At 34.2% G+C, this 72089-nt stretch overlaps 6 protein-coding genes across 7 annotated transcripts; all 6 read right to left on the bottom strand.

The window, feature by feature from the left end:
* Positions 1 to 3492: 3492 nt before the first annotated feature.
* Positions 3493 to 4761, bottom strand: LOC130981420 (uncharacterized). The gene has a single exon (XM_057905021.1). It carries the CDS (start codon positions 4759 to 4761, stop codon positions 3493 to 3495), a length of 1269 nt encoding a protein of 422 aa, XP_057761004.1.
* Positions 4762 to 15513: 10752 nt separating this feature from the next.
* On the bottom strand, positions 15514 to 17616 carry LOC130981419 (uncharacterized). The gene has a single exon (XM_057905020.1). It carries the CDS (start codon positions 17614 to 17616, stop codon positions 15514 to 15516), a length of 2103 nt encoding a protein of 700 aa, XP_057761003.1.
* Positions 17617 to 23812: 6196 nt separating this feature from the next.
* Positions 23813 to 27391, bottom strand: LOC130979522 (TORTIFOLIA1-like protein 3). The gene is made up of 4 exons (XM_057902983.1): positions 26428 to 27391; positions 26146 to 26254; positions 25346 to 25923; positions 23813 to 24459 (listed from the first exon to the last, which is right to left on the bottom strand). Exons 1-4 carry the CDS (start codon positions 27223 to 27225, stop codon positions 24049 to 24051), a joined length of 1896 nt encoding a protein of 631 aa, XP_057758966.1. The 5' UTR covers positions 27226 to 27391; the 3' UTR covers positions 23813 to 24048.
* Positions 27392 to 39612: 12221 nt separating this feature from the next.
* LOC130980103 (protein EDS1L-like) lies at positions 39613 to 42910 on the bottom strand. Its single transcript, XM_057903745.1, has 3 exons — positions 42359 to 42910; positions 40966 to 41751; positions 39613 to 40503 (listed from the first exon to the last, which is right to left on the bottom strand). Exons 1-3 carry the CDS (start codon positions 42695 to 42697, stop codon positions 39787 to 39789), a joined length of 1842 nt encoding a protein of 613 aa, XP_057759728.1. The 5' UTR covers positions 42698 to 42910; the 3' UTR covers positions 39613 to 39786.
* Positions 42911 to 44293: 1383 nt separating this feature from the next.
* Positions 44294 to 47578, bottom strand: LOC130979028 (protein EDS1L-like). Of its 2 annotated transcripts, none has more exons than XM_057902376.1 (3): positions 47075 to 47578; positions 45523 to 46311; positions 44294 to 45191 (listed from the first exon to the last, which is right to left on the bottom strand). In XM_057902376.1, exons 1-3 carry the CDS (start codon positions 47477 to 47479, stop codon positions 44445 to 44447), a joined length of 1941 nt encoding a protein of 646 aa, XP_057758359.1. In that variant the 5' UTR covers positions 47480 to 47578; the 3' UTR covers positions 44294 to 44444. The 2 variants fall into 2 exon arrangements, with proteins under 2 accessions (XP_057758359.1, XP_057758360.1); XM_057902377.1 differs by having other exon boundaries at positions 44294 to 45185.
* Positions 47579 to 65815: 18237 nt separating this feature from the next.
* On the bottom strand, positions 65816 to 68322 carry LOC130982140 (protein EDS1-like). Its single transcript, XM_057906012.1, has 3 exons — positions 67846 to 68322; positions 66895 to 67680; positions 65816 to 66632 (listed from the first exon to the last, which is right to left on the bottom strand). The coding sequence occupies exons 1-3, from the start codon at positions 68173 to 68175 to the stop codon at positions 65865 to 65867; spliced, it is 1884 nt and encodes a 627-aa protein (XP_057761995.1). The 5' UTR covers positions 68176 to 68322; the 3' UTR covers positions 65816 to 65864.
* Positions 68323 to 72089: the final 3767 nt, after the last annotated feature.

Genomic DNA, 72089 nt, shown 5'->3' with positions numbered 1-72089 from the left:
GCCCTGGCATCACAACACCAAACTTAAAGCTTGTTTGTCCCTAAGCAAGTACTGGAACAAGAGAATGATGAATGGAATGCCAAGAGAAATGAGTCATTCTTGTGGAAGTCATGTCACTAATTTTATGGTGGTTTCATGCATAGCAACTTAGGTTCATTCCATTACTGGCTTTCAGACCTTTATCATGTCCTAAAACACTGACTTTGCTTACATCCCATGAGACTTTTATTGATCCTTTTATTGTCATTTCAGGGCTTATTTGCGTTCTTCAGGCTAGGTGCTCTGTAAGGGGGCAACTCTTTAAGATAAGCTTTCAGCCAACACTCCCGAACCAGTTGGTTCAAGGTGCTAGGTGTTGAGACACCCCTAAGGACTTACTCCCTCAAGTCTCTCCCCCATACATACACACCACAGGCATTTGGTTCATTTATTTTTCTTCTTGAGACCTTGGTGTCCAGCACCTCTTTGGGTTACTAAATGCTCTGTAGTGAGGGTTACTCTTGATAGTGGACTTTCAGCTGATAATCCCGAGTTAGTTAACCCAAGTTACCAAGTGATAAGGCACCCCTAAGAGCTTATTCATCCAAGTAAATCCCTCACACAGGAACACCACAGACACATGCCTCAAGATTAAAACCATTGGTGCCTAGCCTTATTGCTTACTCTTTTTCTTTTGTTTTTTCACTTTAAGTGTTCTTTCCCTTTCTCTTATTAGGATCTTGTTGTTGACTTAGTCTCATGGGTATATTCAAAGTATAGTATTCAGGCCAGATAGTTGTCATCCTCACCTTATGGTTGAACCAACTTAGCTAACTTATGATCACACCAAAGACTCATGAATGCACCTCCATATCATGAACTCCACTCTGGTCTTTTATAACATAAACATTCTCTTTTCATTTGATTTAAAAGACAAGCATACAATAAGTAATGGTATGATGCAGTAACACTTAAACCATAAATCATAGACCTAAGCAATAAAACTTAAAATGCAGAATTGAAAAGGTTCAAACTAATCATGGAAGCATGTTCTATTTCATACAAGATCTTCCTTATTTCAAAATGGAAAAAGAGAGACCAAAGAAGGAGCTCCACCACCTTTTACTCATGTGGTTGCCCATGCTCTCCTTCTTGCTTGTCCTCTTGGTATTTTTCTTGAGTGCTTGTGCTCCCACTTCCTTTGCCTTTCCCAAGCAGTTTCTTCCAGAAGCCAGCATCTTCCATCTTCTTCTTTAGTGTATCCTTCTGCTGTTTCACCTTTCTTTCTTCTTGTTCAACAAACTCTTTTTGGACCTCATCATATGTGGGAATGGCATAATGTAGATGATGCATATTGCTGGACATGTAATTCAACCTGGCCTGAGTGTTTACGTTGAACTCCTCCCTATGTAACTGCCTTCCTTCATTCAGCACATTGAACTCATTGAATGGTTTCATTTGAGCTAGTTGCCGCTGGTTGAGTTCTTGAAGGCGTTTATCTTAACGCTCTTGCCTCTCAGTAACTTGGTGGATGGCTTGAGTGAGTTGGGAGTATTGCTCCTATTGCTGCTCCATGTGTTGTTTCTGCCACTCTTCTTGTTGTCTCATCCAGTTGGACTGAATGTGAAGTATTTGCTCTTGTCCCTCCATATGTCTCATTCCCAAATCCTCAATGGCTCTTAGAAGGTGAGTCATATTTAAGTTGGCTGGGTCATGATGCTCTTCTTGTTGATATTCTTCCTGATGATATTCCTCTTGATGAGTTTCTTCCTTGGCTTTTTGCTTTCCTATATGTGGCCTTCTTAGTTGCTGAGCAGGTGTGGTATAGACCAATCGCTCGAGGGTAACTGGCCTCCCTGGGTTCACCCAGTCTGGATTGCTGTCCTCAAATACTACCTTGGCCTTGTTGCACAACCTGAGAATGGTGCTAGGGTACCAGAGCCTGGCACCTGAATCAGCCTTCTCAGCTGAATCTTGAATCCCCTCAGCGATGGGTTCATGCACATTGATCTCCCCACCCTGTACTAAGCAATGCACCATAGTAGCTTGATTGATGTTTACCTCTGAATTATTCGCAGCTGGTAGAATGGACCTCCTTACGAGTTCAAACCACCTCTTGGCTTCAGGGCTAAGGTCTCCCCTCTTAATGAACTTGGGTCTCCCATCTGCGTACCTCTCCCAATCAGCTGCTATAACACAGATGTCCGTCACTATCTCCGTGAGCTCATCATTGTCAGGACTTTTACTTATCCTTTCCTGATAGCTGGCCTCATCAAAATGAGGTGATTTCAGGTGAAGAGCTCTTGTTATGATATTTCGGCTGAAGTCCACCTCCTTTCCTCTCACGTAGCTTTTGAAAGTTGGGGCCTTGGTCTTGTCTTCTCTCACTACATTTGCATAGAATTCTTTGATGAGGTTTCCATTAATCTTCCCCTCTGGACTTGTGAGCAATTGCCACCCTCTCTCTTTGATTTTCTCCTGAATCTGTGGTGACTCATTTGCATTGATTTGGAAGATTAATTCTGGCAATATCTTTCTGACCCTTATCCGCTCAAATTTACGTTCATGGAAGGCGGTTTTGAATCTCTTCTCATCGAATGGAACACTCTCCATGGGCTCCTTTCTCTTTTGCCTCTTTGAGCTTGATGATGCCATGAATTTGAGTTGCTGTTTTGAGGTGATTTGAGGATACGGATAGGTGAAGAATGGGTTGGCTAGGACAAATTGTGATGCAGGGGTTTAGCACTCCAAAAGTATGAAGTGTGGAGAGTGGGGATTTGAATGTGAGGAGTGAGGCTGCACTAAGGTTCCCTTATATTGGGAGATCATGAGAGAACGGAAGGTGTGGATTGCAAGAATGGTTGCTTGATGGACGGTTGGGGTTGTGCATGAAGGAAGGACAAGGATCATCACTTAATGAGAGTGAATGGTTCGGTCTTCAAGGGTCTCCTTTCTTCAATGTTGCATGGCAACGTTTCCCCATGCGTTCCTTCTTGAGACAAGTGTGTAGTTCTCTTCATGAAGTGGCCGAACCTCCCTTATTTAATTGTCCAATCAATCCCCATCAATGCTCCTTTTCTTTTCCCTATAAAAACAAAATAAGGAAGGTGAAAATAATATCAAAACGACAATATGAACTTTTACGGCTAGAATTAAAAAAAATAAGAAAAGATTAAATTGTTTATTCATGAATTCCAACTAACTAACTAACTATTTGTGGGTCCTTATATGCATATTGGTGGCACCATGGGGTGACACCAAACTTAGTTTGGAGCACTGTGATGAAAAGTTTTGTTCAAAGCTCCCAAGACTAGCATGCATCTTGGTTTGCTTTGAACACCAAACTTGTTCCTCACTATATACTGCACAATAAGGTTTTCACCAAGTGTTTGTCAAGTTTGGGTTGGAATTCATAAATGTTGACTTATTCACTATCTTCTAAAAGCGTATAAAACATGGGTTGCCTCCCATGAAGCGCTTCTTTAGCGTCACTAGCTTGACGTTTCTCCCTCATCAGGGTGGTTGGTAATGCTTGAAGTCCTCCCCTCTCGCTGTGGACTTGTATCCATTGGTTGTATCAATGATCTCTACATGTTCCAGGGAGAGAACTCTGTTGATTGTGAAGACTTTAGGTAACTGAGATGGTACAGTGGGGAGATTAGGGGGAATATCTGGGAAGTAGGCTGAGATCACTCTATCCCCTGGAGAAAAGTCTTCCGTAGGGATCTTTTTGTTCCTCCACCTCCTTGGTACCTTCTTCCTTGTGTCTTTTGATATTGCCTTGCTCTTGATGACTTCTTCCTCTAAGGGGGTTTTGATGTTGTCTTCACACCCCTCTAGAGGTTTAGGTTCCTCCAACTTTTCCTTGAGCTGTGGTGGTTGCTGTTTCCCTTGTTTATCAACTAAAGGGGTCTCCAGATAGGTTGGGTGTGCTTCAGTGCTTGCTTCCTCCTTCAACATCTCATTATGATCTTTGCTTAGTTCCTTGTGCTCTTGGTCTGCTTCTTGTGAGAATTTGAAGATATTAAAGCTGAGCCATTCATCATGGATCTTCAATATTAGCTCCCCTTGCTCCACATCTATGAGTGCTCTGGCTGTAGCTAGGAAGGGTCTTCCCAATATGATTGGGTGAGTGTGACTCTCTTCCATGTCCAAGATGACAAAGTCTGTTGGGAGAAAGTATTTCCCAACCTTTAGCAACACATTTTCCACCACTCTTATTGCTTGCTTTTGAGTCTTGTTAGCCAGTCTGATGACCACATCTGTGGGTATTATCTCATTGATTTGCAGCCTCTTTACCATGGATAATGGCAGTAAGTTGATGCTTGCCCCCAAATCACAGAGTGCTCTATCGAACATTGTTTCTCCTATGGCACAGGGGATGTGAAAACTCCCTAGGTCTTTTCTTTTTGCAGGCAACTCAGGTTGAATAAGGGCACTACATTCCTTGTTCAACACTATAGTTTGGCCTCCTTTGAGTGAGCTTTTCCTGGGAAGAAGTTCCTTCATATACTTGATGAATGCAGGCATTTGTTGAATGGCCTTGATGAATGGTATGTTCACATGCAGAGATGCAAACAAGTCTAGGAACATTGAGTATATTCTCTTCCCCACAGCACCATTGAGCAGTTGGGGAAATGGTGCATAGAGCTTAAGCAACTCTTGTTGTGAGATTTCTGGTTCTTGGTGATCTCTATCCTCCTCCTCTGTTGAGTTGTCTTCAGGCTGTTGGAAGAGTTTGCTTTGCTTGTCTTCATCCTCTTGATCACTTGTAGTGATCATTTTGCAATCTTTCCATCTTACTTTCTTTGCTTCTCCTCTTGGGTTTTTCTCCGTATCACTTGGGAAGCCATCAGTAGGTTTGGGAATCTTCTCAGCTAAGCATCCCACTTGGAATTCCAGCTTCTTGATGGTCTCTCACTGGTTCTTAATATTGGCTCGCACCTCCTCTTTGAACACCTTGTTTTCTTGAATCTCTTAGCATATTCCTTCAAGTAAGGTTTCAATCTTAGAGAGCTTGTTATCAAATGATGGTGGATTGGGAGTAGAGGTGTTGTTTTGGTTTTGATATGGGTGTGGAGAAGTGTTGTTGTGGGGATGTTGATATGTCCTCTGTGTGAATTGTTGATGAGCTGCATTGTTGTTGGAGTTGTAACGTCTCTGGTCTTGGCCTTGATCTTGCTGATTCTCCCACCCAAAGTTTGGGTGGTTCCTCCATCCAGAGTTGTAAGTTTTGGAGTATGGATCATGGTTCTATCTAGGTGAATTCCCAATGTAGTTGGCTTGCTCCCAGTCACCTTCTTCTTCTATGTTTACTCCTTCTTGAGTTGGTGATAAGGTGATGGATGCTGCAACTTGGTTCTCTTCCACCTTCTTGGTAAGATCTACTAGCTGCTTGGTGATCATCTTGTTTTGGGCTAACACTGCATCCAAGTGGTTCAGCTCCATTACTCCTCTAGTGTTACTTCTTTTCGAGGCATAGAAGTAGTCATTCTCAGCAACTATTTCGATGACATCTATGGCTTCTTCAATGGTTTTCTTCTTGTTCAAAGAGCCTCCTGATGAATGATCCACAGCCTTCTTTGACTCATAGGAAAGACCTTCATAGAAGATGTGAAGTTGGACCCACTCATTGAACATCTCTGGTGGGCATCTCCTTGTTAGGTCTTTGAACCTTTCCCAAGCTTCATAAAGTGTCTCCCCATCTTGCTGTCTGAACGTCTGCACTTCAGTTCTCAGCCTATTGATCATTTGAGGGGGGTAAAACCTTGCCAAAAACTTATTCACCACCTCCTCCCAATTTGTCAGGCTTCCTTTGGGGAAGGATTCAAGCCATTTGAATGCCTTGTCCCTGAGTGAAAAAGGGAACAAGAGCAGCCTATAGACATCCTGGTGGACTCCATTGGACTTCACTGTGTCACAAATCCTCAAGAAGGTGGTCAAGTGTTGATTCGGATCTTCTTGAGCACCTCCTCCAAATGAGCAATTATTCTGCACAAGAGTGATGAGCTGAGGTTTTAGCTCGAAATTGTTGGCATGTATGGTGGGCTTCTGAATGTTGCTCCCACAGTTTCCAGGATTAGGATTGATATAGGATCCTAAGACTCTTCTATCCTCCCCAACATGATTTGCTCTACCTCCTCCCCCATGGTTATTAGCCTCTTCTTCATGTTGGTTTTCCATGTTGCCTTCCATGTTTAGTTCTAAGTGTTCCTCCTCCTCTTCAGCACCGATTGCACGTTTTTCTCTTGCTTCCCTCCTTAATCTAAGGAGGATCTTCTCTGGTTCAGAATCGAAGGAAGTTGAAGCCCCGCTTCTTCTCCCTGTCATACAACCAACAAGTACAAGCAAGTAACAATATGTGCAGATAGTATTGCTGTCAGAATTACTGTTAGTTGTGAGTGGTGCAATATATCAAACAGTTAGTGGGTTAGCAAAATGAATGGTAAATAACAAAGAACACGAAAGAGTAGAGGGGGAAGGGAAGAAGTTAACTAAGACAGAAAGTAAATTACTCAAACAGAAAATTAAATCAACAAACAAAAAATGCTCAATCTAGTGATCTTCTAATTTAATCATTGTTAATGCACAATCAATCCCCGGCAACGGCGCCATAAACTTGATGCAGGTGGAAACTGTCTTTCAACAAATTTCCTTCGACAAGTGTATCGAATTTGTCGTCAAGTAAAAACTCACAATAGAGTGAGGTCGAATCCCACAGGGATTGATTGATCAAGCAACTTTAATTAGAAGAATGTTCTAGTTGAGCGAATTCAGAATTTGGGTTGAGATTTGCAGAAAATAAAATGACGGGAATGTAAATGACTGAAAAAGTAAATGCTAGAATTAAAGGGCTGAATGTAAATGACTGAAAATAAATTGCAGAATTTTAAATGGGAATGGGGTGTTTGCTCATGAAAGTAAACACAGAAATTAAAGAGAATGGGTGAGATCAGAATTGGGGAGTTCATTGGGCGTAGGAGATGTTGCAATTCTCCGGATCAAGTTCATTTTCATCTCTTCCTCAATCAATGCACTCATTGATCTCCTTGGCAATCTTAATTGATTGAATTACAATTTCTTGCAATTCAATCTCTCAAATCTTGATCAATAGCCAATTCCTTGGTCAATTGCTCATGAGAAGAGATGAAGTGTGGTCACTGATTATACCACATGCATTTCCCAAATCAAGTATTGATAGGATTATAGTCACATATCCATCCAAACCCAATTTAGTCCAGCATGAGAAAGCATTTCTAGCTTGATCTCTTCATTCCTCTTTCAAGGCTCAGAAGAGATCCAAGTTTGAATAGTTTCTTTTCCAAGATAACTACCCAATGGGATGAAGATCGAAAGCTTTCAAGTAAAATCAAGAGAAAAGATAGAAGAAGAATAATGAAAACTAGTATTGATCCATCAAATTACAACAGAGCTCCCTAACCCAATGAAAGGGGTTTAGTTGTTCATAGCTCTAGAAAATGAAAACAAAGATGAAGAATACATCATGGAACTAGCAGAGAAAGTAAAATACAGAGAGTAGTGCTCCACTTGCAGAACTCTCAAATAATTCAAAGCTACTCCTATATATACTACTCTTCTCAGCTTCTAGTTGGCTCTTCAAGTCTTGGGCCTTTGGATCTTGAGTTTGAAGCAGTTCTCTTCTTCATTTGGGCTTGGCTTTACTTGCAGAGAGAAAGTGTGAATTGGGCAGAGACTTTAGCTCAGGACGTTAGGGGTGTTAACGTTTAGTGAAAGTATGAGTTCGAGAACGTTAGTGACACTCAACATTGTCACTAACGTTCCAATGTACCCCTTTGCCTCACGTTAGAGCCCACGTTAACTAGGTTAACGTGGCTTCTAACGTGGCCTTGCCAACCTTCGAGAACGTTAGTGACATTCAACATTGTCACTAACGTTCTAGTGTGCCCCTATGTCTCACGTTAGAGCTCACGTTAACTAGGTTAACGTGGCTTCTAACGTGGCCTTGCCAACCTTCGAGAACGTTAGTAACACTTAACATTGTCACTAACGTTCTAGTGTGCCCCTATGTCTCACGTTAGAGTCCCACGTTAACTAGGTTAACGTGGCTTCTAACGTGGCCATTCTTAGCCATCCCCAACGTCAGTGACAATGTTGAGTGTCACCAATGTTGGCTCATCTTTCACTCATCAACGTTAGCTTTCACGTTAACTTAGTTAACGTGGCTCCTTGGGGGTTTTGTGGGTGCTTCCAACGTTAGTGACAATGTTGGGTGTCACTAACGTTGTCGACCTCCCTTGCCTCTTACGTTAGCTCCCACGTTAACCAAGTTAACATGGGAGTTAACGTGGTACATTGCACCTTAGGCCAACGTTAGTGACAATGTTGAGTGTCACTAACGTTGGCTCAAAGTCCCTTCTTCACGTTAGAGTTCACATTAACTTAGTTAACGTGACTCTTAACGTGGGCAATGATGGCTTCGAGAGCGTTATTGGCAATCACTTTTCTCATTAACTTTGCAAGTTACCTCCCATTCCACGTTAGTGGTCACGTTAATTAGATTAACGTGACTGCTAAGTGGTTCTTCCTTGCTTCCTTTGGTCCTGAAATCAAGCAATAGAGTGCATCAAAGTTCTAGTCCAAGTCATGGGTAATGCAACATATAATTTGTCACTAAACTCATGCAAAATCCTCATGAAATCATGTAAAATGCACAATGTATGCTTGAATCAAGGTATAAGTGAATATCCACCCAAAACTAGCTTATTTCCTAAGGAAATGCATGAAACTACCTTAAAAATAGTAAAGAAAATGTCAGTGAAACTGGCCAAGATGCCCTGGCATCACAAAGGCCTGGTATAGATTATGAAGAAACGTATTTCCCTGTAGTGGATGTGATAACATTGCGTTATTTGGTCAGTTTATCTACATATCATAAATTACATATGCATTTAATGGATGTGGTAACAGCCTATTTATACGGCTCATTAGATCGAGATATCTATATGAAAGTCCTTGAAGGACTAAAGATATCTAAACCATCCATTGAATATTCGCAAAGGTTATACTCAGTTAAATTGCAAAGATCTTTATATGGTCTAAAGCAATCTGGACGAATGTGGTATAATCGTCTTACTGAGTATCTAGCCAAAAACGGATTCAAGAATGATGATATTTGCCCGTGTGTTTTCATAAAGAAAACTGCATCTGGATTCATTATAATTGCTGTGTACGTTGATGATTTAAATATCATTGGAACTCCTGAAGAGATTCCAACAATTATAAAAACTCTAAAAGAAGAGTTTGAGATGAAAGATCTTGGAAGAACTAAATTTTGTCTCGGCCTGCAGATCGAGCATACAAAAAATGGAATCTTTATTCATCAAGCGACATACACAGAGAAGATCTTGAAAAGATTTTATATGGATAAGTCACATCCATTAAGTACCCCAATGATTGTAAGATCTTTAGATGTGAAAAAGGATCAATTCCGTCCTAAAGAAGAGAATGAAGATATCCTTGGTTCTGAAGTACCATATCTTAGTGCCATTGGAGCGCTAATGTATCTTGCTAATAATACGCGACCTGATATATCATTCGCGGTGAATTTACTGGCAAGATATAGTTCCTCTCCAACCAGAAGACATTGGAGTAGAATCAAACAAATTTTTCGATATCTTCGTGGAACGGTTGATATGGGATTGTTTTATCCCTATAGATCCAATTCACAACTAGTTGGCTATGCAGATGCCGAATACTTGTTTGATCCACATAAAGGGAGATCTCAAACAGGATACCTGTTCACATATGGTGGTACAGCTATATCATGGAGGTCCACGAAACAGACGATAGCAGCAACCTCCTCTAATCATGCTGAAATACTGGCGATTCATGAAGCTAGTCGCGAGTTTTTTTGGCTGAGGAGTCTGATTCAATATATTCTGTCATCATGTGGACTGATTGATTATAAGATAGCTCCAACTGTCCTGTTTGAAGATAATACAGCATGCATTGCTCAACTTAAAGGCGGATATATCAAAGGTGATAGAACAAAGCATATTTCTCTCAAATTCTTCTTCACTCATGATCTACAAAATCAAGGGACAATTGATATCCAACAGATCCGCTTAAGTGACAATCTGGTAGATTTATTTACAAAGTCACTTCCAAAATCCTCCTTTGAAAGATTAGTACATGAGATTGGGATGCGCGGATTTCAAGACATTAAATGATGTTGGCAAGAAGGGGAGACTGTACCCTTTTTTCCTTGGTCAAGTTTTTTTTTCATTGGGTTTTTCTTGACAAGGTTTTTAATGAGGCAGTTCCCATCACAAAGGATATTATACTCTTTTTCCTTCACTAAAGTTTTTTCCCATTGGGTTTTCTTTAGTAAGGTTTTAACGAGGCAATAATCCTAAATGGGCATCCAAGGGGGAGTGTTGTGATAAGAATGGGACGTTGATACCCATTCCCATGTGAAGCTCACATTCTCAAAAGAGAATGTATTTAATAAGATTAAAAAAGTTACCTTCCTGTATGCATATAAATAGGACCCTAAGCCTCAGGCAAATACACACATCAATAAAAAGCATCTCTTCTCTCTCTACAAAACTTTTCTTTCTCTTCATATTATAAATATAGTATTAATATATAAATCATAGTTATTATGGTAGGGTGATATTAATATTAGTGAATACTAATACTAAAGTCTTTTATTTATATTTTTTTATTTTATCTTCCTTATTTAGTTATTTTACAATATCAATAACTTCTGAGTTATGTCAAGCTTTTGTTTTTCAAGGCATAAGTCCTCAGCTCAACTTAATTCATAGTGGGTTTTACTTTTTATTTTTTATTTTTTTTTAAATTGGCCTCTTAAATACATGTATAATGTATTATCATAAATGTTATGGGATTAAAAGCTTATTACAAAATCTATGAAAAATAATGTTAAAATGTTTATTTTTGTTCTTTTTTAATTTATTTGAAATTTTTAATTTGTGTAAAATCTTAAAAAATTTATTATTTTATATATCATTTCATATTTCGTTAATAAAATAATAAAATATATACAAAAAATTTTGATTATATTTTATAATTTTATGCATGAAAAATATGTAAATATTTTGCTTTTATATAAGCGAAATATACACAACTGAATCAGACAAAAGATTTGAAAGAAAGAAAAAATTATTTTAAATTTTATTATAAAAAATATACTCCTATATTAAATGTAATTTTTTTTAATTACTCTATCGATTTTTATAATTTTATTAAATTTTTAATTAAGTTCAGGAACGAATATAGAGGGGGTGAGTTGTGGCTTGGCACCCCAAAATTTTATAGAACTATATTTATATAGATATATGTGTTAAATAAATAAAAAATTTTGTATAATTTAATATTTTTATATGTATTATTTTTTATTATGTGATGGATTTATGTCTTAATTATTTAGTCTATTAATTTTTTTCACTCAACCAATTTAATATCATACCCTCAAGTCTTTATATCTTTTAATTAGTTTTTATATAATCATCTCTATATCTATTTTGAAAAAAATTCATTTGTTTTTTAATATTAACATATTTAAATTTATATTATCATATAAAATATTAATAAGAGTTAAGTATATATGATTTTGGTCTCTAATGTATAGGTCAAAAAAATTTTTCTTTTCTAATTTTTTTTGTATACAAAATCATCTCTAAAGTTTAACTTGATTTTAAAATCGTCCTTTTTACTTAAATTTTAAATTTTATTACCAAATTATTTCTAACAAAGCAAAATTGTAAAATAAAAAAGAGAAAAAAAAAAGAAAACGGTTGAGAGGGAGAAGGAAATCACGCGAGGGGGAGATGGAAGAAGAGGGGGAGGGGAAGATAAGGTGTGGGGAGAAGGAAGAAGAAGAAGGGGGAATGGACGGTGGTGACGACGCCGGCAAGAGAAGACGGACGTCAATGCCAGCGAATCGGGGAGGAGGACGCCGCCGCGTCGCCGCTCTACTCATTCTCCTCGCTAGCTCACCAGTTGCCGCTACTCCTCACCGTTCGCCACTGCTCCTTGTCGCTCATCGCTGCTTTGCGTCCTCACCGCTGGATCTCGACGCTCTTTACTGCTCCTCGAATGTCACCGCTGCTCGTCGTCGCTTGCCGTTGGTTCTTCCTAGGATTCCAATTCTGTTTCTGATATGTTGATTTTGTTAATTAAGTTGATTATTCTGCTTCTTTTGTTAATTATATTGTTAGATTTGTTTATTTTATTAATCACATTGTTGTTGTTGACTCTGATTTCAATTTGATTGATTCCATTATTCTTCTGCTTCTATTTCTTTCATTTCTGATTCAATTCCATTCTTCTGCTTCTGATGTTTACTAGTTGAAATTCTAATTTGATTTTTTTATATTTATTAGTTGAAATTCTATTTCTGTTATTGAAATTTTAGTTGAAAAAGAAGAAAAAGAAGAACAGATGCTATTGTAATAGAGAAAAAAAAAAGAAGAATAGAAATTAAGTATTTTGGTGAGGAAGGAGAAGGATATTTTGATTTGAAGGACAATTTTAAAATCAAGTTAAACCTTATAGAGGATTTTGTATGCAAAAAAAGGTTGGGAACGAAAAATTTTTTCAACCTATACTTTCGGGACCAAAATTGTATTTAATCCTACTAATAATGACTTACGTAGTTATATTTTGGTAATCACATTGTGTACTTTAGATGTTCTTTTTTTATAAAAAATATTCATTTTTTTCTAAATTTATGTTATTAAAAAAATTATAAAGATATTCTATAAAAGTACTGCGTCTTTCACATAATTAATAGTTTATAATTTGCTTTTAAATTTTTTAAAATTTTTGAAAGAATTAATATTAATTAATAAAATATATGATAATTTTTTAATTAAACACACTGTAAATTAAATTATTAATATTTTATAATTTTATAATATATTATTGATATTGTTGTGTTTCTTTTATATAATTGTCATACTAAAAATAAAATTGTGAAAAAAATTATAATTTTTAATATATATTGATAAACTTTTTGAAAAACTAACTCAATAACTATAAGTTATATCTAATATATAAATTGCTTTTATGAAATGAAAAAATATAATTAAAAAAATAATTAAAAATTTATCTAAAATTTGATCCCTCCATATTAAATTTTTTAGATTCGTTCCTGATTAGGTCGCTATACTTTTTTTTCATTTCAATTGAGTCCCTGTACCATATCAGATTTGTAATTAAATTTATGCAATGACAAAAATATTGAAATTAACAGATTATACTGTTAAACAAAACAAATATACCTAACATTTGACTAATATTCTATATAGTTTAGCAGTATATTTTGTTAATTCCAATATTTTTGTCACGGTATGAACTTAGTCATAGAATTTGATATGGTATAGGAATCCAATAAAAAAAAAGTATACAGACCTAATTAAAAATTTGATGAAATTAGAGATACTGACAAAGTAATTAAATATTTTTTTCTATTTTTCATTTTCAACTGATCCATTTCTCAAGTAGTACATCAAATGACTTGAATTGATTATTATTTGTACTTTAAGATTGAATTAGCTTAATCGTCATTTTTACTTCACAAATCTCAACCTTTGAGAAAATGACAATAAAAAAGTCTTTTATTTTTTATCTTGAAGATAAATAAGTCTTTAATTAATTAAAAATACAAAAACGTGCTCAATTTCTAAAAAGCGAGACGTTTAAGTCTCTCCAAAAGACTTATTTGTCTTTATATATTTTGAATGGAAGGACTTAAATGTCTCGCATTTTAGAAAGTGAAGGTCGTTTTTGTATTTTTAATTAATCAGAGACTTACATGTCTTCACATTAAAAAGTCAGTGACCTATTTATCTTTTTTAATTATTTTATTAGTCTCTAAATTATTTTCATAAATTTAAAACTATTTTCTATAAATATCATGTATCTAATACATGTTTTTTAGCATATAATTTTATTCATTACGAATAAAGGCTCTATCTTAATTAAAATGTGTATTTAAGGTTAATAATTAAAGAATATTTTTTCCAAATATAATTTTGTTAATTTTTTTATCTTTTAAGACCAAATTAGTAATTTTTATAAATTTTTATTTAATATATTTATAATTTATTTTTATGTATTTATATATATATCAAAGAATTTTATTTTATAAAAAGTAAAGTTGTTAATTCTTAAATTTTTATAAGTTTACGAATTTATATTAATAAAATGAGTAAATTTAATAATTAATAATTTAAATTTGAATAAACTAGGATGAATTCGAAAAAATTTCATAAATTTGTATAAACTTGTATAAATTCGATATACTATTTTAAATTTATTTTGACATCTTAAGTAGGGTAAAAAACAAGAATAAGCCATGGGGGGAAAGAATTTACGTGAATCAGCCAAAACAAAATCCGTTTCACCAATCAACTAATGCACAAATATATATAGTTCGAATCACACTATTTCGAATCTGGATTGAATGTAATTCGAATTGAGGCAATTCGAATTACTTTGAAGCCTGAACTAAGCATAAATTAAATTGGGCCAATTCGAATTACTCCTTTTGTAATTCGAATCAAGCTTATTCGAACTCCTCTCATGCACGCCATGCAACGTAATTTGAATTGGCTTAATTCGAATTACTCAAATTGTAATTCGAACCAGGCTGGTTCGAACTATAAAGGAGCAGAGTTGTATATATATGTTGTGGACAAATCATGATATTCTACTTTGAAAATGGCTGTTCAAAGTTTATGAAATTTCAGTTACTAGCATATTTTTCGCATCATGTATTAGTTTAATTTGTAGATTTATTTGTTGTGTTGTGAATTCAACAGACATTTCGTACAAAACTCCAAAAACGGAACATATTCATTAAGTAAAATCCGATGCACAGTACATCGCATTAACATTAACAAACTCTATCAGTTAACAACAACAAGTAAGAAAACCTATAACAGTAGAATCTAAACACTAAAGTGAAATAAACAAAGTACCAAAGCTAACAATACACCTACTCATATCCCCCTGTATGCTCTGGACCTCCGACCTGTGGGCAACTCTGACGTGTGTGTCCGGGTTGCCTACAGAGGCCACATCTAATTTGCAGGTTCGGATCTGCCTCGTTCATATTGGTCCGTATCCTAGTGGACCTCGGATGACCCTCTCTTGCACGCCTCTTGTTAGGGTCCGGGATTACAGTCGGCCTGTCATATGGTGGCCAGAAACTCTCTGGAATTAGAGGTGTGAATCCCATCCGATATACACTGAACACCGAACTAAGACGATACACCTGGTGGACGTAAGGCTGCCATGTAAGCCGTGAGTAGGCACAGCATGCCAGTGTGTGCGGACACGGGAAATGAAGTGCCTGGAAGTATCCGCAGTCACATGTCTGAGATGCAAGCGAGACTCTGTAGCTACCCAGTGAAAAAGAACCAGTCGGAGTCGTCTCTGCGATGGTAAACTCCGAGTTATCCTTGTCGTACAAAGTCTTCGTGAAGCACCTCACTGTCTTCAAGTTGGCCTCGATACAAGTCACCAGTGCTGACTAAATTGTTGTCCGGTTCCGAGCTGGGCCTCAGCCTCTCTCCCCTTGCGAACAAATAGTTCGGCAAGCCTTCCGTATGTTGCCTTCACCAGCGAGCACACAGGGAGGTTTCTGACACCCTTCAGGATTGAGTTCACACACTCAGAGATATTCGTCGTCATGTGTCCGAATCTCTGCCCCTCATCACGATGCTGTGTCCACAAGGAATACTCAATCCGGTTCGCCCAGTCACACATTGCTGGGTCTTCAGACCGCAGAATATCAAACCAGTAATCAAACTCTACCTCGGTCTTTGCATACCCCGCGTTGACAAGAAGCCTCCTTGCGTCTTTGCCCTTGAAGGTTAGGGCGAAATTTGCCGCTACATGTCGAATGCAGCATGCCCGGTATGCAGCTGGAGGTAACCAGCCTCCGTCAGGAGTCTCAAGCGCGACCTTGATGCCGTTATGCCTGTCTGATATAACCAGCAGACTCGGCTGCGGTGTCACGTGCTGTCGCAGGTGAGAGAGAAAGAAGGACCAGGACTCAGCATTCTCACCCTCTACTAGTGCGAATGCAACAAGGAGTATGTTGGAGTTCCCGTCCTGTGCAATAGCCACAAGCAACGTTCCCCCATACTTGCCATACAGATGGGTGCCGTCAATACTAACCAGCGGCTTGCAATGACGGAATGCCTCGATACACGGTGGAAACGTCCAAAACAGTCTGTGAAAATAAGCTCGAGACTCGTCCAGCTGTCCACCAACTCGAACAGGGCTCGTCCTAAGGACTGCAACAGTACCAGGCATCGTCAACTGGACTCCTAACACCCACCTAGGGAGCTCATTGTACAACTCATCCCAGTCACCATAGATGAGGGCAACAGCCTTTTGCTTCGCCAGCCAAACCCTCCTGTACGTCGGCCTAAACCCAAAGTGTGCAGCCGTGGCATTTAGGAGCACTTTGATGCTGACGGATGCATCAGCCCTAACCATTGGCATAATGAATGCCGATATCACATGATAATCCAAACTCCTGTGGTCACTGGAGATTGAGGTAGCCAGACACGTATGAGGTCCATTGTACCGTTTGACCTCCCAAATGCCCTTGCGCTGCTGGAGACTCAGCTGAATCAACCATGTGCACTTATTCCCGAACTTAGAACACTTGCCCACATATCGGCGATAGTCGGACTCCACTACCTTGTACTGTACCCCTCGGCGGATGCTGTAAGTCTTCACACTTAACAGGGCCTCATTTTTGTCCTGAAATTGCTTACCAACATGGAACTTTGTCAGACCTGGAGACCCTTCCGCATCCCTAGCGCCAAACCCAGCAGGCTTCCCCGGAACCCCCTCTTGCCTCATGGCATCCAAGTCCAAGGATGAAAAATGTGGAGGGTATTGTTGTGTGCCAGAGCTAGAACCACCTCCCGCCCCAGCAGGATCACTCGCTCCGATATCATCGCCACTGTCATCAGCAATCATATCCGGCTCGACATCATCATCCTCTGGATCATCCAAAAATTGCTCTCCAACACCACCCGGTGCAGCACACTGTAAAGAGGTCAACCGAAATTCTCCTGTTCCAACCTCATCGCCTATACTGCCGTTGAGATCAGCAGCGAAGGAAGGGAAGGCGACAGGCTGGACGAGTGGCTCATATGCAGGGACAGAGGTAAAAACAACGGCAGGTCTGGAGCTAGAACCGGCTACCGTGGCTAAAGTGGTGGTATTCCGGTTCGAACCCCCCGAGCTCGATACCACATCAACTAACTTTGCCAACAGCTCTGGTGTCTTCACTTCCGGAAACTGACAGCGACATTGAAACATGACCTGTAAGTCCTCATCACTCCCGATCGTGAAATAATCATACTTCATGGTATCTTGGAGCACCATGATCGAAATGCGATAGAAGAACTTCTTAACCCATTTCACACCATCCAGACCCAGTTTCATCAGCACAGTGCTAACAAGGTCATCGTACCTTACCGTAGGCCTCACGATAATACAGAGAGGATCCTTATCAGTGAACTTCACACCGGAACGTGTCTTTCTCTTAATCGATCCTCTGTGGTGAACCAACACCACAAAACTCTCATCACTAGCCATTCTATCCCTCTAATGAGAGCAACTCACGTCCACAACATATATATACAACTCTGCTCCTTTATAGTTCGAACCAGCCTGGTTCGAATTACAATTTTAGTAATTCGAATTAAGCCAATTCGAATTACGTTGCATGGCGTGCATGAGAGGAGTTCAAATCAGCTTGATTCGAATTACAAATGGAGTAATTCGAATTGGCCCAATTTGATTTATGCTTAGTTCATGCTTCATAGTAATTCGAATTGCCTCAATTCGAATTAGATTCAATCCAGGTTCAAAACAATGTGATTCGAACTACATATATTTGTGCATTGCTTGATTGGTGAAACAGATTTTGTTTTGGCTGATTCACGTAAATTCTTTCTCCCCATGGCTTATTCTTGTTTTTTACCCTAATAAATTGATAATAAGAGAATTTCTTTGATAAAAAATAGGATTAGGTGAATAGTAAAAATTCATATCTATAACACTGTTAATACATGAAATTTGATATCCAATTTTTTATTTTTCATTTTAATTCTACTAGCATAATGTAAAATTTTATTGCTAGTATTTATTTCACTGATAACTACAAAAATTTCATGCCTCACCTCTATTTAATTCTTCACTCTCACAATTTTTCTTTTTATTTTTTTTATCCTTCCAATTTTTTTTACTTATCTTCTTAATGCTTCTCTGTATGAAATAATTATTTAAATAAGTTTTCATGATTTCTTAAATTAGATAAGGATTATACCAAAAGGTTAATTTTTGGGGTCAAAACGAGAAAAAGAATAATTAGAAGTCAACAAGTGTTTAATTAGTGGTCATAAATAATTTTTAATGGATCTTATTATATTTTGAAGTATTCATTTAAATTATGTTTTGTTTAATTTTATGTTAATTTTTAGGGATAAGTATTATTTTGGCCCTTAACGTTGAGGGTCAGAATCGAAACCGTCCTTGATGTAATTTTTGATTTAAAATCGTCCTTAATGTTGCATTTCATTTTAAAATCGTTATTTCTAATAAATTTTTTTATAAATGACGAAACTATCCCTTTTATACATCGTTATTTTAAATAAAAAATATAAAATAAAAAAAGAAAAGACACGAGGGGAGGGGATGGGAGAAAGAGAAAAGGGAAAGGATCAGGGGAGGGGGGAGGGGGAAGGAAAAGGGGAAAGGGAGAGGGGGAAGGGGAAAAAGGGGGGGGGGGCGGCGCTGGCGAAATTTGGAGTTGTCGTCGCCGTCGCGAGCCAGGGAGAGAGCTTATGCTTTTGCACCACTCCTCCTCGCCACCTCGCCGCTGCATCTCGCTGCTGCTCCTCGCCGCCTCGCCGCTTCTGCTTCTTGCTTCGGCCTCTGTTTCTGCTTCGTTTTCTGCTTCGTCTTCTGCTTTTTCTGGGTCTGCTCGAGTGCTTCTGCTTTTGCATTTTCTGCTTCATCTTCTGCTTGACTGCTTCTACTTTTGCATCTTTTGGGTCTGCTTCGGCTTCTACTTTTAATCTAATTTTGATTTGTTATTTTCTGATTTTATCGTTGTTATGTGTTGATTTGTTGAATCTGATTTTGATTTGTTGAATATGGATTTGAATAATGAATTTGTTCATCATAATCCCTAATTTCCTAATTTTTATTGTTGGTTTTGTTCTTGTTCTGATTTCTGGATTGCTATTGCTTTTTTTGGTTTTGGATTTCTTGTTTTTTCCTAATTTTTTGTCTTGTTCTTGTATTTGATTTCTTGGCAATTAAATTTTTAGTCTTGTTCTTATATTTGGTTTCTGCACAAATCTCACATACGATGAGTATTTCGTCGTTATCCAGAAGCTCTATGTACTCGATTTTTGGGGACAATAAAGACTGGTCATGATGACGAAGGTGTTGATGAAGATGGAAGGCAAAGAACGATTTTTGAGGATGATGAGTCTTCGATGGTGCTTTGAGAAGCGATGAAGGAGGATATGATAGCCTCTTGTAACTGCAATTCATGAGCGTACTTGTCATCGGAGATGGGGACGAGGTTACATTCTTCCTTCTGTAATTAAATTTATAGATTTTTTATTTTTATAATTGAAGATGAATTTGGGTATTTTTAATTCTTGTAATTGGATTTTGTTAATTGTATTTAAAAATTTAAAATTTTGAGTTTTATTAATGGAAGAAGAATGTTTTTCTGAAAGAAGAAGAACAAGAAGAATGAAATAGTAGAAAAAAGGTATTTTTGTCATTTAGAAAAAGGTTTTATCAGAAAGGACGATTTTAAAATGAAATACAACGTTAAGGACGATTCTAAATAAAAAATTACATCAGAGATGATTTCGATTCTGACCCTCAAAAATTACATCATATATCGTGCTGTTCTGAGTATATCTATACTCTGATGACTTACTAGCAGTTTAACCTCATTCTAATTAGAGTTATTTAGAATATATTTTTTATTTTATTTTTTTTTATAATTTCATACATTCTCGCTGCTTTTTTTTTAACAGATGCACTTGCTATATTTCTCTTGCTATCATTCTTTTTTTACCTTCAACACTTTCAATTGCATCGTCTCCAAGGTTATAAATTTTATTAGTTTTGTTGCAGTTACTAGATTCACGGTCTCCAAGGTTATAAATTTTATTAGTTTTGTTGCAGTTACTAGATTCACGGATAATTTCTACCGATATTTTTTTCTCTTTAATTTACTTACACAATCATATTTTCATCATTCTTTTATTTTTTTTTAATTTGTCTTCAACTTTTCACGTACAAAGGTAGCACTCTATCTTTTTCTCTCATCAATTTAATTTTAAAAAAAAAACTAATTTTTTTATATTTTTTATTTTTTAAAAATATATTTGCACCTATTAATGATGAACTGAAAAAGCCTCATCAATATTTTATTAATTCATTTGTTCTTTCTTAAACTAATTCATAAGGGATAATATTATTTTTTTATTTTTAAATTATTAATTAAATAAAATATTATATTTAAAATTTGAATACATGAATATTTATTTTTAACTCAAACTAAAATAAACGACTTGTATTACAAAAAAAAATATTTATTTTATCTTCTCTAATGTCATTTATTTGATATATGGCACGGGTTATTTAATTGACATATGAAGGACGCAAGAAAATTTATACCTACTAATAATAATATATTAAAAATATTAATATATTAATTTTCTAAATTGATTATATAGAGTGCTAAACTTGATATTTAAATACATAAAAATTTGTTTATAACTAAATTAAAATAAATAAATTATACTACAAAAAAATTAATTAATTTAATATTATTTATTTGATATATGATATATAAAAGATGTAAAAAAGTCTACATCTACGAAAGATAAAGTGAAAATACCTCATAAATATTTTGTTATTTTTTTATTTTTAATTTTTTTATATTGAATAATATTATTTTTTACTAGTTATTAGATTGACATCTAACATAAAAAATGTGACGAGATAAGAATATTTGTTGATTGATTTTTTAAATAGTTTATAACTCAATATTGTTTCAACCTTGATGATTACCTTTTTATCTTTCTTCTTCTGCTTCATGGGCATATAATAGTATTTTTTTTTATATATCTTCTATTTTTTAAACTATTTTATTTTATTATATATTTTTACCTTGCAAACTTTAGGATTTAAAATTTTTGAGTTTAAACGATTTCAACCATCTGATCAAGAAGTAGTTTAAGAAAATATATTTGAATTTGAATAACATATTGAGGATAAATATTTCATATTGAAATATAGTAAATAGAATCGTTAATTCAATATTTATTAATAAATAACTACTAAAAGAGAAAAATAAAAAATAAAAAGAGGATATAAAATTTTAACTTTTATTCTATAGTATAAAAATAATATACAATATAATAAATCGTAATATTTTCATACATAAGAACAGTTTTTTTTTAATCTTTATGTTTATTGTGTTTTATTTTAATTTTGTTAAAAGAATATCATTTAACTTTATTTTTAATTTTTAGGATAAATAAATAGATGTGATCTTTTATATATTAGCTAATTTAAAAATATTTATTATAAAAGAAATAATATTATTTAATTTTAATTTTTAGGATAAATAAAAAAATGTGATCTTTTATGTATTAGATAGTTAAAAAATATTATTATGAAAAAGTGAAAATATTTAAATTTAAAAATTAATTTAATAATAAAATTAAGTTTATTTAATATCAGAGAGAAAGAGAGAGTGGTTTAAATTAATCACAAAGAATCACTACTATCAACTATTAAATTTGAATCATATAAACTGAAGATTAAAAAATAAATCAGAATGATGAATTTTAATGTTTCACTTTAAATAATTATTTTTTTATGGAGAATATTCAAGTAAAATAATAAAAAGATTCACATTAGATTATAAAAACTAATGTCATCCTTACTGTATAATTTCATAATTTCAAAACATACAAAATAAAATAGTAAAGTATAATTTAATTAATATGCACAATAAAACAAGCTTAAAACTTATATAATAACAATCTAATGTGAAAAGTAATATCAGCCTTCTGTCTTATGGTACTCTATTAAATTGTGACTTAGATATTTTTTATCTATTAAAATTATGCATAAAGATAAAAAATATTTTAAATATAAATTTTTATCTCTACTTCAAATTAAATACTATTAAATAAATAAATAAATAAATTTAATAATATTTATAAATAGTTAATTTATAACTTTGTAAATATTTATGTTAATTTTGTTACACAATTTTTTTTAATATCTTATTTAATTTAAATTTATAAATTTTATAATTCTAAAAGTTAAAAAACTTATAAAATTTTTATATTTATTATTAAACATTTTTTATTCTTATCTTTTAAATTATATCATTAAATTTATAAGTAAAATAAATTATAAAAATTAATCTCTTAAAAATAATAGAAAAATTGCTAAACAAGTACGGTGGTGTTTATTGAGTCGCTAGTTACATTTAAAAAGAGAATATACATTGCACACGGTAATTTTTTTTGTAAACTTTTTATTTAACAAAAAATAATTTTTATTTTTCACCAAAATTTTCTTCTTTACCATAGTGTTACTTCGATAATAATTGTGAGAAGAAAATTTGCCCAAAGAACAATGGAAGTCCTATTTTTAAAAGTGGACTTAGTTGATCATTTTGAAATGTCATGAACTAAATTAACTCATGAAATAAATTTTACTGGCCAAAATGGATACTACCTCATTTTATTATTATGTAATTATCTATCTATTCATTAATAGTTGTAGCCTACTGGCAACATCATAAAATCTAATAGCGCCACAATTATGTACAAATTTAGAAATTTCTATTTGTTTATAATTTTTTAAGTTACCAGATTTTAGTCAAAACATATAATCCAACCTACTATGATTTACAGAAGTTTAAATTTTAATAGAGGATACAAGTGTAAGGAAGTCTTGCTTAGGACAATTAGAATGCTATATATATATTTTTTTAATTTTAATTATGTAAACAAAAAAATTAAAAAATAAAACATCCAAACTAGAACATTATGCTAATTTGCTTCCTTTCACATTTTAGTTAATCATTACGTTTGAGCTGGAATCATAACCGTACTTTTTTTATATAAAGCCTCAACCTTAGGCTTTCTTGCTGAAAGTAAAAACACAGCTTTTGAAAAAGGAAGACATGAAAAGAGGATAGAAGGAGTAGAATAGAAGCAAATCAAGCAATCCAAACAATGATGAAAGCTTATAGGCTACAGCATAACTTGGTAAAAATATAGTATTTAAATAATGTCAAAAAAAAAGAAAAAAAAGAAAACAATGTAGTACTTAAAATCATTCAATGTAGACTCCAGTGTCACTCTTATATACAACGCCCTCCCTCTAATTGAATGTAGTAATATTTAATGGATTAGGGGGCAGCAGTTTTGTTGAATTTTGGCCAGCATGTAACCAGCAGAGAAATGTGAGTCATTGGATGAAATCTCATACCAACCAATCACAAAAATTACTGGCCCCTAGCATTGCTCCTATTTAATATTTAAGACTTAATTCACTTCTATCCATAGTCTACCATAGCGTCAAACAAATATCGTAACACAACAAATGAAGCTCTGCACTGTGATGAAGAAGAATGTGATAGCCAGCTTCTTCGAGTGACAACTGACAAGAGCACAAGACCAAATAATATAGAGTATTTTTAAGTACGGAAATATTTGGTAACCAAAGAAAATCAGCCAAAAACAGCTATAACTTGCCTTATTTAGCATTTATTAATTGTTACGACAATTAATGAAGACAATTTCTGACTATTTTTTTGTCTCCCTAGCATTATCCTTTTAAGTAAGACTCTTAACAGCAAAATGAAAATATAACACTCCAATATGTTGAACATTGTATAAAATAAAGCAACAACTTTTCTTATGAATTTCTAATAGACTCGTATATGTAGACAGCAAGCCTGTTTTGTTAATTTGGCTCTGCTCTTGCAAAACCAGATATCTTCTTGGAATTAGTATTAATCTCTGCTAGAGGATTGGTTATGAAGCTTCCTCCATCGCTATGAAGCCTGAGTCTATGGCTTCTCAACTCAGTTTCAGCATTCATGTCATCTCGGTGGGGGACGGCGGCAAACAATTGGGTGCCGTCAGATCTAGATAACTGGGAGGACGAATACCGGCTCTGTGTTCTCTTCCAGAACTTAGCGCTTAAAATTTCAGAACCTGGTAGCAAGCAACATGCATACCTAGGAGCACCAGGTTTAGACATTCTTCCACTTGATACGGCCAAATCATAAGAGATCTCATCCAACGCAAACTCGAGGCCTTGCACACGAGTCTCCAGAGAACGCATTCCACTCTCGGATCTCCCAATGAAATTCTGTATCATGATACCCAAGATGTCGTCAAATATGTGCTTAAATAAAAGGGTTTAGTGCTTTAGTAGACATCCAGCATGCACATAAGAAATATCTTTCTTTACACTAAATAACCAATATCTGTAGTGCACAAGACTCTCGTTAATTTGGTTCCAGTCGTGTCAGCCATTACACAAGATTCAAGCCTAAAATCTTATTTGGAAAAAAAAAAACTAATTATGCAATGGTCTTGTTGTTGGATCACCGTAGAGAACTCTCAACTACCTGAAAGATTTTGGAGAGGAACAAAAATATAATATGAAAAGACATCATATCCAACTCAAAATTTTAAAATAATAAATTAATGAGTCTGTCATCTTATAAACTCTTCACTCTTCCTTGTTTTCTTCAATGTGAAACTAATTTCATAGACTCCTCATACTTGCAACATTAACACTTATATGTTGATTTATCTATATATAAATGCAACAACTTATCAAAATTTTAAAAGCTTCACAAAAATTAAATTTTCCCCATATGACAACAAGTATAGATCGCAGCATGTTGTCCCAATCTTGATTTGCACACAAATATAAGGAAGTTGCTGAAATTTACTCTGGCAGAGACCAATGTAAACCTCAGTAAGATGCTGGTATTTTGATTCAGTCATAAGTCTAAGTAACTTTGCTACAATTTATGAGCAGACAAGTATATCAGTCACAGCTCATTTACATTTCTAAATTTTAATTTAATATCCTCATTCACTTTATTCTCCATTAACTTAAAATAGCGGTAGATCAACATAAGCAATTTTCCCTCCCAGAAATTTACAACCATAAATTGAGCAAACAAAAACAGTTAAAAAAGAATTCGGAGAGACTTTCTAAGCATTGGGAAATGGGAATAAACCTGAAGAAGATCAAGTAAGCTTGACTGTTGCTTCTCAATTTGAAGTAACTGGCTACGGATCAATGATAAATCCTCATTCTGTTTGTCACTCTTATGGATATCTTTAGTCACATTACCACCAGTTTCAGAATCTTGACTATCTTCAGAAAATGGAACCACACGAGATCCAGCTTTAGACCCACTGTATTTATGCATCTTCTTGTCATCCGAATTGTTCTCAAACAGACCCCGTCTAATTTCTGACTTAAAAAATCTACCCTTTTCATCCTTTCTGCTTCTTTCCAACACAACTTCATCCCTTTGCTGAAGATGACCCTGATCAACCCTGGAATTGAAGGGATCACTTGAGACAACAACTTGAACATCCCAATTCTTATTGTTCAGTTTACGCGAAACACTTGAACTCATTCTTTTGGTGCTACTTAAAGTGCTTGTCTTCTTAGCATTTATAGCAGAAGATCTATCTGGAGGAGTTGATCTACTAGCAGACGCTGATATCCTCCTGAACCTAGTCATCACTGAACCAGGACTACACGAATTCTGAGACACCTGAGGATAACACTCACTGCTCACATTCTCTGAAACCAAATCCAAATAAATATGAGAAGAAACTTCAAGCAACATAAAATTGAATGTATCCTCCAACCTTTCATTTCCCAAACTTCACATTCCAATGCATGCATAAATTTCTAATCATGCAAAAAGGATCCAACACAGATTCATTCTGGTAGCAGAACCAATCAAGAAAAAAACCAACGACAATTTAAACGTAAACAGAAAAAGAAAAAATCAACTAATACCTTTTGAAGAATACTGCGAGTGAGGAGGGGGAGAGAATTCATCCGAGACATCAGGAACCTGTTTCCACGCCTCTATTGTCCGATTCATAGCTTCCCTAACTAACTTCACCTAAGAATGCAAAATAATAATAGCAATAATAAAATAAAATGATTTGCAAATGCACAACAAACATAACAGTTAAAACAAGAATTCAAATCTAGTGGCGAAGAGTTTGGGTACCATTCATGAGGTTTCTGCTTTGCCGTCATGTAACAAAAAGAAAATTTCAAAACACAAGATACCTTGTCGAACCGGCGATTCTCAATGACTTTCAAGCACCCCGCCTTAAACTCAGACAGAGAGTTCCTCTCCACCACCGCCAGCTTCTCCAGCACCTCCGCCGCGGCTTTCCTGGCTGCCCAGTTCGTACTGCCGATCGCCTCCAACAAGCAAGGCACCAACCCACTCACCGCGGCGGAAGCTCCCCCGGCACCGACAATGCTCCGGATAAGCTGTAGCACCGCGGCCTTTGCCTTAAACCCGTCCAACTTCAGAAGCTTCTGGAGCCTCGGAAGTAGCTTCGCGAGCCTGGCAGAGTCCGGATCAGGCGAAGCCTCGACTGCCGACGACAAACACGCCGCTGCAGCTGCCTGCGCGTTGGGCTCCTGCTCGGTGAAGAGCGCCTCCGACAACGGTCTCAAGAAAACGGAAAACGATTGGCATCTGACATGGACGGAGAGGGACCTAACGGAATCCGTACAGGCAGTTCGGACGGAGGAGTCCGGGTCGCGGAAACGGCGGATGAGGTTGGTTAAAATCTTGGGGAGGTAAGGGGAGAGGGCGTTTCCGTGGGATTCGGAGAGAGTGGTGAGGAGTCGGAGGCACTGCTTGCGGAGTGGAGTGGTGTCGGTGGGGTCGGTTGTGTGAAGAATGCAGGAGAGGAAGAGAGGGAGGGTGCGTTGGTCGAGCGTACGGACGATGGCGTGGAGCTCGGTAACGGCAAGGGAGTGGGTGTCGCGGTCGGAGAGCTTGGTGAGGCATGTCAGCACCCTGTGCTTCAGTGTGGTGTTGGGGTTGGAGGTTGGTTTAGAGCGGTGCATTGTGTCTGGTGGTGGCGGGTGTGGGGATTTAGTGATGCTGTGGCGGCGTAGTTGGGGTTTCCGGCGACATTTGCTTGCCGGTGAGTGGTTTGGGTTCTTTTCTTGTTGGATGGAGGGTCAGAGAGAGACGATTGATGATGATGATTATGAGGTAGCGGTTATAAGTTATTGGTGGGAAATGCCATGGAAAGAGAAGGACATGTCGTTTACTCTTGTAACAACAAAGCGAGATTTTGATTCACAATATTGACCGTTAAGAATTATTTTATTTTTTAAATATTAATGTACATTAAAAAAATAATATTATATATTTAAATTTTTTTATAAATTAAATTAAACTAAATTAAATAATAAAATTTAAAATAATATTAGTAATAATTTATTTTTATTATATTATATCAATTTAGTTAAATATTAACAAAAAGACTTAAATATGTAATATTATTCAATAAATAAATTTATTATTAAATTAAATATTATATATTAAAATATAAATATAATTTTTAAATTTTAATATAAATTTTATATTTTTAATAAATATTTTATATAAATAATTAATTTTTTATATATAACATAATTATTAAAATAATAGTTAAATTAATGAACAAAACTTATATAAAAATAACAAAATTCAAGGTTTTTATGTATTTATTAATAAAAAAATTGTATCATGTGTCTTTAACAATAATAATAGTTTAATAATAAAATAAAAACAATATAAAAATTAAAAGACAATAAATTTATACTATTAAAAAATGCATTTTAAAACATTCTTATAGAAAATATTTTTTTTGAAAGAAACAATTTTAGAAAAAGGATGTTAGGGGGCAAGCAAGTTTTGTAATTTGTAGCCATCAATTAGCTATTATTAGTATTTTTAATGGTGTGAAATTACATCTAATAGTATAAGATTGCTTACTTTCTTTTTGCTAGTTAAGTGCTGGTTATATTTTAATAAAACTGTTAGCCTCCAACCCTCAAAAAACTCTTTAACAGTCCCCGGAATAACCCAAGCTCTATTAGCATACCTCAACCAAGCGCATCACACTTGCCACGTAAACTCATAGCCAAGAAAAAGGTGATGCATGAATTCTACATCCTTTTTGCACAACACACAAATGTTATCATTCTAATGAATAATCCTTAGCCTACTCAATCTTTCTTTCGTGTTAACCCTTCCTACTAAAACAAACCATGCAAAAAGTTCTACTCTTGGAGGAAGCAACCCTCTCCATATGGTGCTAGTGAAGCTGTAATTTGTGATGTCCTCTGAGATAGTTTTTTTATCCAATACCTGCACAAAATTGTTAGTAGAAAAAACATATGTCCTATCAAATTTCCATATAACTGTATCCCCTCGACTAGTCGATAATCTAACTAGTCTTAACCGGTCATGGAGTTTATTGAGAAGCTCTAACTCCTATTGGAATAAATATCTCCTCCACTGGAAGTTCTATACCCACTCTAACTCATCTCAGAAACCACAGTCCCCTATAACAAATCCTTGTTGGTTTGAAACAGAGAAGAGCCTCGGAAAACTTACCTTCAAACTGCCACCTTGTAACCAATCATCCTCCCAGAACCGAACAACTCTACCATTTTCCACCTCCATAGACAGACCACTGATAATCTCATCTCTCACCTGTTGATTCTGAATATTAAGTTGGCAGATATCTTTCTACGGACTACCTCTTGTCGGTAATGGCTGTTTTGATAACATTACATTCGGGTTCAACTGATAACAAGAACATACAACCTTCTTCCATAATGGGCAGTCCTCCTTCAAAAAGTGCCACCACCACTTGAACAGAAATGACGTATTTCTGATCAACGTATCCCCCATCCCCAAGCCCCATAGCTTTTTCGGATCTTGCACCATCTCCCATTTCACTAGTGGTATACCGCTGTTTCCATCTTTTTTACTCCACAAGAACTTTCTCTGTAGTCCAATAAGTTTTTTGCTACCGACTTTGCCATCTTATACAAGCTAAGGTGGTAAACCGGCAAGTTATTAAGATCAGATTTATGAGAACTAGCTTGCCAGCCTTGTTGAGGGACTTCGCTTTCCATAAGTTAAGCTTATCTTCCACCTTATCTATGATTGGTTTCCAAGTCTTCGCCAACCGAGGGTTCGTCCATAGAGGAATACCTAAGTACCTAACAAGTAAAGCAACTTTCGCACATCCCAACACCACACATATCCGTCACCCAATCCTGCTCACAGTTAACCGAAATCAAATTTGACTTATCAAAGTTAATACTCAAAACAACGCAGAAGCTTCTTATAATTCATGACTGTCTTCGTTTCCTGAGGGCAAAATAAAATTGTATCATCTGCGAACTGGAGATGTGACAACTCTATGTTGTCCCTTCCAACCAGCAGTGGAGAGATGCGTCCATTCCTCACTGCCTTACCCACCATCCTATGCAAGACATCAACGACAAGAACAAACAAAAAGGGTGAGAGAGTGTCTCCTTGTCTAAGACCTATCTCCATTCTGAACAGCTTGGATGGTGACCCATTAATCAACACCGACATAGACGCTGTAGTTACACATTCCTTTACCCATGTCCTCCATCTAAAACCAAAGCCCATCTTCTGTAACACGATATCCACAAAGCTCCATCTCACCCTTTCATACGCTTTCTAAAAGTCTAACTTAATAATTGCTACCTTTTTCTTGCACAACTTCAGCCATTAGATCGTCTCACAAGCAATAAGCACACCATCATGTATTTTGTAGCCTTGTACAAACGTAGACTGAGTCTCTCCCACTAAACTTGGCATCACTGCCCACATTCTTCTCACCAAAACTTTCGATATCACCTTATACACACAACCAACCATACTAATCGGCCGAAGGTCTTTTATTTCCTTAGCTCCCACAAATTTTGGAGCTAGCGCCACCCATATTATATTAGCGTCAATTGGTAACCTCGCATTTTGAAAAAAATCCACCACCGCTTCTGTAAACTCCTGGCCAATCTCACCTTAATATTTCTTTATGAAGTTTATGTTATATCCATCACAACCCAGTGCCCTACTGGATTCACAGTCCCAGATTGCCTGTCGTATTTCCTCAGGCGATGGCATCATCTCTAACCTTGCTGCCTATTCCTCATCAATTTGCTTGACCGGTTCATCACGGAACCCAATCATAGGAGCATATTCCTGCCGGCTAAGATAGACTGACATTAATGGCGTGAATCCAACCCATCTCTAAACATATACTTGTTTTTATCACAAAACCGTTAATGACGTGCTAAGATAGACTGATAGCTATTCTATTAGACTTCCTAATGGCTATCTAAAGTGAAAATTGAAACTTTTTACCTTAATTTGTTCCCTTAAAGCATTTAAACCCTAATACTAATTTCACTTAAAGGGTTTAAAGGTTTTGTAAGGAGTAAATTGTGGTAAAAAGTTTCAATTGCCACGTTAGATAGTCATTAGGAAGTTTATTATAGTAGTTATCAGTTTATCTCAGTACGTCATTACGTTTTATTAACGAAAAAAAAGATCAGGGACTAACGTGAGTCACAGATATAAAATTGGCAATCAAATTAAAATTTTGAGGGCTAAATTAAGCGGCGAGTGTAACTTCAAGGACTAATTTAAGAAATAACTTAAACTAGAGACTTACTAGAAAAGTATGTTTGGTTTAGCCTCTCCAGTGTTGCTACCATACTGCCTACTTCTACTTTTATTTTGCTGTTGTGGTGTGATATGCCGAAAATTTGATGGACTAAATTGACAAATGTATCAAATCGTTCTAAATAATATCACGGTGAGTAGATATTGCTCCCATGAAAATTAAAGAATTGAGTAAGAAACTTTTAATTAAACCTCTAATTAGATCAACAAACCTTTGTGGTAGATGAAATCTTGAAATAATAACAATAATAATGTATAGTGTGAATGGATGCTTAAGAATGATTAGAGAAATACACGATGAATGAAGATGTTAAGGTTTTGGAGATGTTTAATTTTCAGAAAAGAAATGTTTATGTTTATTTACTTTGATTCATGCAAGATATTTTCACAATAAAACATATATAAATATAATTAAACTCCAACCTCTTGACAATTTTTTTTATTTTATTTAATTGCAAATTCTTTAGTCAATTAATTAAAAAAAGAGGTTAAGCACAATTCTGATTTAAAAGTCATACAACCTTTCAGAAGCTATCTCTAGTCAATTTAAAAAATTATAAGAATGAGTTTTAAGCTAATCTTGATATTAAATTTTTGAAAATAATAAAAAATATAAGACAGCGTTATAATATTTTTCAATACTTTTAATCATTAAGAATAAGAACAAAATTCAATTCTTAAAAAAAAGTATCAATGCATTAATCAATAAAATAAATAATCAAATTACTAATTCATATATAAATTAGTTATGAAAACTTTAATTGAAATATAAAAACTTTTAATTTAAACATAAAAAGACTACTAAAAATAATGTAAAAATCACTAAAGATACTAAAACATCATGTTGTGGTGATGGTTTACCTACGCATGTCTATACTATTGTTACCTCTCCAGTGCTACTACACTGGGCTGTCTGTATTTGCTTCTACCTTGCTGTTTCGATGATGCCGCTTGTCTATGCCTGCCTCTTCCGTGCTCATTCCTAAGAATGGAGTTAGGATATTTCTTTGAGGGGGCAATATACAAAACATAATTTTTTAGAAGAGGAAAAAATTATGGGACAAATATTAAAATTAAAGAATTTTATGCATAAAAATTTTAATTTAGGAGAGACCATTGCCCCTTTAGCATATAGGAAGCTCCAAGCCTCCAACCTTCTGCTTTTGTCTTTTTACGGCTCTGTTTATCCTCAAAATTGCTCTCTTGCCGCTCCATATTAACATGGCTATGATCACTTTTTTATTTTTGATATTGGGTGAGTGATGGTGTATAATCACATTATGGAAGTGCAAGATACTTAATGAAAGTGCGATGGCTAGAATTAGAAAATTAGACAGTCCAATTACTGGTTGGGCAGGTACACAAATTGGATTATTTGATTTGTGCTCTCAAATTACGTGTCGAACATGCAGGAACTGATAGTTAATGTTGTATACACTAAGTGAAACTGAGTCCCTCATTTCACTTTCCTTCCTTTTTTCAAACCCTATCTTCACCCCACCATCACTTTCAGCCTCCGATTTCCGTGCACGCAACTATTCACCATGCACAAATCGGACGGTCCATTTATATTTCCTTTCACCTGAAAGAAATCAGACCATCCAATTTTTTTCCGTCACCTGATCGCCGTCATACCGGTGTAAAACTCTTATAAACTCCATAACTTGGCGTTACACCAAACCTTGCGTCATATGCAAAAAAATTAGCCTATGAGAGGTTTATTTCCTGTAATTTTTATTTTGAGTGGCTGAAATTTTTTATTTTTTTATTTTGTTTTTTTATGTTCTTTTGAGAATTATGATAAAATAATTTGTTTAAAAAATAATTAAAGAGATTATTAAATTTATGTTTTAAGCAGACATTAATACCTTTTTACTTTTTCTTCATTTTTTTTCTCTTTTAAATTTATCATCAAAATCAAATCCTTATATACATTGATGAATCCAGAAAATTTTGATAGTGGAGGTGAAATATATATAACATGATAATAATTTTTATAATAAAAATATTATGTTTACATAAAAAAATTAGCTATCAAATTATCTACTATAAATTTGAGCATAAATATATATATTAACTTATTTTTAATGTGTATTTTCTATTTCAAAATTTATTCTGTACAAGTGATTATTTTATATATCCGTAGCATAATTATTGTTATAATTATATTTTGTTATTGTAAAATATAATTAAGTTTCAAAATATCTAATTACAAATTAAAATACTAAAATAGTAATTTAAATAATAACACATAATTTAAGATTTAATTTTTTATATTTCGTATTTTGAAACCTTGACAATATAATTAAAATGTCTTTTTTTTGTATATGTAGTTAAACAATCATTTAAAACTCAACTTTTATATAATTAGCTATTTGATGATATTCATAGTTGAAAATATTCATTCAATTAGTATAGTTATTATGAAAAAAAAAATTAAAACTAATTTCAAAAGAAGAAATACAAATGGATAGATAATATTCTTTCGAGTCGATTTCTAAGAAAAAACACTAATTTTATTTAAATTTAAAAATGATTGTGAAGTCAAATTTAGAAAGAACACAAATGAATATCTAATATAAAGTTTTCAAATTGACTATCAAGTGTCAAAAGTTGAATAAAAAATGATTGTGAAGTCAAATTTAATAAATTAATGAGGATAAATAAATATTATTATTATATACTATTCAATAAAATTCCAAATTGTAGTGGAGCACTTACCCCCACACCTATAAGAGTGGATCCGTCCCTACTTATACACCTTCGTTCATAAATCATATATAGTTGGAATTGGAAAATAATCAATGGTTTAATCCAATAAGGAAGCAAACAAATAAAACAGAGGAATGTTAAATTGTCATCATCATTGCCACCAGGTTACATATTTTAAATTTACTTGGATTTAATTGGTGATCATGTATTATATTGAGATAAGTAATAGTTTAGTACCTAAGATTTAATGTTAAAATCAAAATCACTCTATTTTATTATTTAAAATAGTCTTCAATGTTAAAATTATTTTTAAAATGATTCTACTCACTCATCTCTCTTATTCCAATCCTATTTTTATTTCCATCAATTTAATCAGACTAACCATCACATTTTTTTTTTCTCTGTCTCTCACACAGATGTTTAGGTAAAAAAATAGAAGCAAAGGCAGTGAATAAGAGTTTAGTAAAAGAAAGAGAAGAATAGAGGACGAGAAGGGACTCTCCTATTTTTTTAATAAATATTAAAATTGACGATATTTCTATCTATTTTAAAGGGAAAAAAATATCTTAACTTATCCTCTGTCGGCAATACGATACTAACAATAAAATGTTCTAAATTTCTAATATAACAGAGAATTCCAAAATCGATTTTAATATTTTATTTTTTATTTTTGTTTTTTTTATTTTATCAACGACAAATCATAAAAAATTATTGAGATAATAAAAAAAATTATAGACACAAGTCAACAGATTGACATAATTGAGATCGAAGACAAATTGCGTGAACGTGGCAATTCTTTGGGTTTGGATTTGGCAGAAACTATTAGTTTGTGTTGTTTAGAGATGACATTTAGAAACACAAGATTGGTTGAACTGATTTATACTCTTGCATTCTCACCTCTCTAGATAGTCTGCTAAGAATTTTTTTTCTGTAAAATTTCTTTTATGTTTTTATATTTTTTTAAATTTTTTATAATTTTTCTTTTCTTCAAATTTACTTTTTTTTGCAAAGTCTTTTTTTTTGTTCTTTTAAATTTTTGTATTTCCTTTTGAATTCAAGTCCTTCTACTATGTTGGAGATATTTTATAGATTTTTTTTAATTTAAAATCATTTACTTTATTTTTTATAATTTCAATTTCAAGTCATTTAGATTTACTTTATATTTTGAATTTTTCTTTTTTTTGTTCGTTTCAAAATAGAATCTTTAATGCATGTTTGAGAACTGGTACTCACAACAAAAAATAGGTTTCGTTCTCAAAATCTAGAAATCGAACCAACTAGAATTTGATAAAAATATGCATAGCTCATATTTATTTTGATTTACCTTCCGTTATTATGTTTTGATTTGTGATGACTCGAGGGCGTTTCTCTCCTCCGAAATCGTATAATTTGTGCATGTTTTGGTGCCATTATTTTGTTAAAAAAAATTTAAAAAAAAAAAAGATATTTTTTATTTTTTTACGTGTTTGGCAAATTTTTAATAATAAAAGTAAAAGTACTAGTAAAATAAAAAAAATCTTTTTTGAGAAACTGTAATTTACATCTTTTTTTAAAAGATCTTTTTTCCTTAACAAAAAAAAAGATGTTTTTCATGTAATAAATAAACAAAAAAGTACTTTTATATTGTTATACCCAAGCATAATTGATAGATAAAAAGACATTTTTACATGAGATATCCAAACATAAAATTACTTTTACTTCTCTATAAAATCTTTTAAAAAAAGATAATTCGAAAAAATCTTTTCTTAAAAACTCACCAAACACGCCCTTTGTCTACTTGAGGCCTTTGTCCCATTTAATTAAGAAAAGACAACACCTCTGACCAGAAATTTGCTCAAGTATTTCTAAAATTTCTCCCTCAAGTTAATGATGACGCAAAGTTAACTATGCACCGTTACCGTAAAAAGCGTTTAACAATCCTTCTAAGCAAAGAAGGTTTTCTTGCTTTGGAAGAATCTTGATGGATACCTTCACAGGAACAAGAAAATTATTCAATCCTATATAACATGTTGAAGGCAATTTTTATTTGTACCTAATGATGGCAGCACATTGTTATTACTCAAGCTTTTCTGAGCCGTGCCACGTGTATAGCTTGAGTTTCTTGAATATCATGTCAGCACCTACACTATGTGGTAATATAAGCTAGCGACCCAACACCTGAAAGAATAAAATGTGTTTGGTGAATAATGTCATCGGAACTATGGTATCACTAGTGATAATATAAACTGATAATGAAGATTTTCCACTGTACTACGTTTGCAGCAGTCGCGGAAAGAGAAATTGTCGAGGATATTTCTTTGGAAAAATTGACATTATGGTGCAAAATCTTCTTATTCCTGATTTTGATAAGTCATTTTTTATATTGTCATATTTTAAATTTTGAGCAAATTTTTTTTGTATAAATATCTCTTTCATCTTCAATAATCATATTATGATTTGTATCTTTTATTATTTGTATCTTCAATAGTCAATTTGTTAGTGTTGCAAGTGTGAGAAGTGTTGAAATTAGTCTCACAAGCAAGGAAGAGTGAGGAGTTTATAAAATGAGAGATCCATTAACTTACTACCTTAAAGTTTTAGATTGAATGTGGTGTCTTTTCATCTTATGTTATCTCATTTGATTCCCCTCCAAAATTTCCTTGCTCAAGAGCTCTCTGCGGTTAGGAGTATCCACTTATTAGATGCATTGAAATTGCCTAGGCCATCTTTCATGTCATCTAATTTGAATTGTTACATGAAAGTCAGCATATTATGTATCTCTTCTAAGTAATACTTTTGTCATGTTTTCAGATTTGTTGGGAAAGGTGGTATTGAAGGAGAGATTCAGTGTTAGAATAGTAAATACGTTTTATTACTCTGGACTTCGAAGGACCTTGATTAAGTTTAAATTACTATATTTGATATGCATTTTGATTGGTGTTGTTTGAAATAGTTTTCTCAATTCTCTCTATTCTGGTAAGAATAGAGTAAGTTGTAAATTACTTTGTGATTGGTTGATTGAGCAGGGTTTTGAGTTATGACGCTGTGTGAACGTTGGACTGTTTATATCAGTACAAATGTACAATCACATTGGTATTACACTATTACTTGAGATATTGCAAATTATCAAAATAAAAATATAAAAAATAACACAAAACAAAAGAGACTATCTATATGTCGAGTCGAATGAGATATGTGATTATATCCTTATTGCAAATTTTGAACCCATCAAATTATTAGTGTTATTGATTGCTTTTATTCTTTGACATTTTTTCGTTTTATAAATTTGTGAATTCTGTATGTACTTCTTAGTTGTAATTTAAGACATGATTGTCATCTTTACTTTGTATAAAGCATGACAAATGGAAAGTCAAGAATTTCATAGGTGATTACTTTTTTCTAAGATGTATGCTCCTCGCAGCACTAGACATTTTGATATCATTTATTATTGACTTTTATGAATTAAGAACAACTCCAAGCTAAGCTTAATCTCTTATTCTTAATTCTTCTTCTGATGCAATACATTATACATATATAAACAGCTAGTTTGTCAAAGGCTTCAATTTACAGAAACTAATTTCTTAATGAACTCAATCACTTGTTAAATGCAGCAGGGCAAAATTAAAACCACTAACCAATGCAAAAAATCCTTTTTCATATCTTAATTACACTTCATTATGCTTCTTTTAATAAATAGTTTTGAAGGAAATTAAACTAATTAAAAATATAGCTGTAGTTAGCTTAGATTTCTGGAAACTTGTAATATTGCCATATTATCAAAGAAAAGTTCGTGAGCCATTTGGAATAGAAAGCTGAATCCATTTATTTTATCAAATCATTCAAATGTGTAGCATGGAGGCTATTCAATTCATCTACCCTTATGAAGGAAGAAATTAGACTGCATTTCAGAAATGAAGTCCTTCTGATGAGTCTTCAGATGTTGCTGTATAGCTTTTTAGCTTTGTATGTTCATTGGATTCAAGGCGTGAAAGTAAAAGTGGTAACTTGGAAACAAAGAAACCAAAAGAATTGAATTAAAAAATTGTTATATTTTGATTGTAGAGTGAGAGAGAGCTTCTTTGGTAAACAGAAATGGAAGAAAGTGCTACCATTGATCCCATAAGCCTAATATAAAAGTGAGACCTAAACAAATTGAACTATATTTATTTTTTTTGTAATAATATTACTATTTTTTTTTAAACTTTAGGAGGACCATAACTCCCATGGTCAAAACTAAGCTCTAGCCCTGATTATAAGATTATATATCTATTTTGTTTCTTCACCTGTAATCTTATCTTCTTGAGAGTAATAATTAAGAAAATGATAGTGATGCAAGTGTTTGTGACTCATTTTTTTTCTTTTGTTTTTTTATGGATACAGTAAAGGACCTAAGCCTTGTGACTTTTCACCTTGATCTGCCAAAGGAGGGTCAGCAAAGTATATACTACAGCACATGGCATATTCAAAGAAGGCTATACTACTTTTGAGTTGTGTCTATGTGCATACATTGTAAAATTTTCTTAGACAGGAACAAGTTACACTTCATAATAAAAATTACTAAACATGAGTATTGATCAAGTTTATTTATAGAATTAGGTAAAGTCATATTATTGCTTAACTAAGCATTTAGACAAGCGACATCTATTTATATTATATAAAAATTAATACTAATATATGTCATTTAAGATCAATCATTAAACAAAATTTTAAATTTTTTAATTAATTAAATTTAATATATATTATTATTGAATTAAATTAAAGAATAACAGTTAAATATAATTATTATCTATATTAAAATTGTATATTTTTTTGTACTTTTTTTATTTGTTGAATAATTAATTGCCAAACAAATATATTACATAATATTTTTTATAAATTAACTTTTAAGTTTAATATTAATTTATATATTATCTAATTTATCTTTAAATAATATAACATTTTAAGTCTATAATATATAATATAATTAATTTAACTTTTTGCTGATCGCACCTAGTTCTTCTTGTAAACAAACAAACATCATCTGCAATTAATTGCATAAGATTTTTTTATTGTCATGTAATATATCTTGGCCTCTTGAGCCCTTCAAGATAAGAACAACAATAATGAAGAATCAATGACAGAACAATATAATAGTTATGCAAATTGCAAGGTAGAGACACAACCACAATTTCGAAGAAAGAGCACAGCATGGTGATACCTGGTTTCCATGATGAGTTAATATATATTTAACATGTCAATGCTTTATAAAATTCATTTTCTGTTTCCATTTTTTTTAATGTAGAGTAGAGGCCCTTGGCCATGTCACTTTCACTTTCATATAGAACAGGATGGTTACTATTTTAGTTTAAGTGTATAATCTGCTAAAAGTATTTATTTAATCTGAATTATTTCTATTTTAATTATGCTCTAAACTAATTTTCACTCTGCTCGTTTCTTTTAAAAGATGTGAAATAGAAGTCATGAAGTAGAGAAGGCCTTAACAATTTGTATGATATTAATTATTTATACCATATTGAATGATTATGAAGTAAATAAAAATGAGTAGTAGCCAGCTAGAAATAAAAAAAAAAAAACTGAATGCTTTTCCTTGTACATGGCCTCATGATTCCTGAACATTAGATTAAAATGTATCCAACTCAGTGTTTTCTTCCTTTATACGCCTCATTTGAATCAATTTCTATAAACATAATGTGGGTGACTTTGTTCTGGTCAGGTGCAAGTATTACTTCCACATGTTTTAATTGTTACATACATTTCCTTCATTTTATCTTTGGTGAGAATCTCATTTCTACTTTGTACAAATCATGACAAATGAAACTCTGAAATGAGGAAATCATTGATGCACATTTTCATGATAATAAATTCAAAATTGCAAACGACAAGCACAGACCTTGTATCAGTCAATATATTGTTACATGATCAAGCATGCTGCATTCTTATTTTTAAACAGAAAAAACCTCAGGGATAACTATGTTTGACGAAGTCCATAGTCAATCCATTAGTCTCCGCCTTCAAATTAGCTCATACAACGCCTCATTCCGGGACGAAAACTTAGAAGACTTATTATAAGAGAGTACATTGTGTTGCATCAGATCAAATATAAAATTATTGCTTTTAGACAAAGCATTTACTATGACTGCATAACATAGCAATAGGCACATCCTAGATTTACAACATTATTCGCTGTTGAGATAAAGCTGAATACTAAATTTTTCTCACACAATGATATTAGCAATGCATGATGTTGTTGCCTTGTGTTCCCTAGGTAGATTCTCCCATAAGTTCACAAAGGTAGGATCCCTTAGTAACACATCCTTAGTTATTTCTCCTTTCTCAATCCATCGTTTAATGTTTTGTTCTAGTTGCACAACCCTCTCCTTAACATCCTCAAACGGTTTATTGGTGCTAGTCCAGCTGCAAAGCTCTTCCACCTCGGCCCAGAAGGTGGATTCCGTGATAACAGCTTTCGGAGTCCTGTTAGCATGCTCCAGCCACCTCTGAGTGTACCTGTACCTTTTTGGCCTAGCCTTGATCATGTAAGGTCCTGTATCTTCATTCTTGAGGTGGCGATAATAGTTGGCAATGTCTAGCGGCTCCACAAGGCGGCGAAAGCTCGTTCCTAGGTCAATCCAATCTTTCTTGCCTTCGAAGTCATCCGGGAGTTCATACCTTTTCAGCATTTCAATGGTCTCATCCCACACCCCCGCAAGCACCAACCTTTTTACATTTGCTTGGAAGTCTCTTGGTTCCTTTTGTACCTTGAAGGCATCAAAGTATCCCCTGTTCAACGCACATGATGCTTTGTATTCTTCCAAATCATTCATGCTTGGCAGAGCTTTCGTATTTATCTCGTGGCTGATTTTCTTCTCATTCCTTCGTTTTTGCTTTTGCAATTCGCCCGCCGCTCGGAGGCACAGTCTAGCCTTTGGGTTCTGTATTTAGAGCCAACATATCAACAAATTTGAGCTAAATTTTGCAGGCCAATTTCATGCTTGATATATGTATATCTCAAAGATTATACAAAATTCCTACACTAGCTGATTCATAGAACTTTACCATAATAAATAACAACTATGTTATGTGTACATAAAAAATTAGTACTATGTATTTGTGTATAGATACATGTATTGATAAACTTATTTTCAATGTGTACTTTGTATTTTAGCATGTACTCTATTTGGGTGACTGATTTTTGGTATACACATAGCATGGTTGAATAAATAAATGAAATAACCAAACAACTGAGACTTAGCATGCAAGTCTTATCTCGCCCCAAAGGAAATCCTAGTGGGACAAAACCCAGTAGAGTGAAAAACAGCCAAGATGTGTTATTTATGAATGAACAATAGTTTGCAAATGATATAGTTAGCTAAAAGGAAAGACTAAAAAATTACCATTCCAAGACCATCCAATGCTGTCACAACATCAGAATTAGAACCATCGGCAGACAAAGGAAGTCTCTCTAGTTGATCTAAGCACACTACATTCTGCATCATCAAGCTATCCTGCAATTCAGCTTCATAGTTTTGAATTTGATGCTGCAGTATGCTACTCTTGGCAACCTCCGAAACTTGCGACAAATCACTCGTTTGGGCAGCATGGAACAAGACTTGCAGAACAGCGTCAGCGTTTCTTATCACAGTTAGCTGTCCATTTCCTGGACAGAAGACGAAGGTTCCAAAGGGCCTATAAGGGCTCAAGTCAACAAAATTGGTCACAGTCTCAAGCAGCAAATTTGTGCTGCCTTTTAAAATACAAGCAGCATGGCTTGTGACAGTCGCTGCATTCCTCATCACGGTGGTGTAGAACTCAGAAGCCGCGCTGGCTCTTGTTGGATCAAGCGTTGAAAGCCTACTGGTTGCAAAGAGTTGAAGAATTGTGCCAAACATTCGTTCAATAGAAGTGAAAGGTGCAAGCGAAATCCGCGGCACTATGTCAAATCTCATAACAAAGTGTACAAAATAGCGAGACCAATTTTCTCTATTAGTAGCATGAGAGAATATGTGATTGCCAATTAAGGGAGCTCCAAAAGTGATACAGATTGGAGGCCTGTAGTGTTGGTTCTTGTTTGGGTTAAGGTACTCTTCCAAGGTCCAAAATGTTATAAGATTGGCCATTGACGCACCCGAGGAGTGACCTGTAAATATTATTTGCTTCCCTTCTTTGATTGCTTTACTCACCTACAGATGTTCCTTTATGCATTAATTACCTTACTCAAATGAAATTAATTGACCAGAAAGTACAGGGTAACTAAAACAACACAAAACTGAAAAAGTGAGTCATGTTTATGTCATTGGAGAATTGCATTGGGCTCAAAACAAATCTAAATTAACGGTTTAAATAGGTAATTAGAAAATAAAAAAAAAATACTGAGTGAGCAAGTTATTTGAAGTTGGTAGTAGTCTGTGTTTCTTGTTTTGTTTCTTTACTTTACTTTTGTTGGGTTGAGTTTTGTGTTTCAAAAAAAAATTATTAGACTAACTTGATTGAACTTGGTTACTAAAATATCTTAGATTATGTCATTCACTCAATGTAAATTTAATTTATATAACACTAAACTACTCACACTTAAAATTCTAACATTTAGAACTACCAATTATGTAGGATTTGAAAAAACTTGGAAACCGGTGATTTCTAACAAATACTAAAAAGGATGTATTTAAAATTCATGTTACTTAGATTCTTGGTAAAAAGAAATATCCGTTTTCTAGTTGGACCAGTTAGATTTTAACAAAATAACAGAGTACAAAATCAGCTAGTTAACAATGTTATGAGTTAGTTACATACCTCGTTTTGGAGTGTGGGATTGCTCATAACCAATTGGAATCTTGTCAAAGAGGCTTCATTGACCAAAGCGGCTTCATCATTGCCAACGCTTCTGAGGGATGGAAACTGTTCAACATTTATCTTGGTTTCCCCAAATGGTTTGCCATTGGAAGCATACAAATCCGCGACACGCCATGACGCCGGAAAAGCAAAAATATTAACGGCTTCTGAAGAAACCTTTATCTTCTCAAGAACAAAAGGTTTTTCTGGTGACTTGTTAGCTTTAACGGCCGCAGCACAAGCTTTCTTGACAACCTCATCTTTCACTCCTATCATGTCTGAAAGAGACCCTTCAGCCATGTTTAATTCTATATCTACTTATGGTGAATCAAAGCTTTTGTTGTGTGCTTGTTTAATTGGTTTCAGAAATCATAAAGAATTTGCTCATGACCTTTTATAGACACTGAATTGCTGTTAGGTTGCTATTTTGGTTTGGAGAAGGCTCTGAAGTTTTGGAAAAGGTTGGTTAGTTTCCATGGAGAGGGATTTAAATTGCCAAATTGACGAAGACTTTGGTGTAAACTTCGGAGTGGTGGATTGTGGGGTCTATAATGATTTCTACATCCAATCATCAATTTTGAAAACTATATAATTTGTAAGGAAGCAATGAGGAAGCTATAAGGAAGCTGCCAATAACTTGGAGATGACTTTGTCACCCAAAAAACCAAAACTACTAATTAGTCACTTTTAAGATGAATATATATATAATTTAAAATTCAAAAATTATAAAATAAAAATTATACATAAATTAGACAAACATTACATTTTTATTTTTAATATTAGATTAATAATTATATTTTTTAAAATTGTGATTTGCTATGATATTTTTCTAAAATGTGGGATGATTTAATTTAGGGAGTATAAATTGGACCGTATAATTTTTGTACTCGAACCCTTTGATTTGTGTTTAAATAAAAAAAAATTGAAATACACAAATGGGACAGTCGGATTTGTATACTTCAAATTTTTTTAATTTTTTAAACACAAATCGAAACTCCAATTTGTATGTGTACCCAAAATTTTTAAATTTTTTAAATACAAATCGGACCTTTCGATTTGTGTACCTCTCATAATTTTAAAAAACACAAAAAATTACAATGTTAAAATATTTCACTCATCCTATTTTCATATTTAATTTTTTTAACTAACAAACGTTAATACGCTCCAAAAAATAAAAAATACAATATTATTTAAATTTTAAAATTTAAATTTTAAATCCTAAATTCTTACAAAAGTATGGCAATGTATTGTATTTTAAGTGCCTGCCTCCTAAGGAATTTCATTATATTTGGCGATGTATATACCTGGCAGATCTTTACAAATTATTGTGTCAAAGTACCATGCTATACCTGTTGAGAGATTAATGACTCGTTCATGCTATTACAAGTATGGCAAAAAAAAAAAAAAAAAAGCATGTCTTTCTTAGCCTCATTCTGTAAAGAACCATATGTTCCCGGTCAAAAGGTAAAACTAAATTTTGCATTACATATTGATCTTATTTTTACAATAATTATTGTTATCTTGATTGAATTTGGCAATGTGTAATTGATCTGCTGTGTTGGATTGTGCAAATGATTAATATAAAAATGATGAATAATATAAATGACTGAATGATATGTGTTATGAAAATGCGAGGGAAAATAAAATATTGATTTCAAGGAAGGGAGAACATTGACTCCAACTCATCACTAGAGGGGATAGTTAGTATTAACAACTATCTGTATAATGTTAGAAAAATATAAGAAATTAACTTTTAAGTAGTTAATATTAGTCAATTTTTTATTGTAAAATTATTTTTTAAATATTTATTTTGGAGAATTTAAGGTTTAAGATTAAAAAATTAGTTAATATTAACTTAAAAAAATATCTAATATTGGCTAAAAAAAATAGCTCTAGTTGAATTCATAATATTAATACTCCTCTAGTAAAAGGTAATTGACAATATGCACATTATTGTTCTAACTTTGAAACTATTGCCATCCTTCCCTATCCAAATACATCTTCTCCTTCACTCCCCCAATGGATTATTATAGAGTAGAATAGCATTCTATTGCATGTTTATTCCTTGAGACATTTCAACAAGACTTCTAATGGGCGATTCTTTCTTATGATTAGGAGGCAAAGCTTTCCACCAATTCACCAAAGTAGAACCTTCGAATAACACATCTTTGTCCAATTTCCCTTTCTCAAACCATTCCTTTATGCGAGTCTCAAGTTTCAAAACCCTTTCCTTAACATCTTCAAATGAACCATTGTTGTCATTAATTTCTTTCCATAGTTCCTCCAACTCAGCCCAAAAGCATGACTCGGAGTAATCATCTTCACTCTTCATTCTCCCTGCATGCTCAACCCACCTTTGTAAGTACCTATATCTCTTTGGCCTACTTCCCTTGTCCATGTATGGTCCTCCATCTTTGTCCTTAAAATGGCGATAGTAATTCGCAACATCAAGAGGCTCCACCAGAGTGCGGTACATTGTACCACGCTCAATCCATTCTGCTTTGCTTTCAAACTCATCGGGGAGTTCATACTTTTTTAGCATCTCCATGATATGATCCCACACCCCTGCCAATTCAAGCCTCTTCACATTTGCTTTGAAGTCTCTTTCATCCTTGTGCACCTTGAAGGCATCATAGTAACTTACCTCACATGTTTCTTTGTAGTCTTTCAAATGCTTCATGGTCGCCGCGGCTTTCTCATTAAATTCCCTGTTGACTTTCTCTTCATTTTTGTATTTCTGTTTCTGCCACTCGCCAGCTGCTCGAAGGCGCAATCTTGCTATTGTGTCCTGAAACTAAAACCAACATATTAGCTAAATGTTTCACTACAATTTTAAAAAACTCCGCCTATGTTACACTTGCGGTACATAGCCGGTCCCAAGTTCGGATAAAGGAGGAGGGTTGTGTTAGGTCTTCGGCAACCAACATAAAAATATAGCCGAACCCATGACAAAAAATGTTAGGGAGACATAATGATGTGATATCAAGTGTAATAACTAAAGTGTATGGAGACATAATGATGTATGGAGCCTATCTATTCTTGCAAATTTCACGTTCCACAAATAGCATCTCTTTTTATGCTTGAAATAGTAAAAAACTGAATAACTAAAAGGTTAAAAAAGGTACCAGTCCAAAACTGTCCAAGGCTGTGCTAACTGTTAATCTGTTAGAACCATCAGCAGCCAAAGAAAGCTCCTCCAGTTGATCCAAGTACACTACATTCGAAATTTCGAAACTTTGCTGGAATTCAACCTCATACCTCAAATGTTGCATTATGCTTTTCTTGGAAACATCAGAAACTTCTGACATGTCGTTTATCCGAGCAGTGTAGAATAAAAGTTGCAAGACAACATCTGAATTTCTTACCACAGCCGGTGGTCGATCTGCGGCACAGAAAATGAAGTTTCCAAAGGGTCGGTAAGGACTTAAATCAAGGAGATTGGGTAGAGTCTCAAGTAGCAAATTTGTGTCATCCATGAGATTCGAGATAACATAGCTTGTAACTGTTGCTGTGTTTCTCATCACAGTTGAGTAAAATTCAGAAATCACACGGTCTGTTTCCGAATCGGTGCCAGAAGATTTGGACTTTGGATTGAAGAGTTGGAGAATTGAGCTGAAAATTGGCTGAATAGAATGGAAAGGAGCAAACAAAATCCGTGGCATTATGTCCAAAGTGGTAATAAAATGTGTGAAGTGGTGAGACCAATTTTCCCTCCTTGTGGCATGAGAGAATATGTGATTGCCAATTAAGGGAGACCCAAAAGTTATACATTGGGGAAGCTTGTGGTTTTTGTTCTTGTTATTGTTAGTTAGGTACTCTTCCAAGACCCACAATGTTGCAAGAATGGCCATTGCAGCACCAGAAGAGTGCCCTGTAAACATTAACTGCTTCCCTTTTGTCATAGCTTCTTTCACCTACATTACCCATATTTAATGAAAAAGTTTAACCAAAATTAAAAAGTATAGAATGACTGAAAATAACATTAAAGGTTTCTTGGTTATCATGTGGACCTTGAATTACCACAATAAAACCAACATGAGTAAGAAAGTCTTTAACAAAATTGGAAATGGGTTGAAAATTTCCTATCAAGATTCAACAAGGTTAAGCTAAATAAGGAACTCACAAAAGCATTTAATCATCGGTGAAAACTAATACAATTTTATTTTATTTTATTTTTTCACGTATTGTGAGGAGAGATAATAATACATACATTGGACTCAATATATAATTAAAAAAAATGATGATTGAGAGTCCTAATAATTCATCATTTTAATTATCTTTCTAATGCTTAAATAAGTAAAATTCTATGATTATCCTAATTATCCTCCTAATGTTTAAATAGATAAAATTCTAATATTAAAATGATACTTTGACTTAAAATAATGAAATACAAAGAAAATTACTTAATATTTGATTAAAAGTATCAACTCAAAGGTGATTCAACACTACTAATTATCTTCTTTGTTCTTTCAACTAAAAGCTATAAAATAAAAACGAAAACTACTATCTGTTGTTCATTTTTTTAATTAGAGACGGGGCCAAGGCCCAGAAAACTACTATTTATTTTCAATGAGTAGATCATGCATTTGGATCGGGTCACTCATTGACGTTGGCCCATGTCCAAAAAAAATTCATCCATTCCCAACAAAAGCGATCAATTTAATAACATTTACATACCTCATGTTTAAGAGATGAATTGCTTAAAATTGATTCGAATCTCAGCTGAAAAGCTTCATTCACCAAGGCAACTTCATCATTGCCAATACTTTTAAGTGAAGGAAACAATTGCTGGTTTATCTTTGTTACCCCGTAAGATTTGTCAACGAACCAATCACTTGAAGCCCATGATCCATGAAAGCTGATAATAATAAGGTCAGCTTCCAACCAACTCCTGTTCTTCTTTTCAAGAAGATAATACTTCTTTGGAGATTTGTGAGCTTTGAATGCCAAAGCACACGCTTTCTTGATTAAATCCACTCTCAATCCCAATAGGGAATCTTCATGTGATTGAGGGAGATCCTTGTCCACCCCAGAAGCTTTGGAGTCTCCATAGCAACAATTCCGAAAATTAAAAAGGGACATTTTTTTTTTTTTGCTTTTTGGGGATATATGTAAGAGCTGCGTCCTATATATGCAGTTTCAGAAAGTTTTGTTCTTTGCTTACAATTTAGTGATTCACAACTTTATTATATATGCTGCCTTTTCTTATATTGATGGAGGCACATTGAGATTAAATAAATTACTATATTGAAAAAAAAAAAAAAACAAAAAGACAATATATGCTATAAACTTATATAATATCAATAAGTCAATACCAAATCTTCGAACTTCGAAGAAAAGGGGTTCCAAATAAAAGTATAATTCTCTACTCCACAATATTTATTTTATTTTATTTTATAATTATTTTAATCATATATTAAAATTAGTTATCAAATTAATTATTTGTATAAAATATATATTAAAATATTTACATTAAAAATAAATTAAATAATACATATATTAATATATAAATATATAATAACTGATTTACTAGTTAATTTTTATTATGCATATAGCATTTTTGTTTATTTTTAAGACGTTAAAAATTTTATGTCGTTTGTAATATCTAGTTAGTATTTTTTTTTTCATTTGCATAATTGTATATAGAAAATAAATGCTCCAAGTCAATACTTTAAGAAAAAATTGATTAATTTTAGCTCAAATACAAAGTAAATATATTAGAAAAATATTAGTTTCTTAATTTATGTGATATAAAATGTAAATTCATGATTCTAAATTATTTTAAAGCAAAGAATAAATATAATATTTATCAATTATATTTATAAAAAAGTATATTTTGTGTAAAGGTAATTTTATCTGCTTATAATAGAAGAACTTGCCTACTTAAGGTTCTTTTATTTTGTTAGTACATATTTATTATTATTATTATTATTATTTTGGTGGATAATTATTGTCATTTGTCAACAAAGCGAGTATTTTATAAATGGGAGTGGATCCTCTCCAGTGAATAAAAAACTGGATGGTGTGCAGTGTTTAATCTAATCATTCACCATACTCTCTCTCTTATTTATTTCTAGTCCAACTATTAAAATCAAAGGTGAGAAATTACACTGTATTTTGTCAAGTGTTGAAAAAACTGGAGAGGATCCATTTCCTTTTATAAATCTACTTTATCTTCACAGGAAGTTTCGTTTTCTATAGGGTGACTGAACTAACCGTGTGTCCGTATGACCGTGTGTTATATTTAAATATAAAGCCAATTGTCATTTGTAAATTGTAATTGCTTTTTGGTGTCTAAATATGCAATTTAGAAAATTTTGAAAACCTATACATTAATACAAATTACGAATAAGTTTTGAAGTTCACACACATAAACATAAAAAGTCAAGAAACAAAACAAGCATCTATTTAATTTCAGACGCACCCATGTTTTGCACTTTTGCTCTGTTGGAACAGACCCGCGTTATTGTTTTCCTTTTCAACTTTTCTATTAATAAATTATATATTAGTGCCAAAAAACTTTTAAAAGTAATTCAACAACCACGTTAATAAAAATAATATTGGTATTGTTTTTTTACTTAAATAATAAGGAATGAATATTATTATTTCTATTTTAATAATATCATTCTCTTTTTATAAAATTATATAAATATAGAATAAGAAAAATCATGTATATGAAGTAATATTATAAAAATATAGAAATAATAATACCATTATCCAAAAAATATTGGTAGGGGTGTGCATGGTCCGGCTCGGTTTAAAGATCCGGTCCGGTCCCAAACACTTTAGGGGCTAATTTGGTGTGATTTCATCGAGTTTAGGGTTGGGTAAGGGTCTCAAAAATAGACTCGATCATTATTTCAGGTCAGGTCCGGGCCATAGCTCGGGTCACCCGAAATCGACCCGGTGGCCTGGTCATCATACACAATTAATATTTTGTGTTATTAGTGATGGATGATGACTATTATTATGTGGAATTTAAGTATTGTAAACCTTAATATTTTGTGTTATTAGTCATTATATATAAGACTATAAGTTAATTTTTTATGTTTAAAATGCATAAGACTTTAGACTAATGCATAATCTTGTGTTATTTGTATTGATTTAAATATTTAGTGTTATTAGGCAATATTAGTATTGATTATGGTTATACTTTAATTTTAGAGAAGAGTTAGTTCTTGTTATATTTTTCTAAGTGAATTTTACCATGTCAAATAATAGTTTGAGTCTTGGAAAATTGGATATTTTTACATGCTAACTTACAAGAAGGTATCAAGGTAATATAATGTTAATGGCTCAATTTTTACCCGATTTTTACCTGGTATAATCGTGGCCCGAAAGTGTATAAGTTTCATCAGGTTTAGAGTCGGGTTCGAATCTAACAAATAGGTCCGATATATATTTCGGATCGGATCTGAATCACATCAAACCCGATTTTACACGACCCATGCACACCCCTAAATATTGGTATGTTTATTTCCCGCTTAGTATCCCACATAAAAGGAATAGAGAAGGCACCTAGAAATGGTGTGAGCCACTAATAAGCCGTGCAGCACTGGTTCTTCACCGTCTTTTTGTTATACTTTTCTTGGAATCTTAGAAAAGCATAGTAACAGATGTAAATAAAAATTGAAAATTACTTGATCAAATTAAAAAGGAAGAAAGAGAGACAACATGATAAAATAATATAAGAGTAGGGCTGGCAATTTATACCCTACTCATGGGTATCCAATCCGAATCAATCCGTTTAGATAGGGTTGTCTATTCTATCCATTGCAAATAGGGTAGAATTGTCTACTCTACAGGCAGAGACGGACGCAAGCACAACAATGAGGGGGCACTTGCCCCCACTGTGTTATTAATTTTTGTTTTAAAAATATAGTTATATATAATATGTCTCCACTTTAAATTTTAAATGATCCATTATAAATAAAATAAATTTAATTAGCTAAAGTTTTAAATTTATTTTTTATTTTTTATCATTTTTATTATTATTTAACCTAATCAAATTTAATTATTGTATCGTTACTCTTTTATTCTCTTAAACCATTTTCTTATTTTTATTATTTCAACCTTTTTTTTCTATTCCTTATTTAGTGGTCATCTTCTTTTCATCAAAAAATAAATTTTAAATTCTCCAATTTTTTTATATAGCTCTCCATGACTCTATGTATCTTTCAGTTTTATTATTTCTCTTTTTTATATTTTTAATTATAATTTTTAATTCAAACAATTATAGTTTAGGTATTAATTTAATATTTTATTTTTTTCATGACTTTATATATTTTATTTTATTCTCGATCTATTCATCCTTATTACTTATTTTTTTATCTTTTGTTCTATTATATATATCTATGTTGCATATAAAATTTTTAAAATAAACTGATTAATTTACCAATTTAAAATATTTTTTATTTTTAAAAATAATGATAAAAAATATTTTAATTACAATATATAACTAAACAGATGTATAAAATCTTTCATCTAACATTATATCAAAATTAAATTAAAAAATATATAACAAATTTAATTATTTTAAAAAAAATAAAAAAATTATAAATTATGTTTCTATTATTTTATATAAACATACTTTTTATATAAAGATTTAATTTTTCTAGTATTTATATATAATTCTAATTTCAAATTATAAATACTAATGTATCATTAAGCGTTAATATGCCAGTTAATTGACTTAATTCAGTCTTTTTTTATTAAATGTGTATAAAAAAATTAGTTAGAATAATAAGTTATCTATAGTTTAATAAAAATATTTTAATTTTAAGTTTTAGAAATAAAAAAATATTTTTTTATAAATTATATATAATGAATAGTATTTTAAGAATAAAAGTATTCCCTAACTCTTTCTAATTTTTATATCTCCGTATAATTAATAATATTTAACAAAACTTATTTAATATATATATATATATATATATATATATATATATATATATATATATATTTTGCCTCCACTCTTAAAATTTTCTGGGTCCGTCACTGTCTACGGGTAGGGTAATGTACGGGTTCAAGGTATACTCTACTCTACTCTATCCGAACTCCTAATATATTATATATATATATATATATATATATATATATATATATATATATATATATATATATATATATATGAAGTTAGATGCGGCGGTAGTCCGCACGCATATGCAAGTTAGTTATGTAGTTAGATGTGGCGGTAGTCCGCACACATATGCAACTGCAGTAATGTAAATATGGAAACACAAATATGAAGAACTGAATAAAAGATGAAGAACTGAATAAAAGATTTTTATTGAATGTATTGAAAAGGGAGAAGAGGGAAGAGGAGCTGAAGAGCTTACAAGGGGAAATCTCAGAGCATCTCTCTCTAACTTCTCTCTATGTTTTTCTAAAATGAAAAGGGTGCCTTACTATGAAAGCGTAGCCTCCTTTTATAATTGAGAAAAATACTGTTTCTACAGTGCCGGTTATGTTAACCGGTACTATTTCTACAGAACAAGTTGATACAATTTATTCTTCTAATCTTCTCCTAGATTGATTCCAAAGCAGTCGTCTTCATTTTGATTGTAATCACTTGATGATTCTTCTGAGGGAGTAGGATCATCTTTGTGTTTTTTGTCTTCCTCGATCATCTGCATGATTTCTTGAAGGTGTCTTGCTAAGGTTTCTTTTGATTGGGCCACTGCAAGGGCTGCTGCAATTTGGGCTTTCTGGTTGAGAAATACTGATTCTTCATGGTCGAATGGTTTGGTGAACTTGGGGTGCTCTTTGAACCAATTACGAACTTTGTCTGGATGAGCCATGGAGGCGTCAAACTGAGACCACCATTTTACATAGGCATTCCTTTGAAGCATAGGTGGTGATTTTGGATGTTCTTGTTTGCCGTACCTGTACTGCCATGAGAATACCCAGGCCAGGGAGAAAACAGAGAAAAATTGGAGATCTGCAGGAATGCTTGTTTCCTGCTGGTCAAATTTTTTGGTGAAAATTTTGAACCCCTCATCGACAGGTGGGGGCAATATTTCTGGTAGAGGGCCAAAGTAATCCCACCATTGGGTGAACCAATTTGGGAATTGATAATTGGTATTTTTCTTGAAATAAATGAGCCAAGAATGTCTATTCTGATTATTTTGCAACCAAAATACTCTTGTCCAGGCATCCACATAATCCCAATAGGAATATCCCATCGGGTCATAAGGATTAGAAAATTTTTTTGTATTGTTTGGGTTTTTACCAAATTGATTAGGGGTGAGTACTTTGAGAATTTGAAGGGTTGAATGAGTTATGTTGGTGGCATCTTTAGGATCTTTGTAATGTTTTATTGAGACTGAATCTGAATCCACTAATATGAATTCATAAAACTGTCTGGTTTTATTCAAGGCTGTTGGTTTAAAATGGAATCCTGGTGGAAAGACTTTAGGAATAACTTTAAAAGGTGATTTTTCCCAAAACTCAGGTTCCATTAGAAGAACAGAAGAGAACTTGTTTTTAGAAATGTATGTGGTTGGTTGTTTTAATTGAGTGTTGACAGGATGGGTTTGGTTTGATTGAGGTGGCATGGTTTGGGCAATTGTTTTTCCTTTTGGATCATTGCAAATGGTTTTTTGAGTTGCCATTTGTGATATAAGTTTGGTAAGGTCTATTTCATCTTCATCTGAGCTGTCACATATGTCAGCCCAGGATTTTTTATGAAGTTTTGTAAGGCCCGCATCTTGTAAGGCCAACAAGGTTTGGATTGGGAAGGCATAGTCTGCCTTTGTTTGTTTGGCTGTTTGGCTGCTTGGGGGTTGAGTAGATGACTCAACTACCTTTTTTGTGATCTGAGTAGATGACCCAGTCGGCTCTTGGGTTAAAGGGGAAGGTTGTTGGGTAGATGACCCAGTCGGGGTACTTGACCCAGACCTCTTTGTTGGCCCAGGAAGGGCTAGGCGAATTCCTCTGCCTCTTACCGAGGCTAGTGCTGCCTTTCTAGGCATCTTTTCCTTGATTATCTCCCTGCAAATATTCACGTGTGAGAAAGTCAGGGAGAGAGTTTGAGTTACCCTTGATGTACTCAATGTCGAAATCAAAGACACTTAAAATTGCTTGCCATCTGGCAAAAATTTGTTTTGATGCAAGATTTTTTACATCATTTTGTAACACGTCTTTAGCTGATTTACAATCAACTCGGACTAGAAATTTTTGATTGAGTAAATCTGATTGAAATTTTGTGATGCATAAAACAATGGCTAAAATTTCTTTTTTGATAGTGGAATATTTTTGTTGAGTAGAATTCCAGTGTTTGGATGTAAATGCAATGATACCTTCTTTATCATGCAGTTTTTGTTTTAAAATACCACCATATCCTAAATCTGATGCATCAGTTTCCACAATTTTGAATGCATGAGGAATGGGTAGGTAAAGACATGGAAGATTGCGAACTTTGGTTTTAAGAAATCTAATGATATCCGAATGTTTGTCCGTCCAAGGTGGGGGATTTTTCTTAAGCCTATCATGGAGGGGCTTAAGGAGGTTGTTCAGATTCGGGATGAAATCTGAAACATAATTAAGACATCCTAGGAACCTCTGGAGCTGAGGTTTATCGAGGATATAATCTGGAAACTTTTCTGCAAACAGAATTGATCTTTCAATAGGAGTTATTGTTCCTTGGAAAATAATGTGACCAAGAAATCGGATTTTTGTTTGAAAAAGAACAATTTTTGGTTTAGAAACAGCAAGTCCATTTTTTTGGATGATGTACATAAAAGTTTTAACATGTTTGAAATGTTCATCCAGAGTTTGGGAAAAAATTAAGACATCATCAATATAGACAATTGCAAAGTTTGAGTATGGATTGAAAATATCATTCATGATTTTCTGAAATTCTGAAGGGGCATTTTTCAGACCAAAAGGCATTACATTCCATTCATACTGCCCGAATGAAACTGTAAAAGCTGTTTTATATCGATCTGATTCAGTAATTTGGATTTGCCAAAAGCCTGACTTCATATCAAATTTTGAAAAAATATTTGCCGAGTTTAACCTGTTAAGCAAATCCTTTTTATTTGGGATGGGATAACGAATCCATTGTAAAGCTTGATTCAAAGGTTTATAATTGATAACAAGCCTGGGAGTTCCTCTTTCTATCTCAGCTTGTTTATTAACATAAAAAGCAGAGTAAGACCAAGGACTTTTGCTGGGCCTGATTAATCTTTTATCCAAGAGATCATTAATTTCTTGTTGACAATGCTGCAAAAGCTGCTCATTCATTTGAATGGGACGGGCTTTTGTAGGGATTTTAGATTCTTTGAAATCCTTTTCATATGGAAGATCAACTATATGTTGTTTCCTATCCCAGAAGGCATGAGGCAAATCAGAACAAATAGATGTTTCAATTTGGTTTAAAAGATTTTTTATTTTTTCTTGAACCTTTGGTTGCGAAAGCTGCGATTCAAGAGTTTTGAAAGAGATTTCTTGTTTTAGAAAACAAATCTGTTTGGTTTTGGATTCGATTAGGTTTAGAGATCTTTGCTTTGGTGAGTCTAAGAACTCAAAGAAAGTTATTTGTCCTCCTACAAAAGAGGTAAGTCCAGGCCAATCTGCCAAATAAGGAAACAAAAGATTTATAAAAGGTGTCCCCAAAACTACATCATTTTTTATCTCTTTTGAGATGATGAAATCGGTGGGAATACTGATATTTCCTTTTTCAATAAAAATATTGGTTATTTTAAAATTGATACTTAGCCTTTCACCCGTTATTGAGCTAAGGCGTTCAGTAGTTTTTTCAAAATATTTTGTGGGGACCAGACCTTCCATAATACAGTTTGAATCTGCACCTGAATCAAAGAGTGCAATGGTGTCAAAAACAAAATCTTTAACGACAATTCGGACATTAACACGATGCTTCATGAAGGAGAATACATTTATTATTCTCAAAATTTGTTTTACCTCATTGTCGTTAGAAATTTTGTTTTCTTGTTCCTTAGAGGACTCAGTTTGGTTTAAAAGAGAACCAAGATCCTCATCACCAGATTCTTCTTCTTGTACTAATTGTGAGAGAATATGATGATGATCACTTTGGTTTCTTTTAATTTCCTGTATTTCTCTCTTAAGGTTGTTAACCTCACTTTGGAGGTCCTGAATGGTTATGGGACGAATAACTTGTTTTTCTAATTTTTTGAAAATAGGTTTGACGTCATATTTGTTATTAAGGACCAAACTTTTGGGTTTTTTCTCCTTTTGTAAAGATCTTTTTAGTTTCAAAAGAAAATCTTTCTTTTGTTCTGGATTGTCAATAGCCTCGATTGCATCAAATAGGAGATCTTGATCTTTGGATAAAACATTAATTTGCTTGATATCTGAATCTGAGGATGACTCAATATCATCAACTTGGATGTTGTTGATATTATTATCAGAAGATTCGGGTCCAGAATTATCATCTGAACTTTCAATCATAAGATTATTAATCTGGTCCTCAATCTGAGGATCAAGGTTCAGATTATTAATCTTTCCTTTTAACCGACAATATTTGCTAACATGTCCTGGTTTTTTACATGTGTAACAAATAATGGGATTTTTCTGGGGATACTTTTGGAAATTCTTTTGGAAACTTGTTTCATTTTTAGGTTTTTGAAAATTCCTTTTGAAGCGTCTGAAATTCTTTTCAGGGTTAGGTTTAAAAACTTTTCGGTTGGAAGGTCTTTTAGATTTCCTTGGATGACAAGCAGGAAGACCAAATTGTTCACAGAAAGTGCCCAAATCGATACGATTTTGAGTTTTCTCACGAGCAAGTTGCCTTTGGATTTTATCATCTTGACAAATCTTTAGGGCAACCTTTTGGATAAAAGAAATGAGTTGGCCATAACTTAACTCATCATAGGGTATTATCCCGTCTGGAGTTAAGCTACGAATTTTGTCCCTTACCTTATCTCCAAGTGATTTGGGGAGTCCAGCAAGGAATTTTTCTTTCCAGAAAGGTTGCTGACTGTCTTCTCTGGTATAAACCCTCGTAAGAAAGGTATCTTTATACCATCGAAAATCAGACAAAGTTTTGCATCTAAGATTGGAAAGTAGTTCCGCAGAACGATCTTTCCAAAGAGATGGATCACCAATGAAGTGGCTTGCTATGGTAAAAATCAAGGTATTGACAGCATCAGGGATAGGTTCCCCGTCGTCACTAATGATGGGTTCGTTCTGGTCGTTGACTTTTATGGCAGAAAAGATTGAGTGTTTTTGGTTATCGGAAAGGTAGTTATCCCACCATCCCTTCAGCTGGCCACTAAACCCAGAAACAATAACATTGGCTATAGCTTCTTCAGAGGTGTCATGGGCTGCTTGATAGGCTGTACCTACCATTGTCATGTGCTGGAGCATACTCATGATATTATATTCCGTTTTGCCATCTATATTCCATTCATAGACATTATTGGCATTGAAGCTAACAAAACCTAGTTCTCTTTCTTCAAGAGCTAGATCTGGAGCGGATACACGATTATAACCATACGTAGAGGGTTTAGTTAAACCCTTCCACTTGGTTAGGGAGTTGGTCAGAATGGGACTGATCTTGAGGGATGATTTGCCAGAATCATCACTTTGCTCAGAGCAAGATTCATTAGACTCAAGGCCAAGGGCATTAATAGCCTTAGAAGCGCGTGTTTGAATACGAGAAGTAGATTCACCTGAGTTTGTAGGAGTTTCAGGGATAGTAGTAAAACGACTCAAAAGTTGGTCAATCTTTTGAATAACTTCCGAATCACTAGATTGTTGTTTTAAAATGGAGGTTTTAAGACTTTGCTTAGCCTTGCTACTTATTTTAAAAGGTTTAAAAAGAGGTTTCTCGATACTTTTAGAAGTAGATGTTTCAGAAACATTTGTCAAGGAGAAAGTAGATCCGGAGGATGAAAGGTTGTCACCCAAGCATTGTAAAAATTTGTTGGTATAATTTGATTGTTCAATGAGATTTTTAATATCTTTAGGGGCGACAGCTTCATCTATATTCTTTGTTTTAAAGGGAGAGGCCATAACAGGATTATGTCCTTCCGTATTTGAAATAATAAAAGCTCCTTTTGGAGGAAACTCAGATCTAACTAAATTCCCATCTTTGACTTTCCATGTTGAAATAACATTTGCTGAAAATGAAGTTTGTTTATTTTTAAAAGGATACTCAATGTTGTTTTTTATGGAATAAGCATGAAACCATTCAAAAAAAGGGATATGCAATCTAACATCATTTAAAAATTTGTAATATTTTTCTTTGAATGATGAAATTTGAGAAGCTGTATAATTACTTAAATACCATTCTCTTTGGAGGTCATACTCTTTAGAGTTAAGGTTTTTAAGTAAGGCTTCTCTGTTTATAGTAAATTCCGTGTTATTCATTTACCATTCAAAAAAGAATATGTTGGAGATTGATGGGATGGAATAGAAGATTCAACTTCAAATTCTACATCACCATCATCTTCTTGGTAAACTGCTTGAGAAATGTTTGAATTGTTTTGTAATCCAGAAATATGTATTTCAGAATTAGCTGGTCTTGACATTTTTGAAAACTGAGATTGGGAAGTTACTGAAAAAGATCTTCTTGCTGAAGCAAAATCATTAGAAGTTCCTGCTTCAGATCTGGAAGAAAAAGAGTTTCGTCTATCAAAGAAAATCTCTACTTTCCCTGATTCATCTTGTTTTACTTCTCGTAAAAGAGGTGCTTGTCTAGGTTGCGTTGGAATGGCTCGGTCAATTGACCATGATTGTGGGAGGTCAATTTCATCCCATCTTATGAGCCTTGGGATCATAACGTTGGCCTTTGTCATGTCTGTGACAAACAAAGTGGTTTCACGATCTTGGGACTTAAGAAGGACTCTGGAGTTACAAGTGTTCATGACCTTGTATTGAATCCTATAGATTAAAGCGGCTGGAATGGAACCTTCTTTCATGTTAAGACCATGAATTCGGATGTTTAGGAAAAGAGAGTCAAGAATGTTAAGGTCTAACAGGCTGACCGTCTTGTTTGGGAAACAGTTGAAGTAAACTGGACCATGTCCTAGACTTGTTTCAACTGTTCCGATTAAGGAGTCTTGGAAGTCATTGTGTCTGATGTCTCTAAGACACATGAGGATAGAGGCATTCAAACCTTCTCGGATGAGTGGTTTAACTGCAACTTGGACACACCCTATGTGAAGATATCTGTAGTGGCGGGCATGTTCTCTAACTGATTGTTTAGTCAGAAGATGGAATTCCTCACCGGAATCGGGTCCTAGAGGAATATTGTTTTCAGCCGTTTTGATGATATAATCAGATTTTCTCTTGTTATCCTCAGGGACATATAACTCATCTTGAGGGATTTTGGGTATTTCCCAATTGTCAATGGCTTGATTGATATCTTCGAAGCAGACTTCTTCTTCAAAGATATTGTGTTTGGGGGAAAGTTCCTCAGGGCGAGTAACTTTCTCAGTAAGGGGATTGGAAGAAGAATGGATTGGAGAGGAGGAAGAAGAGGATGGTGAAGAAAAGGAAAGGCGTCTAGAGAGAGAGCGAAAGAGTTTAGACATGATTACATAAAATCTGATATCATAGCCCTCCTTTGGTTCAGAGAGAATATACATATTATCATTAAACTTTCTCTGAAATTCATGGATCTGGGATTTTATTGTTCACATTCTTATTTATTGTTAATGTTCTTATTCACTGTTCCTTTTGTATATAAGAAACAATACTTTAAATCTGGAAGTACAGGCCGTTTAACCTTATTACTTAAAGGAACTGTAGCAGTAAGACCCTGGAATTCGGGCAGTAAGGCTAGCTTGATGATGTTCCCAAAGGTAATAATGGTCCAAACGTAAGAACTCCTGGTGGCTATAGATTTAAAGGTTTTAAAAAAAAAAAAAAAAGAGTTAAAAACCCAGATTCAAAATTTGAGTGATAGTTTAGTGATAAATTATATATGTAATGAAAAAAGTGAGTGTTGAACCCATAATTTTTTTCTTATAAAAATTTAAAATAACTACTAAACTAGTTGATGATCATATTATTTGTAATTTTATGTTAGATTTCTTTAAGATTTTATTATTTTTGTTTTTAATTTAAACTTAATATTTTATTTTCTATTTTATTAATATGTATGCAATTTGGAATTGTTGAATTTTATATTTGCTTAAATTTTTTTTTATTTTTCTGCAGATAGAGTCAGGTAGGATAGGGTTTAGAATTTTAGGGTGCGGGTAGGATTAGGGTTGAGAAATTCTCAACCCGTGGGTAGGGTAGAGTAGAATTTAAAAAATAATTCAACCCGCGAGTAGGGTTAGGGTAGAGTCCAAATGCTACCTTACCCTACCCATTGCCGGCCTTACATAAGAGATGTTCGATGGAGGCTTTGTCTTAGGTGGGGAAAGTATATTCAGGTCTTTGGTGATCTTAAAAGAAAAAGTTTATAAAATAAAATAGTAAATTACATAAATGCCCTCATCTTCTTCCTCTTCTCCCATTTTCTTCTTCTTCTCACATTTTTTTCTCCGTAGCCACTGCCGCTACGAACATTTCTGTTGTATCCCCCTTCATGACGGCCCCACCTCCGTATCCACCACCACCTCCACCAGCCCTGACTCTAACCAACGGCGAGATAAAAGAACTGACACTTTCGACCACAGATTCCTTAACAGGGGTACACTGGTCAAAATCCAAGTTCACAAGCTAAACAACCATGGGAGAGGATACAGTTTCCCAAGAGCCTCGCCTTGGGACAGAAGCGAAATTTTTTTTCTGTGTGAACCCCTCTCTCTTAAACCCATCAAAGGCTCAGGAGTTCCAACAAGAGGGTGTCCTTCAGGAAGCGGTTTGGCGCCCAGAACGATGGAAACGGGCTAACCGAGTTCTAGCCTGTCAACGTAGATGAACTGGCCGAGCTGCATCTTGTTGCTCAAAACGAAGTCGTGTTGGTCAGAAGGGAGTGCGGCGTAGATGGAGTGCGAGGAATCGGATAGCTTGATGTAGAAGCCGTGTTTGGGGAAGAGGCTCTTCTCGTCAAGCTCCGCAAGGACTATGTCGGTTATTTGTAGGAGGGAGCTACGGTGTTTGCTTGTCGGCTTTTCGCCTGTTTTCAGGCCTTCTAGAAGCTTCTGGAGGATTCCAAGTGCCAAGTGACTACGGCTCCTCGTGGCGGCTCTGCTCCTCCTTTCAGCGACGTCCCTGGCAAGAGGGGGTGATGGAAAAAAGATGAAAAAAAGGACAAAAATATAATTTTAAAATAAAAGTATTTATAAAAATATTTAAACATATATATAATTATTATATTATTAATAAAAATTTTAAATCTGAACCATTGATTCAAAATTTGATGGCCATGATTTATAGAGAATCTTAGATCATAAAGATCTTAAAAATACTTTCTCCACTCAAAAAAGCTCCTCTGATTGCTAAATACTCAGGATGTGCTCTTTTATTTCTTCAGGTCTCAGTAATCAGGATGTAATATATTGCATAATATGGTAAATCTTTTACGCGTTACATATTTCAAAAAGGGTTAAGTACTGAAATCGTCCCTAAGGTAAGGGGTGAAAATAAAATTCGTCCTCGACGTTTTTTTGCTATTAAAATCATCCCAAACGCTCAGAAATACTTTAAAATCATCCTCAAGTGCATTAAAAAATTTTAATTACAATTTTGCTTCTGGACCCATTGACGCTTGGTGTTTTATTCCCGCGAAAGGGGTTCCTTCTCCGAGTAACGTTACCCCAAGGAAAATTGATTCTTCACCTTCAATGATGCCCTAACATAATGATATCTGGCCTGATTTAGTAGCGTCACTGCGTTTGCATTGTATGGGAAAGAGTGGGAGAGGAGCTCGTTCTCGTGGCAGTCATCTCAAATCAGGTACGTGTGCAGTATTTGTTTCGGTTTTTTCGAGCTTGAACTACATAATCACTCATGGGTATTCGTTGGTTTACAAATGGGATTTAGGTGTGATTTATGTTTGTAGGTTTTAGGTGATGGGAACCTTTAACCTGAGTGTCTACCATGGTGGTAGATTTGGATATGACAATGGTACATTGGAGTATATAGGGGAGGAAAGGACATTGATCGAAGATATTAATATGGATTGCTGGTCTGTTTTTGAGGCATATGCTGAGGTGGGACAGTTTGGGTACACAAAGAAAAAAATTTCAAGTTTTTGGTATAAGGACCCAAGTTCTGAATGGTTAGAGAAGGATCTGAAGTTATTTGATGGAGACAGAAATGCCATTGAGATGTGTAAAATAACGGGAAAGAGGGGTCATGTTGAGCTCTATGTGGTCCATAGGGTTGAGGATGTTGAAGAATTTTCCGAAGTAGGATTTCTTGATGTTGGAGGCCAGAGTGAACAAGGTCAGGAGGCGGAGAGGGGCAATGATAAAGAGGTACATAATGAGAAGCAGTTGGTGGTATTTCAAGATGAACAGGGTCAGGAGGTGGAAAGGGACAATGTGGAGAAGGTTGATGAAGGAGATAAATTGAACCCGGAGGAGCAGGTTAAATCGAATAGTGATGATGATAGCGATGATGAGGATTTCATTCCATCTGCTGATGAGGTTGACAATGCAGATGATGTGATGTTTACAGACAGTGAAGAGGAGTACGATGATGAGAGTGGATTTGATGAAGTACGAGGTGGGACTGATGGTAATCGGGTTGATAAAGGAAAAGGGGATGCAGGAGGTGATTTCAGTGATGAGGAAGGGTTCAATAGTGATGAAATTGATGTGGATTATGAAGTGGGTGGTGATTCAGAGAAAGAGGACAGTGAGGATGATGATAACCATGAAGCTAGTCGATATCCAATACATAGAGATGTGAAAGACATGACAAGTTACAAATGGGAAGTTGGAACTGTATATGCTTCAAGGGAGGAATTCAAGGACACTGTTACAACTTATGCAGTGCAAACAAGAAGGGAATTGAGGTATGCCAAGCTTGACTTGGTGAGAGTGAGGGCTGTTTGTCAAGAGGGTTGTCCGTTTTGGTTATACGCAGCAAAAATGAGTGAGGAAGAGACTTGGCAGCTTAGGTCAATGAACCTTAAGCATACCTGTGGCCAGTCACACAGGATAGGGATACTGCATACTGGTTGGCTGAGTAGGGCATTTAGGAAGAAAGTGGAAGGTAACCCAAAGGTGAAGATAAAGGACCTGGTCAACAAGGCACAAAGGGAATGGAATTTGACAGTGACAACTTCAATGGCAGCTAGGTCTAGACAAGCTTCATTGGATAAGATTCAGGAAGCTTACCGGAAGCAGTACAAAAGGATTGCTGACTACTGCTCAGAGCTGCTACGGGCTAATCCAGGGTCATCAGTCACGCTCAAAGTCCAGAGGTCCCCTGATTTCGAGGTTGAGGACCAGCACCAGGGGTTAAACAATTATTGCATATTTCAAAGGGTATATGTGTGTCTAGCTGCTTGCAAGAAGAGCTTCCTGCAGTGTAGAAAGTTTGTGGGATTGGATGGGTGTTTTCTAAAGACACCTCAAGGAGGGCAGTTGTTGACAGCGATAGGGTGGGATCCTAATGATCAAATGCTTCCAATCGCGTATGCCGTTGTGGAGGCAGAGACTAAAGACACCTGGAAGTGATTTCTCCGGCTGCTAATTGATGTTTGGAGTTGAAATCATTGGGAAAACAACCTTCATGTCTGATCAGCAGAAGGTAAATTGGTTGATAAATATATTGTTTGATAAATATCATGTTTGATAAATAAATTGGTTGATAAATATATTGGTTGATACATATATTTAAATTCTGGATATTGAAGCTTTTCTCCTTTATTCAAACAATTATTGTAATGTTACACAATTTTACCTGCTCTGTTAGGGTCTCTTGCCTGCTTTCGATGAAGTCATTCCAGGAGTAGACCATAGGTTCTGTGTCCGCCATCTTTACAGCAACTTCAGGAAGAAATTTCCTGGACTACAGTTGAATCTGGACACAAGAGGGAAGGATGCAAGAAGCCATCCTTGGATGTAAGTGTGTGTATTTCATGTATGTTAGGGTTACATTATCATTTATTTATCAACTACATTCTTTAATGTGTTTCAGGCCCAACAACCTAGTCAAGCTGCTAGCAAGAGAACTAGAGGAGGGAGGAAGCCTTCATCTAGCAGACCCATGACCAGTTCTAAGGCTTCATCACAGCCTGTTATGCCATTTGCAAGTGGAGGTATGAGGAGGTCCACCAGGTCTAGATCATCATCTCAATCCCAACTAGCCACCAAAACATCTAAACCCAACTCAACCCAACCCAGGTCCAAGCCCACATCATCCTCAACTAGGCCCAACAGTCCACCAGCAGGTACTCTCCACCGAAGGCCCAAGAAAAAGCCCACCAGAAGCAGCATACAGCAACCACCACCACCAAAGGAGATGGGTGCAGCTAGCTCCAGCCAACCAGCCAGGACTGTCTCCTTCAGCCATAGAATTCCATTTCATGTATCTCCAAGAAAGCTGAAGCTCATGGCAAAACTTCCACCAAGACTTTGGAGAAAACTTTAGATTATTGTAAAAATTTGAGTTGTGCTGTTATTAATGTACTTTTGATTGAGTAGACACAATATGTGTGACACTTATTTTGGTTTGTTTGAAACTTACACAACATGGTTTGTGATTCAACTTTCTTAGTGAGCAATAGTCTTGCTCTAGGTTTCTGGATATCCTAGGAATCCCCTGATTTTGTTGTTGTTTCCTTAGCCTACAGACTATATTTTGTTCTGTGTCCATGTAATGGAATTCATGGTGACTGAAGTTTCCACCTTTTGGTGTTATTTTGCTATGCTTATTAATCAATTACACATAGTTGTGTTCTGCCTAATATTATTCTGATTCTGTTTAATGAATTTCCACCTTTAAGTTAATATGCTGTAAAGTTGATTAACACAACTCATCAATCACAATTTTCAGGCTAACATATAAATTTTTCTTTCCAATTAATTATCAAATTACAAAGACATCATTTCACTCACATAATTAATCACCAAAATCCTCAACCAAACCCACATGTTCATTCAACACCCAGTACAACTCAATTTACATAACTCAGACCCAATCAAACAAATCCAAACTGCACCCTAAATTCTCCCCTAATTTCATCAACCATACTTCAACAGCATCACACATGCTACCCCCTGCCTCTGATTAAACTAAATTTGCCACCAGAAGCAAAATAACACCACCCACCCAAAAATCCCTAACATTGCAGCAACTTTGAATTTTCACTCAATGTCTCTCACTTTTGCTTTCATGGCCACAACTTTCCTCTTCATCCTTGCAACATGAGGATCGTCACTGTCTGCTTCTGGGTCTGCCCATCGGAAGAAATCACACTCCTCTTGGATCTGCAGCAACCCACCAGAATCAGTGTCCAGAACAAACAATACATTGCCATCACCCAGTTACAGAAACTTAAATCCCTAACATCATAGTAGACACACCCCCAAAATCGTCGCCCAGGGTTGTTCCTCGTTCCCGAAACTCTAAGCACGGGTCTCTCCCCATGTCAACACACAAACTCCCTTTTCTGCGCAAACGGCCTACTCCGACACGACCGTGAGCTCTCGACAGCCATGGCTCCACTCACCATCGCAAGCCCTATCTCCTGCTCTGCTTCTTTGGTTAGGGATGACAGCTCTGATTTAATCCCAACCCTCCCCAAACCACGATTTTATAAAATTAAATAAATAAACAAATAAATTAATTTTATTAATTAAAAGCTGCAACAGACACTAACGACTACAAGGGCAAAAGTGTCCAAAAATTTTGTTTTAAGTAGGGAAGGATGATTTTAAAGTGTTTCTCAACGTTCGGGATGATTTTAATAACAAAAAAAGGTTGGGGACGAATTTAATTTTCACCCTTTACCTTAAGGACGATTTCAGTAGTTAACCCTTTCAAAAACTATTGTATTTTAATGTTAAATAAAAAAATCCTTTACTTTTAAAATCCGAACTTTTTAAAAATTTTGTACATATTTCATCTACGATTTGTTCAATTTTGCCTGTAATACACAATCACAAACTCTCAACCATGACTACAAAATGTGGCTACCAAGTGATATTTTTAGTCTGTTTCCCTTCGAGGTAGTGCTCTGAATTTATAGAAGCTCAACCTCTATAAATCGTGATCTAAATTTGGGATTTACGACCTTTCTTAAATTGTGAAGCTTAACCACAATTTTCTTTCAATTGCTACTTGTTATAAATTGTGGATAAGAACCATAATTTATATTCTTTTTCTTTGCTTTAAAATCATGGATAAATCCTAGAACAAAATCACAATTTACTCTTGGATTGCTTAGCCATAAATTTTCGTTCATAATTACGATTTATATACAATAAAAGAAAACATGGATGTAACCAAATTATTTTAGGAATAAAAAGAGTCACGTAATTTTATTTCTTTTTAATTTATTCATGTAAAGAACCCTGCATAAATATGAAAGCATCTAAAGTTTTCATTGCTCATACATGTTTGCTTCTTCTCACCTTGTTTCTTTACACTTGACAAGACTCTTAATGCTCGAGCCATTCCTATATTGCGATGGTAGAGAATTCCACCAATTCATCAAAGTAGAACCCTCCAATAACACATCCTTATCTAGCACCTTATTGTCAATCCATACATCTATCCTAGCCACCAATCTCGCAACCCTCTGCTGAGTTCGATCCAAAACATCTTTATCAAATGAACCATTAACAATACTAGTGGCATTATTTGTTATGTGGGAAAGATCCTCCACCTCGGCCCAAAAGCATGATTCAGAGTACTCTTCTTCAAACTTACATCCCTCCGCATGTTCAAGCCACCTTTGAGTGAATTTATACCGCACTGGCCTTCCCTTACGCATGTAAGTACCAGCCTCAATTTGCCTCAAGTGTCTGTAGTAGTTGGCGACATCTAAAGGCTCGACTAGCCTCCGAAATCGCTTCGCGTGTTCGACCCATTCAGCTCTCCCTTCAAACTCATCTGGCAGTTCATAACTTCTTAGCTTTTCCATTATCTCGTCCCACAACATTGCCAGCTGTAGCCTCTTCACATTTGCTTGGAAGTCCTCAGAGCTTTCTTGCTTCTTGAAGGCATCGTAGTAGCAAATGTTTTTAAGTTCCATCACTTGTTTGTATTTCTCCAGTTCCTTCATTTTTTCCTCGAACTCATCAGAGTCTATCTTCTCTTTCATTCTTTCCTCGTTTTTCAGTCTTTGTTTCTCTAACCCTGCTGCTGCTCGAAGACACAATCTTGCTCTTGGGCTCTGAGATTTCAACATGAGGAATTGTTAGATAATAAGAAAAATCTTGATAGGTTAGATTCTTTGTGTTGAGGTTGTGCACAAAATGAAGGATTATATTGTTTGGAACCCTTCTTTCTTAATTGACTTTGTCACTTAATTAGGAAGTCATTGGCTCTCTTTCCTTGTGTTAATTCTTAGTAGAAAAATGGTAATTAATGTTATGCAAATCTTTTAATACCATACTTATCTTAATCCAAGTAATATAGTGAAAGTAAAGAATTACCAGGCCAAGATCATTGAAGGCCATGCTAATATCATCCTTTGAGCCATCATCAGTCAATGGAACCTTCTCAAGTTGGTCCTGCTCCAAGAACACAAAATTCTCCTTTCCAAAGTTTAGTTGCAGTTTGGTTCTATGTTCCTGTAGGCTTCTACTGCCAACTTGAGCAACTTCTGCTTCGGTGCTTAATTGAGCAGAGAAAAACAAAATCTGCAGAACTGCATCTGGGTTTCTAATAACAACATGCTTTCCATTTCCGGTGCAGAAAATGTAGGTTCCAAAGGGTCTATAAGGGCTTAATGGAACGAAATTTGCAATAATTTCAAGTGTTGAATCTGGGGTACCTATTAACTTAGAAACAGCATGGCTTGTAACTTTTGCAGCATTAGACATCACAACACTAAAGAAATCAGAGGTGTGTGAGGATCTTCCAACCGATTCGCTCATGAAAGACTTGAGTTTGTGGTTGGGATTGAAGAACTGCGAAACCGCTTCAAATCGTTGATCAAAAGAAGAGAGTGGAGAAAGGAGGATTCTAGGTACTATGTCATATCTCATGACAAAGTGCATGAAGAAGTTGGACCAATTTTCTCTCCTTGTAGCATGAGAAAAAATATGATTACCAATTAAAGGAGAACCAAAAGTTACACAAATTGGAGGTACACTACCGTTGGATTTTGTGGATGGGTACTTCTCCAAGGTCCAAAGGGTTGCTAGAATGGCCATTGGGGAACCAGAAGAGTGCCCTGTAAATACTATTTGCCTCTTTTTATCCATTGCATCTTTCACCTACAGATTCATTCCAAAATTTATGTGCTTTATTTAACAAAGGGAAATAGTTTTTAAAAATGAAAACAGTTAATTATTTAATTTCCAAATCCAGGTGATATATGAAAAATTAATTAATAGGATAGTAGATCTTAGGCTAAACTATCTACTATGGTCAATTAATACCTCAGTTTCAAGTAACGGCTTGGACAAAATGGCTTGGAACCTTCCTTGAAAAGCTTCATTTACTTTAGCAGCATCATTGTAACCAATGCTTTTAAGTGATGGGAACAGATCAAGGTCTATTGGGACTTCCCCAAAAGGCTTCTGAGAGTACCAATCTTTTGCAGAACCTGATGCTGGGAAGCTGATGAACACTTGTTGAGGGTCCCCTTTGCGATTCTTTTCAAGAATGAAAGGTTTTTCTGGTGTCTTGTGAGCCTTCCAGGCCAAAGAAATTGCCTTCTCAATCATCTCTGCTCCAATAAATTCTGTGATTCCAACAGCAGCAGCCATGTTTGATGTTTCTTCTCTGCTTTGCTTGCTTGGTTTCTTCTTGTTGCATCTCACAAAAGGGAGAGTTAAATATAGAAATTGTCTCACTGATAAAAGAAAACTAAAGAGGAGGACTCGTGGAAGTTGACTCCTTTATTTTTTGGTCAGGGTGGAAGTTGACTTGGAAAGTTACAACAATTGAAGAATATTGTTTTGGGCTCCTATTGGAGACTTGCGTACCGAAAAATGATATTGGATTCAACCTGTCATAGTTAACCACTTGTCTACTAATTCACCCAAAACGCCGAAACAATAAATTAAGAGTATTATGAATTATGAAAAGTGGTGGCTCAGAAATGTGAAAAGAACTTGCATATTGTTTTACTCAATTTTTTGTTCTAATTTTAACAGGAAATATATTTCAATTATAAGTTTATAACGTCAATAGAATCATCTTCGGACAAAATTGTTTTTTGAAGCTTTCCGCCGACGGTAAAACTCATTCCTCCCACGTCGGTCATCGTTCTTTTGTGATTATGTGATTTCATTTTAATAATTATGTGATTTCTAATTTTGTTTCTTTCAAGTCATAAGGGCATATGGATTAAATAAAATCTAAGTTACAGTTTTTTTTAATGAATATAGTAGTACATTATTGATGAACGATGTTAAGAGCGTTATCTTTAGCCCTAGTAACAACTCTAATAACATTTGTTGTCTATATTAAAAAATACATTAATAAATGAATAAATCTGAATTTGAAGGGTTTATGTTCAATAAGGTGTGTTTGGTATAAGACTAAAAATAAAGATGGATTAGCTTTTGTTTCTAAAGTTGTGTTGAACATTTTTTTATGGACTTTAAACACAATGTTTTGGCGTTGTTTATGATTGTAGCATTTTTTTCCATTTGTCTAATTAGAAGAACCAGATTATATATCATGACTCTTGATTATGTTTACACAAAAAAAATTGCAGGATGTCTTCGGTAATTTTGAAGATGGAATTTCTGTTTCTAAAGTAAGGTTTTAACCAACTATTGGTCCCTCTGTGCATCATATTCAGTGTTTGTTGTAGGGGCAATAGCTTGACCCCAGTCTTTAGGAATACATGCAAGATGATAACTATTGGAGCAATGAAGTGTTTGGGACTTCAGTTAGACTAAGAATAAGAATGCAATGTTAGATCATGATGGAGTGTTAGAAGAAGATTGTTCTGGTTTTGATCAATCCTTTAGTTACACTTTTTGCAATGTATTTGTACTTAATGATTGTTATTTTTTTACAGTGTACTTGTACAATGAAGCATAAGAAATAGTGGTATGAAAATATTAGAGTGGTCTAATTTTATTGGAAGACTGAAATAGAAGCACAATTATTCATTGGATGTTTGACTTGTAATGAAATATTAATTGAAAATTTTATAAAAAAATGTTTTTTTTTCTAAAATTCTTTTGTTTAACTATGACGATAGTTACACAATTTTAGTGCAAAGTTGTAGAGTTTGTGTAGAAAATTACAGAATATTAGTGCAAAATCATAGAATTAATGTAGAATTGCAGATTTTTATTTACTAAGTGCAACAATTTTAATGCAGAATTAAAGAATTTTGTCATTTGATTGTAGAATTGCATAATAGAACTAAGCCAAACTTGATGCATAATTCCAGTGCATATTTGCACAAACGCTATTAAAATCAACCTAAAACTACAAAATTCAAGTGTAAGATTACATAAATATAATTAAAAATCAAAGTAAAACTACAAAATTCAAGTGCAGACTTTCACAAATACAACTAAAATCAAAGTAGAATCACTTCATATGCATATCTTAAAAAACATTAACATTGTAATTCTAAATGTGACAATCTATAAAGTTAGAACTATCCAAAACAACTCATATTCTTTTTGGATTAGGATTTCTACATTTAGAACGATTATGATCATTCTAATCACATTGGCTACATTTGTTAACACTCACATCTTGAAATTGTGACTTTTGGAGCTTTTTGTATGGTCTTTCTGGAGGACGAGTTATTGTAGGTGACATGAGAAAAATATTATTTTTTCAATTTGTTAGAATCAAGTTGTTGACATCAGGCACGTCATGAGTTTCAATTGGGATCATATTATTCGCATAAATCTTTTCTTGTGAGCTTTTCAGATAGTACTACTCCACATAGGTGTAGATGTTGCCATGTAATATTTTGATTGCAACACAAACATGTGGACATAAAATTTCAGTCATTTGCCATTTAAGATATGTACATTCTTTGCATAGTAGATTCACACATACAACAACATTTGACCCTCTAACCATAATATTATGATCTCCGTATCTCACTGCTTTAAAAAATTCACTTCTAGCTACATGTTCAATTAATATTTTATTAATATTTAGCCCAACTTCATTCTTCCATATAGTCATCTCTAACTTTGCAGTATATAACAAATTTGCAAGTTTGTCTCTATACTCAATTATTAAAACACAAATACTATGAGTCCTCTTTTTTTCGACCTTTGCTGATGGTTCGAGAGGCAGCTTCAACATTTGCGTACCTTATGCTGGTCTCCCAGCATGTCCAGTGTCTCTAATCAACCCTTTCGTCGAAGTAGAAGATCTATCAGACATACTTATTATCTCTCCACTATGTAATCGAATATAAAGTTAGAAATTAAACTTAGTCCAAAGTCCTACCAGGTGTGCCAATTTGTTTCGCTTTATTTTTGTTCGACTTCGATACAGGTGTGGATCATGTTTGTATTAGTGATCTCAATTCAAAAAACAGATACTACTCCTCTAAAAAAATAAGCTCAATCCAAGACTTATCGACTTTAGTATCAACATTAACTTTACAAATAGTGGAAAAATGAATTTTTGCATTAATTATGATAAACTTGCACAAAGGAATGTTTAACACGAACAAAAGCTAAAGTAATATTAAACAGAACTGAAGTAATTGAAAACATATAAGTGAGTAAAAATGAAGAATAATATCATAAAATTGAATAAAAAAGAATTAAATTGAAGTAAAATATTAAAAAAAATAAATTGACTCCTAATAATCACATACATTTGCACTTTATAATCTTTCTTGGCATTAGTGTGACTTTTGGAACCTCTTGATTCTCCTATTTATAAAGAAAAAAATCTCTGTTTTACCGAGCTTCTCTTAACAGTTATCTTCTTTACCCACATTAAAAAATACTTTTAAATAGCCAAATTAACAAGATTTTAACTCGTGTTTACTTACTTACCTCTTTCTTTCTTTGTTTTTTTTGGTTAAGTTTACACTTTGCACTAGATGAGACTCGAACCAGAGACCTCGTAGTAAGAAAGGAAAATATATGCCACATGAGTTAAGGCTCATTAGTGCCTCTCTCCCTCCAAAATGATGAAATGGTGCTAAAATGAGTGCTAAGAGGGAGTGGATCATCTCTAATGGAAGAAAACTGGATAGTGTTCAGTGTGTGATCTCACCATTTATTATTTTCTCTCTTATTAATTTCTGGTCCCACTTATAAAATTAAAGGTAAGAGATCACATTTTATTCTCTTCATTTAAAAAAATAGAGAGGATCCATTTTCATGCTAAGAGAGGGGTGTCAATGTGTGGATTTGGGTCTTGGGCCCAAGTAAAGTCCAATTTAATTCTTTTAGCTCGTTAGTCCAATTTTAAATCAAAACTTTTAAGATTAGCGCTTTAATTTTTATCTTAATTATTTTTTCTCTCTCAAATTATAAAATTTTAATTTTTCAATTCTTTTTTTATAATTAATTAATTTATCAGAATTTTACATTCAGACCGATTCATATACACTCCTAGTTTAAGCTAATACTTATCCATTAAAATCAAATTTATTCTCACGTGTTAATTGCATCTCACTTTTTATGAAGGTGCTAAAAATCGAACCGGTTATCAAACCATTCTAATTATT

The sequence above is a fragment of the Arachis stenosperma genome, chromosome 5 (assembly GCF_014773155.1).
Source record: "Arachis stenosperma cultivar V10309 chromosome 5, arast.V10309.gnm1.PFL2, whole genome shotgun sequence".
In the NCBI taxonomy this organism is placed as follows: domain Eukaryota; kingdom Viridiplantae; phylum Streptophyta; class Magnoliopsida; order Fabales; family Fabaceae; genus Arachis; species Arachis stenosperma.
This window is presented reverse-complemented; position numbering and strand designations above follow the sequence as displayed.

Excerpts from the sequence above, each read along its gene's own strand:
- LOC130981420 (XM_057905021.1), bottom strand. The coding sequence starts at position 4,761 with ATGATCACTACAAGTGATCAAGAGGATGAAGACAAGCAAAGCAAACTC.
- LOC130981419 (XM_057905020.1), bottom strand. The coding sequence starts at position 17,616 with ATGGCTAGTGATGAGAGTTTTGTGGTGTTGGTTCACCACAGAGGATCG.
- LOC130979522 (XM_057902983.1), bottom strand. The coding sequence starts at position 27,225 with ATGCACCGCTCTAAACCAACCTCCAACCCCAACACCACACTGAAGCAC. Across the intron at positions 26,255-26,427 it reads AGAATCGCCGGTTCGACAAG|GTGAAGTTAGTTAGGGAAGC; the intron begins GTATCTTGTGTT and ends TTGCATTCTTAG. Across the intron at positions 25,924-26,145 it reads CTCGCAGTATTCTTCAAAAG|AGAATGTGAGCAGTGAGTGT; the intron begins GTATTAGTTGAT and ends ATTTGGTTTCAG.
- LOC130980103 (XM_057903745.1), bottom strand. The coding sequence starts at position 42,697 with ATGGCTGAAGGGTCTCTTTCAGACATGATAGGAGTGAAAGATGAGGTT. Across the intron at positions 41,752-42,358 it reads ATCCCACACTCCAAAACGAG|GTGAGTAAAGCAATCAAAGA; the intron begins GTATGTAACTAA and ends GAACATCTGTAG. Across the intron at positions 40,504-40,965 it reads CATTGGATGGTCTTGGAATG|AACCCAAAGGCTAGACTGTG; the intron begins GTAATTTTTTAG and ends CTCTAAATACAG.
- LOC130979028 (XM_057902376.1), bottom strand. The coding sequence starts at position 47,479 with ATGTCCCTTTTTAATTTTCGGAATTGTTGCTATGGAGACTCCAAAGCT. Across the intron at positions 46,312-47,074 it reads ATTCATCTCTTAAACATGAG|GTGAAAGAAGCTATGACAAA; the intron begins GTATGTAAATGT and ends TGGGTAATGTAG. Across the intron at positions 45,192-45,522 it reads CCTTGGACAGTTTTGGACTG|TTTCAGGACACAATAGCAAG; the intron begins GTACCTTTTTTA and ends TGTTGGTTTTAG.
- LOC130982140 (XM_057906012.1), bottom strand. The coding sequence starts at position 68,175 with ATGGCTGCTGCTGTTGGAATCACAGAATTTATTGGAGCAGAGATGATT. Across the intron at positions 67,681-67,845 it reads AGCCGTTACTTGAAACTGAG|GTGAAAGATGCAATGGATAA; the intron begins GTATTAATTGAC and ends ATGAATCTGTAG. Across the intron at positions 66,633-66,894 it reads CCTTCAATGATCTTGGCCTG|AGCCCAAGAGCAAGATTGTG; the intron begins GTAATTCTTTAC and ends TTGAAATCTCAG.